Raw genomic sequence first — 72,089 nt, 5'->3', positions numbered from 1 at the left:
AATATATTATCAAGTGTCTCAGAATGCTTTTCATAAATATGAATGTAATCATTAGCTATTTTCTTTGAAAAGAATTTGATGAGTATATCGGAAATTTTCGTGTCCATAAAATCCAGAAAAATTACACATTTTCTGTTTAACCTTCACAAAAAAAGTTTTATGTAGAAAGTTTGGTCTGTGAGGTTTAGGAGAAAGGTTTCAAGTTGACAACATATTGTCATTTAAGGCTAAATATAGAACACCCTATAATAAAATACACCGAAACTGGGAAAATTACCTAAAAATGAAGAAAATACATCCATGGTGCCTTTGAATAACCTTTATTTAATCCATTATTTGTTCTTGTATAAAGTACAAATAAAAATTTGTCATTAAACAATACAGCATACTGTAATTATATATAAATTATATTTTGTTTTGAATATTTGCAGTCTGTAGATGATAAAACTTTACAATTAAATAGCTCAAATTGTTAGAATCCAACTGGACCTTTCTTTGTGTGTCCGCCTGGTACTCCAGCTTCCTCCCACACTCCAAAGACATGCATGGGGTTATCTTAATTGGTGATTCTAAATTGGGCATAGGTGTGAATGTGAGTGTGAACAGTTGTCTGTCTTTATGTGTTAGCCCTGGAACAGATTGGCAACCCATCCAGGGTTGTTGGAGAGGCTCCTGCCCCTTGCAACTCTGAATTGAATATGGAATTAAGAAAATGGATTAATGAACAAATACATTTAAAAGCCACAAAAGGATGGCAGGAGGTGAAAGCAGCTATCTTGGTGTCAGCAGCTGGTTTGTGGCCTGTCGTTTTAAAGCCTTGAGTTTGGTGTTCCAGCTGTTGCCATCTTGGCACCAGATGTGATGAGGGAGCCATGGATGTGCCTGAGAGCCAGGAGACACTGAAACCTTATCAGTTACAAGTAAGTGAGACCCTAACAAAGTTTTAACTAAGTACTGAATAATTTTGCCTTTGCTTTTGGATGATGTGTGTACTGTGTTATGCTGCTTCCAGTGTTTAAGTAATTTGAAAACCTATTAAACCTTTTAAAATTCTAAGGATTCAGTAAGAAGATCTTTGCAACTCTTCTTTATGCATGCAGTCAATTAGCTTAGCTTCACTCAGACTGAAACAAGGAAACAGTTGAGAGAAGCATGTTGAATATCCTGAGGCAAGATGCTGAATCCCAAGTTGCCCCCAACCAATTCACTGGAATGAGAGAGTGTTAAGTTAAAGGTTCTTTGCTTCACATAGAAAAAACCTTGTCTTAATGTGTGTGTGTCTGTCTGTCTCTCAATGAGCCTCTTAGTAAGAGACTGCTTCGAGTGCTCAAATAGAATAGAAAAGCACCATATAAGTATAAGTCCATTTACTAGTATTTGTTTAACAAAGCTAGGCCTAAATCCAGAAACAGTGTGTGAAAAAGTAAGAACTAATCTTATGTCATTTTGGAGGAATTTTATCCCACTCTTCTACTTCTGCAAACTCTCAAATGCTGCTTCAGTTCATTGAGGTTTGCAGGCATTGCAGTTCTTTTAAGGTTTGATTTTTTTTTCTTTTTTCAGCCATTCTGTTGTAGATTTGCTGCTCTTTTTGGTATCATTGTCCTGTTGCATCAACCACTTTAGGTCAAGCTTTGACTATCAGACAGATGGCCTTACCATTTGACTCTAGAATACTACCCTCTACCACTGTGCTTAATAGTTGGTATGAAGTCTTTATACTGATATGCTTTTATTTCATCTCCACTTTGGTCTTATCTGTCCAAAAGACATTGTACCAGATGGCTTGTGGTTTGTTTGAATGCAACTTTGCAAAGCTCTAGCATTTTATTTCTCTTTTGCAATTTCCCCGAGCCCTGTAGATTGGTAAGTGCTGTGAATGTTTTCTACTTGTGAAGATTTTTTCTTATTATACAATGATTGACTACAAATTGTTTGGAAATTGGCAAGAGTTGCTTCTTTACGATCACTGCTGATGTCTTTCCCCCTGTGGCATTGTAATAACACATACCTGAATACTCCAAATCTACAAACTGCCAAAACCTCTTCTTTTGTGCTCACAGTTTTTCTTGTGCATTGATCGGCAGCACCTGGCTGCCTACCTACCTTCTTAATTGCTTTTGAAACAGTAAGGGTGTACTTTTTCACACACTGCTTTTGTGTTTTGGCTTGTTTTTTTGCTACATAAATAACGATAAGGTAAGGTGTGTCATGTTGCTGTTAATCCAAGGCTGTAATTAAACAATTTTAAGACCTGATTTAGAACAAATTATTAACAAAAAGTCCTGATACATAAAATCTTAAAGTTGAAGAATGGTTTACTTTCTTTTTACCTCTTTTTACTGTACATTATTAATATGTTCCATGTTATTCCTATACTATACTCTTTAATAGCATGTTTTCTCTGAACTATGCATAGTACGCATATTTTAAATCATATTTAAAAGTTCATGCTGTTGCTTCCTGCCTTGACTGCAGTGTGTTCTTGCCGTCCCAGGAGAGTCAGAGTCAGAGTATCTTTATATTGACCAGCCTTTCAGACAGCTCTCCAAGGAGACCCGGACCTATTACTACTCTCCTGAAGCAGAGCTGGCCCTGTGGTGCCACCTCAAGACCTGCTAAGATGTACAGTGCACGACTGCTCATGCATTTTCGAGCCGGTCTGAATTATTGAGAGAATGGATGAGTCAATTCAGACAGAGTTAACACTGGCTGGTTCACCAGTGTGTGTCTGAATTTTTTTTCTTTTTCTGTTTAATCTAGGCTATCAGAAAAATAAATGTGTGGAATCAAGCAGAATGGGAATTTTATTTTATCTCTTGCTTGTGAGATTAAATTTGCTTTGGCTTTCTGAGCGAGATTGGCTTTTGAACAAACAGTTCCTTCAATTTGGGTTTAGCTAAAGGAATTATAGGTTTATTTTAGGCCTTTATTTTCTTGTCTCTTTCCTTTGTTGCTATGGTAACCTTCCACATCCCCTAAATTGCCCCTCGTCTGACTGATGGGTGGTCCTTTTTCTTTTCTTCAACAAGGCCAGTGCACAGACAGAGGTCGTTGTTTTGTTGTCTATCTTTGCTTTTCTTTTTCTTTTCCTTTTAATGTGTTTGTGTAACCGAGAAGGCCAGATGACGGCAAATTGATCCGGGTGGTCACAGATGGAGATGTGTGAGTCGAGCCTGAGTGGTTCAGGCCTCTGAGTGTCACGCTTCTCACGGCCCTCCTGAAGTGTAGTTTTCAAAACAATACACTTATACCCAAGAGTCTTCCCTGTTCTTGTTCGCTCAATGACTACTTATTATTAAAGTCTTATCCAGGGTTCGTGTCACAGAGCATAAACGCTCCTATCAGAAAACGCTCGGCGTCGAAGCCAATATCAAAAAGAGGAAGTGCTATCTTCTTCTCTGCCACATCCTCTCATGCGCTTATCTTCCTTTTCAACCCTGTGACATGTTATTTTCTTTCAAGCCAACAGTTTTCAAATTGAGTACAGCCAGACCTTTGCATTGATAGAAATAACAAGAGTCTATTCAGATTGAGTACAGCCCTCCACTTCTGATATATCGCTGTTTTGACACTTTGTGGAGTTGACATCAGCTAAGGAACTCAATTCTGCCGAGTCGCTCCCAGAGTGCTGAAGGTAAGCTTATTCAAAAAGACTTTTTGTTTATGACCTTGTTTGAAAGTTACTGTCAACCTCAGGAAAAGGAAGCCACACACAATCTAAACACCCAGAGAAAGAGAAGTTGCTCACCGAGGCGTTTCTGTTCCACAGATCCAGGAAACAACCGTTTGACAAGCTCCAGGTCACGTCTGTTTTGTCAGAGTGTGTTGCTTTATGTGTTTGCTGTGCTTTGTCTCAGGCCATATGATTCAAAATGTTCACAGAAACAAGACCAGCCCCTGTAACTCTGCAGGGACCTGAAGTTCTTGATCTAATGAGTTTGCCGTTGAGAAAAAAAAGAAAAGGGAAAAAAAGAAGTGAGGAAGTTAAGTGGCTTCCTGTTTTGGTATAACGTGTTTTTGGAACAGATCGATTCCAAACCCAATCAGTTTCCGTTTCTCTGTGTTTTTAGAAACGTGTAACACCTTCAGTCAGAGTAATATACCTGCATTAGAAGTTCTGTGTGGCTGAGCTGAGCACAAGGCTGTTTTTGTCTTTGTACTTTAAAAGCAACAATTCTGAGATACAAGATTTCCTCTCAAAGGTAAGCTGTCTGCCATCACAGCCGGCATTTTTCACTGCTGGTCAGTCCTCAAAACCAGCTGAAAACTGAGCAGTATGGCTCCGGACTTACTGAGGCACCACTGAGAGTATTTTCTGCCAAACATATTCATAGAGAAAGTGTTTCTTCATTCTTCTGTGCTTTACAACCCACTTTCCCCCCTGAGAAAGTTGGAACAAATTGTGTACAAATTGTGTATTGTGATGAAAGCAGAATTCAGTGATTTGCACATCCTTTAAACCTTGCCTTTGGGGTGCAAAGACAAATAGTAAAACTGCGAAGTGTTTAAAAAAAGAGATGCACATTTTGAATTTGAAGCCAGCAACATGCTTTGGAAGAGGTTATATTAGGGCTATGTTTCCTGCTGGGTGTCTTTTAATAACAGTCCAAGCATGTGGTAAGTCTTAAGACCAACTGATTGAAAGTAAAATGTTTTTCTGTTCTTGCTTGAAATAGAATTATTGACTTCCTCTTTGTATTTTACATCAAAGTAGGAAATTGAACGGTCCCAATATTTTCAATAGTTGACTATTCTGACTAGAGGAAGGTGATTTTACCATCTGGACTATTTTAATAAGGAGTCATGCTGTTGTGCAGAGTGTGGTTTGACTTTGTTTAGCCAAAATAAGCAGGGTCTTCTTGAAAAGGACATCTGGACAACAATGCAAACAATGAAACTCTGTACCTTTTAGCATTAATAAACCCTTCTCAAAGTTTGCAAGTTTGCTGTTTGCTGTTTATATGAACGGTTCATGTTCCCTTTAATCCAGATGTTGTATTCATGTCTAAAAAAATGTACAGTTTTAATTAGTAGACCACAAGACATCACCTCTGTTCAAATGAGTCCAAACTCATTTATTTTGCATGGAAATCTTTTCAAAATTTGGTTTGTAGATGGAACAATGGAGCTTACACTGTTTTTGTAAATGTTCTTCTGGGCCCATGCAGAAAAATGTCTGGTTTGCCTCTTGTTTGCGCGCCCCCCCCCCCCCCCAAACAAAATCAGCTGGTGTCAAGAAGTTCTACCTCACCAATACTTAACAAATATCTAAAAACAATAGTTTCTAATGTAAATCATCCTCTGAGCTGGAAGAAGAGAAGAGGGGTACACCGCTATTCGATCTTTAAAACTTTGAGAACCCTGCTTGATCTTGTATTGATATCATACACTGTGTATTAGAAATTCCTGTAGTTTGTTGTAATTTTATGTAAATGTGTTGACAGGTCAGAGGTGAAGATATCACTTTGCAGAGGAATGATGGAGGAGAACATCTTTAATTATCAGAAAGAAGAAGAGCCTGTGGAACTTGAGTCTTTTCAGGGTATGTTTGCATTTACTCAAAAGGTCAATCTTAGTCATCAGTGATTCATGTGGCACATGTAAAAGATCATCCCAGTGACCTCATATTGAAAATCATGTCTGCCTCGTGCATTTCTATTAGACTTTCGCCAATATTATATAATGAGGATAATGAATATAGACGTGTCCAGTCTATCTGTAATCATTTAAACCTGCAGGACATGACCTTCGGATCATTTGGGGGCACTGATGTTGTGAACTTGAAAGGTGACAGTTGCTCATTTACACATTTAGCAGACATGGAGGAAATGAGTTTAGGTCCTGTATTCTCTTTCATGTGAAATCTGGTGTGCTCTGGTCTCTGCCACCTCCTGGGGTGAATATCTGGTTTTTAATTTGCTGAATCCTCCACTATGTTCCCCGGCTAGTATCAAAGTTTTTGTGTACCGAATGATGGGTTTATAAAACACCGACTTCATCGAGAAAGCAGTTCTGTTGGGAGCTGAAATTGGCCACAATTCAAAAGCATTGCATAAAGATGCAAGACGCTCCATACAGCAGAGTTGGAGTGGGCTTGTCTTTCTAAGTAAAGCAATAGATTTCGAATAATTCTTTGATCCATACTCCACATAAAATTATGATTCTCGCAGCTTAATTATATTGCCAAGTTAGAAGTTCTGCCGAGATAGATTAGACTAACCGAAACAGCTTTGCGGGCTCTGCTGATTTCTATGTTGCTCGGGAGGGCTGGATGTATGAAGGGAATGTATTTGAAAATGGCCAACCTCAAAGTATATGTGAATAAGCAGCAAACATAGTGGTACTGCCAAAACATGTAAAACCTATCACTGAAATATTCAAAGCAGAAATTCTAAAGAGAGCTATCAGATGCACTTTGGGTGACGTAAGAGACTAGCGCAGTTTTGTTTTCATGTCCATTACAGGGGAGAAGAGGAAACTCATACAACCAACATCTTTAAAAGACCCCAAACTTGAAAAGCTGAAGGAGGTAAGAAATGAATCCCTGCCTTGCACATGTCGGATTCGCTTTCTTCTATTTCACATTTACTGTAACATCAAACGCCCGTCCTGGACAGCCGCAGATCTGAGATTACCTTTGTGTCTTTAGTGGGCTGCATACAGGAATAAGGTGTGAGGATGGGTGAAATTTTAATGAGCATAATTATAAGAGAAGATGGGAGACAGATGTCACGGCGAGGAGCCAGCAGACTCTGCTGGATCAGAATTTTAAACATATTGTTGTAAAGAGGGCAGCGCTAATGTTTCACACAAATGGAAAAATTGAAATAATTCTGACGTCTTGTATGTAAACTTGAGAGGAAAACAAGTGAAATATAAGCTTTCTTTTAGATGAGCACTTGTATCTTGCATTATTATTATTATTATTATTATTATTATCTGTTTCGGGATCCAAAAGCACAATCTTTAAAAACAGGGTCTCTTGCTGTTTTTTTTCTTCATCTGCAACACTGATAAAGGAAAAATGTATGCAAGAAGATGAAAGCGGATAATTTCTCTGACCGTGTGATGAATTATATCTCGGTAGGCACTGGTTGATTGGATCAATAAGACTTTGAAACCCGAGCACATCGTTGTTCAGAGTCTGGAGGAGGATGTGTATGATGGACTGGTACTTCATCACCTGCTGTGTGAGATAATGAATATTTGATATTTCATTTATCATACTTACTTGCGTTTGATAGTGATTTGACTGAGAGGATGAAAAACAAACAGATATTATGTTAAAAAGCAGGTTGTTGTCAGTCAGACCCTATAATGATACTCGGTTGTTTCTTGATTTCTTCAGCCAGGTTGGCCGACGTGCATTTGAATGTGGAAGAGATAGCGCTGACCAGCACAGCTCAGATCCGCAAGCTGGAAATAATCATGGAGGAGCTGGGCAAGAGACTGGGCACGCAGGACAGCAGTCAGATCAAATGGAACGTCAAACGTGAGTCATGCTGCCGACTGGGCTTCGCAAACAAACAAGTCAACAAATGTTCTCTTCTGGCAACCCTCTCATTTCAACAGGATTTGGTGCTATCACAAGGGTACCATGTAAGCTTACACCAACTGGTGGAGATAAAATTTCCTGACATTATAGGGTTTCATTTTAATCACATGTCAGTGCTGGTTGCTTGGTTATGCAGAGAAATAACTTATAGACTGCTGAACACTTTACCTAAAATGTTCTTTCTTGGGCTGACACAACATAACCTGGCAGGGCAGCTGTCAGATTCTTGACTACAATTATTTCACTTTCTTTCATTGCCTTCCTTTGCGTTTTGTTCAGGGTGAATCCAAATAGAAGACAGGGAAACGTATCAAAAAAGACTAATCTGTGCGAATGCTAATTAAAAGTTAACATGATTTGGTGATAATCATGTTTGCTGCTGTTCTGTAGTACAACCCCAATTCAAACAAAGTTAGTGTACAGTGTAAAATGTAAATAAAAATCAAATCCAATGATTTGATGAACTGAGAAAATGTTAAGAAAAAATAAGGTCATTTTGACTTTGATGGCAGCAGCTGAGCTAACAGTTTTCATAAAAGAGTAAATTGTCTCATGTTAAACATTCTGAATTTTGATTGATTGAATTGATTTAGTCTGAATAAAATCTCAGTTTATGGGATTTGCTTGTTGCTTTTATTAAAAAAACAAAAACCTAAAAATAGGGCTGTACATGCATCACCATTTAAATTCTTTTAATGTTAGGCAACAGGAGTAATAATAAGGATAATATATTACCAAGAAGGTCAATATAATATGGTAATATTGTCTAACAGGGTCATCATGGAGTTGTTCTTAATGGGAGTGCTCCGATCATTAGCTGTGGAGAAAGTTTTACTTACAGAGTGAAGACATAAATAGATAAAAATAAATGCTATTGTTTAGATTTGCTGAAAACTGGATTGATATTGAAAATAGCTGCTGGTATGTACTAATGGTAAGTAGGTTATGGGGCCAAGTGTCAGTTTCTTATTTATCAAAGACACTCGTGCCCTGCTTGAGAGTTTGATCACATCGGCCGATTTTTCTTTTGTGTGTGTCTGGTCCTCTGCTGTTTACCTGTCAGTCATCCACAACAAGGACCTTCTGGCCACCCTTCATCTGCTTGTTGCCATGGTGAGATGTTTCCAGCCTGAATTGGATTTGCCCTCTGATGTGAAGATTGAAGTTGTAGTCGTAGAAGTAAGTTGTTCTTGTCAAACTTTGGCACTTTTTCTTTTGCTCCAGGATGGTTTCAGACACACTTTGTGTAATTGTTGCTCATTGTGGTGTGCTGTACACCCAGGTCAGCAAAAGTGGAATCAAATCAGATGTGCAAGTGGAAATCTTAACAGAGGGAAGGTGAGGTGCTTACTGCCTCGTGTGATCCTGTAAATGTGAAGAAAAACTCACCTCATATATATATATATATATAAATCCTTTTTGCCTTTTCAGCAGCGACACAGACTCCCTCAGCAATACTGAAAGTGAGTGAGATGGTCAGAGGTTGAGCTGATGTGACATCTTGAATGTCATCCAAAAAGCATTACAGCCTACTAACACATTTTTTTGGCTGTCTGGTCACCCAGGGGAAGATCCCATCGAGCAACTGCTGAAGCTTGAGGCTCACAAGGTCAACACAGTGAAAAAGGTATAACAAGGACACCAGAAAAAGTAAAGAAGTGCCGAGATTTTTTTAAAGGTGTTGACTTTCTCATCTCTAGAGAGAGAGGAACTCCAGTGGTGTTAACACAAATGATAAATGTCACGCTGTGTGTTTGTTGCCTGATCTGAACCTTCAATACATGGCAGATGAACAGAGCTGGCTGGTGAAGGACGGGACTCTTAATCCAATGTGCTTGTAAGGCTTTTTGGCCTTCTTGCAAAAGATGATTTTCAAATACTGTTGAGCATGATCTTTTTTTTTTTTTTCTTTCTTTCTTTCTTTCTTTCTTTCTTTCTTTTTTTTTTTTTTTTTTTTTTTTTTTTTTTTTTTTTAAAAATCAAATAATTTTCACAGACTGCATGTAAAAAAATGGAAGTAGCCACCATGACAACACTCATGGGTTAGTGAAATCCTGTTTTGAAGACTCAATTTTAGGATTTTGGAGCCAGAAGTTCCAATATTTGACTAAGATAACTAAATGCCTGAACACAAGAGTTGTGAGAACACTTGAAATACAGGACAACAAAGTCTGAAATGAGCTATAGGCTGACACAAAGCAGCTCACAGAGAGAAAGAGACAAAAAAATCTCATATTTTAAAAGGGCAGTCGTTTTTTGCTGGCTGACTAATACGTTCCTTGATTTCGAGTGAGTTACACGAGGTGCAGAATGAACAAGTTTAGATGTCCTACTTTAAGAGTCTGATATATTAACCATTCCAACTAATGCTTTGGGTTTTGATGAAGATACCCTAAATTGTCAAGTTGCATTTCAAACTGCACAGTTTTATAATTTCTCTGTTGTAGGCCCTGGTACACTTTGTCAACCAGCATATATCATCTCTGGGTCTGCAGGTGATAGATATGGACAAACAGGTATACACCAACAGCTGGAAACCTTCTACTGCTTACAGGCTTTCTTTTGATAAAAATAGACTCAGTGATTACTTCCCTTATCACTTTCAATGTTCCAATGCTCTGTGGGTTTGCTGTCCAGTTTGCTGATGGTGTGATTCTGCTGCTGCTGATCGGACAGTTGGAGGGTTTTTTCATCCCGCTCTTTGACTTCAACCTGACCCCTGTCAGTGACTCTGAGATGGTAAAGTATAGATTCACATATATGGATTCATGCCACATTCAAAGCTTTATTTTCTCAAAATATAACTCAAAATTCTGTTCAAACGTATTTTATTTTTGGTGCAGTGTACGCATTCACACAAATTCCTTTATTCAGTTCACAAGTGTTAGGAATGAAGTACACTTTTTCATCTGATCATCTATCAATCTAATTCCCGGCCGATCACTTGAATACAGTACTAAAACATGACCCAGAACAGTGCCCATTAAAAGATATGATATGATCAAATGAATATTATACAGTCCCCATAATAAAAGTTGTTGTTGTTGTTGTTAAAAACATAAATGTCAGGTTATTTGGTGATTCTGAATTAGCTGTAGTTGGTGTGAATGATTGTCTGTTTCTCTGTGCTGGTCCTGTGATGGACCACTAACATTTCCAGGGTTGTATAATACTCCAGGGCATACTGTGTGTTTGCCAGATGTTAGCTGGGACAGGCTCCAGCCCTCCCATGCCCCTAGTTGGGAAAGCATTTAAGAAAATAGATGTATGATTTTAAAAGTAATTAGTACCTATAGCTATTACTATGCGATAAAAGCACCAGAGTACAAAAGGCTTGTAGTATATTATCATAGTGGAATAAAATATACAAGTATTATAAAATGGAAATCTTCAAATTTAAAGTTAAAGCACTTCATAATTGTAAGTTCAGCACTAAAGTACAGTTTATTCAATAAATATCTCTACTGTTGTTACAGAGTCAACTTTTTTACCAAAAGTGGGGTAGAATATAGCTTTTGTTGTATGTGATATAGTCTTACAATAAGTGTGGTTCATTGCAGAATTATCTCATTTGAAATTTTTTTGTTGTTTTTTCAAAAAATTCTAGCTTCATAATGTCACCTTGGCCTTGGACCTCTTGAAGGATACAGGCTTTCAGCTCTCCAATGTTGACCCACAAGGTGAGACAAATCCACTTTGTTCACACATAACACACTCAGAACTTGTTCATGACTGTTTTACTGAGATTGAAATGCCAGGCACAGATGATGAAGAAGAAAAAAGGCCTGCAGATAAAATAATCGTTACCATGAAAAAATGAAATCCTACAGCGCTCCAAGACACCAATGTCAAACTAATTCAGTGATGATGCCCTTTATCAGGAGAATTTATCTGGATGACGGAAAAAATGCTAAAATGTGTTTGTATGTCATGCAAGGAAGGGGATTGCTGAATTAATGTGCTCTACACCGTGGAGTGAGAGTTTGAGAGTGTTTTGGAGAGGGAGATGGAATAGCGTGCTGAATATGAATGAGCGCCGCTCGTGCCATGATGAGTATCACTATAGATGATTAGACACAGAGATTGATCCTTACTGTTACTGTTACTAGGCTATATCAATGTGTGGGTGTTTATCTGAATGAATTTGTGTTATCTGTCTTACTGAAGACTGCTGCTAATATTTCACATGGAAAAGAGACAGTTGAAGTGGTTTGGGTATCCGAAGGGCCAACTAATCAAGGTGGTTCAGGCATATCCTATCAGGAGAAGGCCTCAGAGCGAAGCTAGGGCAAACCGAAGACATTACATCTCTTAGGTAGCATGGGAACACCTTGGTGTCCCCCCATCTGGATGAGTTGGAGGAGGAGGTTGGGGGAGACGGGAGCTCTGGGCTTCTCTGCTTAAACTGCAACCCAGACCCAGATAAGCAGCAGAAAATGGATGGATTAATGGCAGCTTTAGTGAATTTTACAGTGTGTAATCAACTGTATTCAATATTTACAAACATAATTTTTGTCAATATTAGATGAAGAACCAGATCAAGGTTTTGTATGTTTAGGTTAGTTTTTTATTATAACAAAATATCATGTTTGTGTGTTTGGGGGCTGTTTTTAATGGTGTAGGCTTGCTGTTGTAAGCCCCATCCACATAAAAAGAATTTGCCAAACGCCAATTGCACTTACAGCCAATCACTTTTTGCTTGTGACTTTGTTGTAGGTAGCCCTCATGGATGTTATGTTATTTAGCATGCAAGATGCCGACTTTCTTTGACATATACTCATGATCTCTAATGGCCACATGTACACATGAAAAGGTTCAAATTCTACAGCATTCGTTTTTGTTTATTTTCAAGTTTAAAGCATACATCTGTGGTGGGTTCATGCGGTATGACTACATCGTATGCCACCAGCAACGCTCATGTGTGTGTTTGGGTAATTTCCTTCGGTCACATAGACTACATCATTCCATAAGGCGGAGAGTGAAATCAAGCAGGTGACCGGGTGAGTTACTGACTCCTCTAAGTGTGGGAATCAATCAGTGGCAAGCAGATTCACTCCACTTCCCTGCAGATGCGCTATTGACAGGAGGAACTTCCCTCTAAACTTGAATCTTCCTCTCTTTAGATCGCTAAAGCTGTCCCACCATATTGCCTCCCAGCCACAGAGCCTGTAATTGTAAAATAAATCCTCGACACGATAACTGTTAATGTAAGGACTAGCACAATTAATCTGTGCCAGGAGCGAGTGGGTAATTTAATTCATTTTTAGTGTCTTTTTAATTAACGGCATAATTGCAGCCACTGAATGAGGAATCCCAGCTCTCAGGGCCTAAAATGAGAGCATGCTGCGTGAATTAATTAGGTTAGCCAATGGTGAAGTCGATCTTTCTGTCACATTCATTCAGTCAGAGCATCTCACAACAGAGAGCAATTTTGTAGGGATCTTATCTCACCAAGGACATATTGATTAAGTTTCCATCTAATGTTTTTTTTGTCCTCCTCATCTATGACCTCTTAGGATGGATTGTGAGAGTAGCTATTAGCTAATGCTGGTAAAAAGTGTCCGCATATTCTTACCGCCTCAGTGGCTTAAGGATGCTGCATGTGGATTATGTCTCCTCTGAATATTGTGACAGATATTGTCTCTCTGGACACCACTGCAACCTTGAAAGTCCTCTACGCTCTTTTCAACAAGCACAAAGGGAAATGAGAGAGGACATCGTGTGAAGAGGAGCGGCGCAGCGGGAAATACAGAAACGACCAAGTAGTGCGTTTAGCCAATTACTAAAAGGTGATTCTGCAGTTTTGAGAAGTTTGGCCGACGCTGTTTCCAGGCTGAATTAAAGGATTAAAGTTATGTTCTGTAAAGTGAAGTGAAATGATGGTTGGAGGATCTTTAGTTTGTGTATTATGATGTAGACTATGTGGCTTAAATATGTGGATCGCGACAGCCGAAAGAGGGTTTGAATAAAAATCATTCAGAATTATGCTTGAATGACTCAAAGTCGAAAGCTCCACAATCATTATAATTTTACTTGTTGCAAGTTAAATAACTTGTTGAAGCAGGATTACAGCCTTACAAATGTATTTTTAATGTCACTGTGTCTTTAAGAAAAATATGTATGTGAACATTTTTATCTCCATAAAGCTTAAAGAGCGCTACCAAAAACTGGAGGATTAGAGCTTCAGATGCGAGTACTAATACAGCAAATTGCTTAAGCAAATGAAAATGAGAAATATTACGATGTTGATGTTTATGCCTAAGCTGATGCAAGTCATTTGATGCAAACAAAATGTCAGTGACTGTCTTTTTAAAATAAGATCCAAAATTGTAACGGTACCAATAAAAGTCAAACAAGCCATCGACAGTCAAACAGGCTTTTAATAAACCTCAGGTTCTCTTTTCCTGTGCCAACGTGTAAAAAATACGTATAAAAGTGTGCCAACTCAATATGTCTTGACTGCACTATTGATTTCTTTACAACTTGTTTCATCATCTGTGTGTGTTTTTTGGTTGTTTTTAACTCTCATGTTTTAGAAAATATAAGCTATAAACATATTGTTGGTTACAATGTATTTATAGCCTTCACTGTTATATATTGCGTGCTGTAGCTGAAGCTGTAAGACCCAGTTTATGATAATGTATAATAATTACCATTTCAACAAAGGAAGCTAAACCTCACACTTCTGTGATTGCGTATGAGCACAGCACATTTAAATATAGCACCGTTAAATCTGTCACCTGTTTACATCATACTGACAGTACAAGGATCAATAAATATTCATTGACAGCATAAATCTACTGCATAGAAGTTTTGTTTTGGCTCACTGGTCACATTTGGTGTACTCTTGCCTAGCCCTTGTTTACCTCTTCTCTTCTTTTTTCAGTACATTTCCGCTTCAGACTAACAGTGTTGGAAAATGAGACTTTTCATTCTTAGTACACCACACCCCTGGCTTTGGCTGTCATTTCTCAATAAACAATGTGGATTTCTCTCTGCTTCTTTATGTGCTGCTCCTGACAGTCTGTGACCTCTTCCCCCCCCCCCCCCCCCCCCATCCTTTTATCCACTGAATTGTTCACAATTCAATGTCGTGCAAATGTGAAGAGGGTGCAGCATGCAGTGACAGATAAAAGACGTGGTTATTACAAAAACGCATTTTTGTAAATTATGCGTCGAATTAGAGCGAGCTGGAACTGCGAAAATGCACTCAATGATCTCCTATTTACAAAGAAGTATCATTTTTAATTTCAGTTGAATCAAATATATTCAAACCATTGGTGTTTTTCTCATAGAGAAGTTTGTATCTAACTGGTTCTATGTTTAAATAACACCTGCCGTTTCGTTACGAGTTGTGGTTTTAGTTTGTCTAACGTGTCTGTAGTATACATAGTAGTATACGTGTCTTTGTTTGTGTTTTGAGGTTAAAGTATGAAATAGCTGTGACACTGAGCAGTAACAACAATCACGTTCACACAGCTCATTCTCTCTGATGTACTTGCAGATCTCGTTGTTGACATTTGGGATGCCAGTTTGTTTTCAACATAGTGATGGAAAATACTCCTAATTCACGTTTTATTTCCACTGACATTTCGAAAAGCTCGCATAAAATTTGCTTGGCAGTCACACGCAAATATACGAGCTGCTGTATAGCTACAGGCACCGGAGGCAGTGATAGAAAGAGACACTGAGGAGTGAGTCGGTGTTGTTCATCATTTATAGTGGACAGTTTATGTATTGTATATCTATGAATCCAAATTGCTTATCTTTTATAAATCAGTACAAACAGCCTCCTAATTCTGAGTCACTGTAAATTGAATTTGTTTGTTAAAAAACAGACTGCGTATTCATTTACGAGAGGAATAAACTTAGGGTTCATTCAATTTGTATTGTTTTTTCTAAGTTTGTTCATTTTAATGATTCCCAAGGCAAATTTATACAAACTGGGAAAGCTTTGCAAATATCTAAGTCCTGACTTGTCCACTATTGTCGACTCACATATCGTAGATATCTGCATCCTGCTGTGAAGTGGCATTCAATATGACTTACAGCAAAGATAAAAGAAACTCTTCGTCCTTGATGCTTCATTACTGTCTGCTTGGCAATTTTAACCTGCAACACTTTCACATCATCCTCTGGGTGTAATTTGTAACAAATTAGTATCTGGACTTTTATTAAAATATATGTTCAAGTTCACTAAATGTTGGAATCTAAATAAATGGAGGAATCTGAAGCTCAGGGATTTTTTAATCAAGCGTAGTTATAGTAAGTTGGAGCATTGCATCAGTAAAAACTACAAAACCAACACGTCTGTTATTGTTTTGATAAATGGCTCCAACCTTGAATCGAATTTCCTGACTGAAAGGTGGTGAATGGACTGTTTTTGCTTATGTAAATGTTCCCAATATGAGGCTTTAAATGATGTACAATGAACCATGGAAATATACACAAACTAAGAGCTTATTGCTTAGTGATTTAATCAGTATAAAGTATAGAGTGTATCCTAAGTAGCAATATAACAGATATGGCTCAGATATCATTGTCAGCATGCTCTCCTTATGTGAAGATAGACCCCCTGGTTTATTCTGATATTATAAGTATATATAATATGAACTATAAACACTATTTTTAAGTATTCCATTTAGTGTCTTATATGAGGTTTTAGTTGCATAAATGCAACACAGTATTAGGTAAGAAGGTAACAATAAAGTACTTACAGTTCCTAGAATATTACATGCACTGTACTATTATCAGTAGGAATTTTAGTTGGATGCATCCAACTTGTCATCCTGCCATCCACATATGTTGGCTTGCTGATAGGATTGGGGTTGGTGGGCTTCCCCTGTTAGCAAAATAACGAATCAGCTCCTGGATATATGGGGAAGAACATTAACATCACAATTAGGATGCTGTCCTAAACTGTGGCAGTTTCCTGCTGTGTCAAGCTTAAAACCTTACAGCTCTCATGGCTGCAAATGGGGTGGCGGTGGTGGGTGGGGGGATTAATCATTTGATTTCATTGTATTGCACTATAAAGAACAGCGCCCACTGGCATAACATTGTTATTTCAGTACATTGCTGCACTGCATAAATGATTGACAAGTTTCTCATTATTTGAAGGTGCGTACCCATTCTGAGTAGCACAAATTAAATAGATGCATCCTGGTATTGATGAGTATCATTTTATTTTTAGTTTTCAGTAACCCCTCTCCCCCAAAAATGTTTGTTACATTCATGTACTGCTTCAGAGTAGTTAGCATTTTCTAACTGTGAATCATAGTGTTACATACAGTATTTACTTTAGCATTTTCCTCCTCCCTGAATCATTTCTTCTCTCTTTCTTAGATAAGCAGCGTGACATAATATATATTATGTTATAATATATATCATGAGACACTCTCTTTCTCATGGACTGAGTAGTTTTCCAGTCCCCGGCTTCTTTGTGAGGATTTATTTATTTATTTTCCTTTTTGGTCTGTTTTTTTCACTCCTTTGTTTGTTGGTTTAATTTTCTTGCCTCATTAGTTCAGGGAAGTTCTGATTCCTACGGGATATTGCCTGACTGGCCCAGACTTTCTTTCTTTCTTTCTTTCTTTTTGTTTCTTTTTTGTCAGATTTCCAGCTTTTTATATTTATTTAATTTTCTGTGTCAATGAAACAACTCTTGCTGGTAAACTGAAACTGTGATGCTGTGTCCTCTTTCTGCGATGCCGTCACCGATTCAAGTGGATCTTTTGTTTTTCTTGGTTGTGAACAGAACACGAAAATAGTGAAAATAAGTTTTGTCTGAACTATAGTATTGTTTCCAGGTACTGACACGGTAAGTAGTAGAGTAAGTAGAGTAGTTATTACAAAACTACTCAGTTCTCTTTTACTCTAAACGGTTCTAACTTTTCTTGTTCCCCATTCTTTTTTTACCCGTAGGAACTGGCGAGCCTTTAATTCTTACATGAGTCATACAACAGCTGCATATTAAACAGGTCTGCAGTGCATTGCATTACCTTTCAGTCCACAGTGGCAGATGCTTTTAGAAGAAACATTGCCATCTAATGAGATTTGCATGCATGTAAGTAACTAATTAATACAGCAGTTCTTTTACAAAGAACACCCAATCAGCTTGAAGAGAGAGGGCTTGCTTCAGACAGAGGCTAAACTGAACAGCCGAACAAAAGTATAAGATTATTTTAAAGTTTGAATCATGCAAAAATACTCATGTAGAGTCCGAGAATACAAGTATGGATTTGGAAATACTAGGTCTGTTTTAAAAAGTCCCTTTTTGAGCTTGTTTGCCCTTTTTGGTTTCTTTACCAGGCTATTGTGATGATTGTTGTGACACAAACAACCTGAGTGAAAGTCGGAGAGGATTAATATGTTTTAGCCACTGTATGCATATCGGCGAAAGGCCACAGCTTAGTCTGACACCAGTTTCTAATCCATCCGAACAAACAAGGATAAATTCTAGGATAAACGTCAAGGGGATTAAACCTGTTCTGATCCAACAACAGGGCCTTTTTCTTCCATTAGGACAGCGCATCAATGGCATTGCCTCCATAAAAAGAAAGGTTCTGGGAAATAGAAATACGTAATTTATACCCCCTGAGTTAGGTAAGGGGTAAGAATATTGTAGAAATCATTTAATGCTGTTTTTTAAACTGCTGAGACATATTACTGCCTGGAGTCACCACAGCGGAAGATTTCTAATAAACTGATCGTGAAGAAAACAAATGCCATCTCCATGCCTAGAAACCCTGGAGACGAATAGTTGTCGCGGTCCATCCAAAATGCTGACAGGAAACATGAGTAATATCTGCCTCCCTTGTCACATTGAACAGATGCATCTCTCCCTGCATGAATAGGGGAACAGAGCCAACAAAGCAGAATCAGTTTTTTCAGAAAAAAAAATATGACGGTTGTTATTGTCCTGTTGTTACATATATTTATGTATGTTTATGTTGGCTAAGGAAGAGGCGACAGCTTTCTGGAGAGGTGTGTATGGCTCAAAAATAAAGACATTTGAGACTCCCAAGCTTGCAACCTTGTTAATGTGGCCATATGGTATTTCTTTAATAGGCTAAAACACATGATGATAGACATAAACAGTCAAACAATGCCTGAGCATTTTCTTCTTAACACAAGGAGTTTGTTATGAACTCAAAATATATATTCTGATATTCTGAGAGTCAGAGTGTCATATGTTATATAAAAGGAAAGGAGACAACTTGTCAGAGCTGACAATAAGAAAAAAGGTATGTCAGCATCGCATATTTTAATACTGTTTAGAGTAGAGTGTGTATGCATATACAGTATTTATATATCTTTGTTGTACTTTTGTATACATACACAAAGGTGACAAAAATAAACTAGCAAACTCAGAACACCAAAAAAACCCCCAAAAAATGCAGAGATACAAGCAAAGAAACACGGAGTGAATACACAAGGGGGTGTGTGATAATAAAGAACAACTAAACTTTAGGGCAGGCCATCACTGTGATATCAATTATATAATAATAAAGGGAAAAGTACAAGATAAACCTCTGCTCATCCATCCATCCCTCCATCCTTTTCCTATTTCAGTGGCTGGAGCCCATCCCACCGATGGGTTAGAGGCCTGTACACCATGAACAGGTCCCACAGCGCTAACACACATAGAGAGAAAAACACACTCACATGCACACGTATGGACCATTTATAATCACAGATTACCCTGCATGCCTTTAGGCCTCAAATTATGACAATGGGTTAAAAGAGACCTTTTCATAATGTTGGCCAAAAAGGCTTTTTAGAAATGTGTCCCCACCAGGGCATAAATAGCATTGTTGGCTACTGACACCTGTGTGCTAAGAGCATCAATCTTAACAAAGAGAGAAAGATACCTTTTTTTATGTTAATTTAACCTCTTTATAGTGCTGAAAATATTTAATTTAATACTGATATTTTACAGTACAAACAAACTTTTACCCAGGCAGGGTAGTCAATGCAATAATAGTTATAATAAAAAAATCTGTTGTCCTATTTCTCGCAGCAGGTTAGACAAAAACAGGCTTTTCATTTGTGGCAGACGACTGTCAGAAATAAAAGCCAGGTCGCATTTAAAGGTTTTGTTAAACTGAAAGATGATAGCAAGACTGTTATCAAAGATTTACTTTACAACTGAACTCAAGCAGCCAAACTGTCCGACGTGAATCAAGGTTGAGTGTCAGCGAGAGGCGAGCAGAGGAACAAAAGGACCCTTTAGCTGTCAGCCTTTGTTTCCAGAGTAATTTCAAGTGATGTAGAGCTGGAGCAGCTTAAATTGGAGAGAGGTCTAAGGCCAGCTCTTATGTTGTTTTGGTTGAACTGCTGAGAGCCCAACTTCACACTAAGTCACAGGACTCTTCTGAGTGCCAGTTAAAACGTCTTCTACGTCCCGCGATTTCAGTTTCTCCACACATACACAGTCTTCAACGCTGTTATAAGATAACAAGCACTACATGTGTGCCACTACAGTCAAGAATCTTTTAAGGAGGAATACATTTTAAAAACAATCATTGTAGAGCTGGAGGCAGCTGAAGAGGTGTGCGTGAAAATTACAGGAGGAAATTACTGTTCGGTAGTTTCAATAAAAACAAGATCCCCTGTGGTTTTCTAAGTGCATGTCTTTTTAAAATGAGTAATGCAATCATCCACTTACTAAAAAAAAAGGTGTTAGTTTATGATCAGGTTTTATGCATTTTATAACATGTTTTTTAAAAGTTATTGCAAAAGCAAAGTGTTGTCCCTGTTTCTCATCTTCAAATATTTCATAAAATTCAGGTCATTTCATACCCGATCCTCACAGCGGGCTGCTCTATTAAAATCGGTGGCAACTTGAATTTCCCCCCAAAAAAGCAGATCACATTATTTTCTCCCAAGAGTGATCTTCTTGTTTTGCTGAAAGTAAATTGGACTGAATATCTACACTTCCTATTTGGTGCCTGTGACTGTATAATGAAAACTGATTTAAATAAAGTTTTGTTTACCCTCATTTTTTATGCTCCAAAACCACTGATTCTCTTGGGGGTAAACTTGTCCTCTGAATCTGACCTGTCCTCATTATTTATAGTGAGCCGGGGCTTTAGCAGCTAATACCAAACACGGATATCTTTTCAAGTGGGAGGTCACTGAGGGACAGAGAGACACGCAAGACATCACAGAAAATCTACAGGGAAAAGAACTAGTACTGAAAATCAAATCCCTACAACTTTTCATTTCTTCTTTTTTCATATCAAATAATTTGCATAATTAAAGCAAACTTTACCAAGAGTAATGCAGAATTTCTAGACTATATAGCAAGTATGCTTATTTTGAACCTGTAAGATAAAATGTGACTTCTTTACAGGTTTGTCCTCATCTCAACCATCAGTCGCTAGTCAGCAGGCTCTGTATGCTATAGTGCAGAAGTCTGGGTGAGATTAAGACTCAGCTACCTTCAAGCAAGAGTATCGAGCATCTGTTGCAACTCAATAGTAGGAGAGCTGTACTGGAAACAGTCATCGATCCGCACAATGTACTGATGCAACACGCAAGCTGCTGCAGTATCATCTGCCGTGATATTTTTTAGAAGTATAAGTCACAGTTTAAGTTGTTTCTGAAGACAATTTTACTTCCTACAGACACTTAATAATGAAAATCAGCATTTATTATCAAATAAACGTTCAAATTAATTATTTTAAAAAGATATGTGAAATAACCTCAACACAATGAGGCACTCCACTATATTTCAAATCCATTATTATGGATTTTTTCTTTTCCTCCAGGTATCTGTCACATTATGTCTTTCCTGCAGTTTTCATTCTATTGTGTTATAATTGGCTGTTTTGGTGCAGAGAGCCATACAAAACTACCTCTTAGAGCCTTCGTTTAGTGTTATTTATTTCATGTTCTGTTTTTTTTTTTTTTACACAACTCTTTTAGTGTCATCTAGAAAGGACGACCAAAAAAGAACAGACTATTGTGAGGTGGAAAGATTTCTAGATGTTTAGAAAATCCAAAATGCATTGGAAATTAATGTTTAGGTATTCATGATATAGCTTAGAGTTAATCAAATAAAATTCCCTGCAAATCCATTCACTTAGTGGGTACCAGATTGGGCCGCTGCCATCTGACTTCACAACTGACTAAAATGAAACTCCTGTTAAGTGTCCTCTGTTAGGTTGAGATATTGTGACTGTGGAGGCCATTTACAGTGAAATCACTGTCATGCTCAAGAAAGCAGTTTGAGATCATCACCTTTGTGACTTTTAAAGCTGGGTACACTCTGGTCATAAAGGGATGGACATGGTCAGCAACAAAACCTGGGTACATTATGGTGTTTAAATGATGGTCAGTTGGTAATAAGAAGAAAATGTGTGCCAAGAAAATATCCCCACATCATTAGACCATCACCAGCCTGAACTCCTGACACAAAGAAACAATGGAAACATGATTTTATGCTGTCCATACCGACTTCAAATGTCACAGGACAAATCGGGACGCATCAGACAAGACACCATTTTTCCAATTCTGGTGAGCCTGTGCAAACTGCAACCCATTTCCTGTTCTTGTCTGATGGGAGTGGACTCGGCACGGTCTTCTTCTGCTGTAGCCCATCTGCTTCAAGGTTTGAGACGCTGTGTTTTCCGAGCACTTCTGCATACTTTGCATTGTTTTGAGTAGTTATTTTTGTTACTGTGGTACTGATTTTTCCCTGTTATCTCAAAGCAGTCTGGACATTCTCCTCTGAACTCCAGCATCGGCAAGGTATTTTTGTCCGTGGTACTGCCCCTCATTAGATAATTTACATTTCCTGACCATTCTCCTCAGCAGATCAGCATTTTCTAAATGCCCAGACCATCTCATTTATCACCAACAACAATAACCTATTAAATCCCCTCTCTGCCCTATTCTGTTCACCATGGCTACACTGAGTTTCAAAGCTGCAGTTGGCTGATTACACATTTATGTTAATAACCTCAAAGGTGCTCAAAGCTGCTCGCCAATACTTATTCCTTCGAATGTCATTGTCCTTTTTTATTATGTTATTTCTTTTAAATAGCTGTTTTTGTTGCTTTATTCACAAAGGCAAGATGTCACTTGTGTGCGTAGATAAACTATGTGTTGGCACTGTTTAGTTTCTGTGCTTGGGATTATCAATAAACTAGGAGACTTTTTATTTTTCTGTCAGATCTATTTGATGTATTTTTGGTGCCTAGTGACTTTCTCTTTTTTGTGTTTTTTTTTTCTTTATTACTGCTCCACCATCTGTGGTACCATATGATATTAATTGTAAATCAAGTTCTTGAAGTGAAGGCTGACTGTGACAGTATGTGTTTTTTAATGGTTGATGTTTGGCTGTTGCACTTTAATTCATGCTGTTAATTTTTATAGTGCTCAAATTCCAGCGCTTGGATTTGAGTATTGGATCCTCTGCACACTTGCTTTTGTTTTCAGGGCTCACTGGCAGTGAATTATTGCAGTAGGTTTTGTTGTTGCTTTTGTGATGTATGAATGGCTGGATACAGGTTATTTGCACAATTGTATGAGTGTAAAATTGGATTCACGGAGATCTGGGTAAGGTTTTTGTCACAGATTGTCACATTTTTATTTCATATTTCCTTTATAGCAACATATCAGTACATCTTTACAGCGGAGCATCAATTTCACAGTATCATCGCTCTTACTATCAATGTGTACTGCTATTGACATCATCAAGTGTCTTACATTGCTGCTGCAGATCTTGTTGGTACTGGTGTTTAGGTTTAGCCATGTCAGTTTTGGGTGGATTCACTTAATTACTGTCACTTCTGATTTCATAGCTATGTTAACATTGCTGTATGCCTTCCAAGAGTGGTGAGGTAATCCAAATAGATGTGTATTTGTAAACATAATGAACATGTTCTGTGCAGGGTCACTGGGTGAGATCTCATTTAGTGACATCATTTAAAACATAGCAAAATAACATAAAAAACCACCGGTTGTCAAAATAATAATAAAAAAAAAAACCTTTAAAATCAAATAAAAATCTGAACTTGACTGCTACTAATGCAGAAGACTGAGTTCGTGCTAGTCAAAAGGGATTAGCCTCATTACTCCATAGTTACAATTTAGTCTCAATTTAGTCTAGGATATCTCGATTAAATGGCTCTCTCTCTATACGTCATGGCTATCGGTCAGCATCTATCTCTGAGGAAACATTATACACTAGATTCACCAAAAATCTGGAAAAAATGAGCTTTTAGAGATGGATGGATGTACACCAGTGCATGTCTGTGACATTTCATTTTCCAGCTAGGGGTTGGCTTGTCCTTTGCAGACCTTCAAATCACAGCGGTAGCATTTCAAAGATGTAACATTTAGCCTGCACTGGGTCTCTTATTTTGAAATGTGACCAGATTCTGTATGCCTGTGCGCGCTGCCTTACTTCTAAACATAACATAGTTTTTCTGCTCAGTAAACCAGGTGAACATTCCCAAGCATCACTTCTACAAAAAGCACGATCATTTCAACATCACATTCTGTGAAAAAAAGAAGTTAATATCACCTCATAACAATATGAATAGTTTTATTTGTATCTTATTTGACTAAACAATGATATTCAATAAAGGGAGAAAATGTAATTGGTTTTCATTTATTGCTTTAATTTAAAACAATTACAGAATCGTACTATACACAAATAAATCCAACTCATACTTCATTCTGTTGCTGTAAGGTCCTCTGTTACAGTAGTTTGGTGCCGTTTCTAGTATAACATGAGTGCTCATGAAAGCTAGGATACCATTAATAGTCACATTAATATCTGCTACAGATGGATCCTAATATGGGGCAGCATTACAGAAGATCCGGTGTGAGCAGATAGGGCATTGGAGAGTGCAGATCTAATGGAGTTTTAATAGATAAATGTTGGCAGGATGTATCTCGGGCTCCTCAATAACAGCAGGATGTGGAAATCCAGACAATGGCTTTTAAATGGTGATGGATGCTAGCAATTGGTTTAATATGTGCAGATGGGAAGATTGTTGGTTACTGGCATACAGGAAGGCAGAGGACATAGATGGATCGAGTGAAGAAAAGGTGACAGTATGAAATGGTCTCAAGAGCTGAATGTTGCAGGATGACTGGCAGAGGTGCATGAGAGTTGGTACAGAAGTACAAGTCAGACCTTATTAGGAGAGCTCAAAGGGACCTTGACAATGTGATAACAAACTTCCTGGTTGCTGGGGTCATTGTTAAAGGCAAGGAGCAGCAGGTGTCTGATTTGAAGTGGGGTGCTGAGCCCTGACATTGTCTGTCTCTGCCTGTCTTTGCCTTAGTTTTTCACCATCAGCTCATTCCTTTAATGATGTTTCCCCGTCGACCAGGTGTGGGTGTGACTCCAGCAGCTTGAAAAGGTCACTGCCTTAAGGCTGAATGCATCATGTCATAGTTTATTGACTGGCTGTTAAAAAAAAAGTTCATCCTAAGATTATGAAACCCAAAAGTTGAAAAAGATGGTAAAAGGTTATCAGTGAAAAAACAAAAACCCTCCAATCACCTTTTTTAAGAGACAGAAGTTTTTTTTGTTTGTTCCCCAGACTTTGTCTAGTCACAACATTTTCCAATCCATTAGCTTATGTAAATCTAAATTATTAGCTAATGCATATATAAAACCTCTCCTCTTTTTTTCTATTCTTTCATTTTCATTTCAGTGTGTGGATGATGGAGCTAATCATAACTAACTATCTAGCCAGCTTGAATAAAGTATGCTAACAACAGTTGTCAGTGCAGCTGGCAGAAGGCAGGGTTGCCAGAAAATTGAAATGTGGTGAGGGAAAATAGAAAATGGATAAATTATTAAATGTGAGTCCAGAAGATAGGGAAATTAAAACAAATTATCTAGTGACTAAGAGAAGGTTAAATGAATTTAAAAAGAAACACAAACTCCACAGCATTTCTATTGACATATTCAGACAAAATTTCTGATAGCCTTTTCTTCAGGCTTACATAGGGGCTCCCGTTCACGCAGTGCTTCTCAAAACTTTGTATGGATTAACCCACTGAGCCAAAAAACCCAAAAGAACAACAAAAAAACCCAAAAGACAAAGACTTCCAAATGGTATCGTCAGAATTTGGTGTGAGGAACATGAAAACATGGATCAATCATACCTTGTGTCAATGCTTCAGACTGGTGGTGGTTGTATGGAGTAGGGGACAGCTTAGTATCAACTGAGCATCATTTAGACACCACAGCCTACCTGATTATTGCTGCTGATCATGTCCATCGCTTTATGAACTAAGTGCACCCGTCTTTTTATGGAAAGGATAATGCACCATGTCCCAAAGTTCTAGTCATCTCACTCTTCTTGAACATGACAATGAGTTCAATCATCCTCCACAGTCATGAGCTCTCAGGCTAACAGAAGGAGATTCACATCATGGATCTCACATCATGACAGACTATGTCAACATGGACCAGTATCCAATATGAGGATTATTTTCCAGGTAGATCAAAAGACAAAAGGTAGGCCTTTTTTTTTTTTAGCGAGGTGTACCTAATGAAATGGCCTCTGTTGGTGTGTGTGTGTGTGTGTTCATGTTTATACATCTTTGTGAGGACCAAAAACTGGAATGCTACTATACTTATGGGGAAAAAATGCCTGTCCCCATGTGTTTGAAGGCAGTTTTGAGACTCAAAGTGTTGTTTTTCCTCTCAGGGTTACAATTAGGTTATGGTTAGCTTTAGCCTAAGGGTTAGGATTACGCATTCATTTTTGATGGTATACCATCAAAAATGAATGCGTAATCCTAACTAGAGCAAGCATTATGTCAATTAGATGTCCTCAATAAGATATGAAAACAAGTGTGTGTGTTTCCCATATCTTCATTCATTAAACATATTCATTCAGCTTAATTTCACTTCACATTTTTCTCCTGGTTCTCTGAGCCCCACCATCAGTGGCTCTCTCTTCCACAGCTGGTGCACACCCACAGTTTGAGAACCACTGCTTCCAAGGTTATTAAAATAAACCAGCTCCCCCCCACCCCCAAAATAGCACTTGACACAAAGGCATTTAAACACACTGGAAAAGATAAAACTTTATTTCTCCCTGTCGTGACAATACAAAGTCAACAAGTGCAATAACAATCGAACTAAAAACGGTACTGCTCGTTCTATCTAGTAGGAAATACATAGACAGAACGTGGTGCACATTATCGTCATCATCACCACCACCACACCCAAAAAGTGAGGTATCAGCCACTACAAAGCTTCTTTGTACAGGTGGGTATTCAACTGTAAGGCAACTGTTACCATGACAACCTGGACAGAGTGAAACAGCTATGTGCTTCCTTCTTCCCATCCTTTTTTTTTACTGTAAATATATATATATATATATATATATATATATATATATATATATATATATATATATATATATATATATATATATATAATTTTTTTTGACATGGGAAGAGGGTTGAGCTGATACGATTTACAGTACCACATCACATCAGGCCAGAGTCAAGACTGTTTTCAACAAAACAGAAAACATCACAAAACATTAAAAATGAAAAGAAAAGAGAGGAGAGATTCCTTGTATATGTCTCTTGAGGGAATCCATTTGTGACCCTGCTACTGCTTGTCAGAGGCAAAATGAAGCTTTTTAAAATTCCCTGGGTACGACTACTGTATTACATTATTGGTGATAAGAACAAATGTCCTGTTCCTTATTACAGGTCAAAACACAGCACAGAGCCCTGAAAGCGACATGTTCTCGAACGTATCTGATTTTTTCCCCACTTATCCAGCGTTGGGGACTAATTAAAAATCTCTCCTGCCCTGTTTGCTACTGCTGTTCACACTCTGGGAATAGGAGGGCAGCTCGAGGGAGACAGCAAGAGAGTGTAATTTTGAACCACTGCTGATCTCCAGGCCAATTATTTTACTTGGACTCATCCTGCTTCTCTGCTCCTAAAAGCGATGGCACAAGCTTGCTGGGACGCACACACACACACACACACACACACACACACACACACACACACACACACACACACACACACACACACACACACACACTTAAACTTTAGCTATTGAAATGGGGATTAACTTGCTCTAACAACTCTACAAATTTGAATATTATTGCTGATAACTGAGGATGACGCTAGCAGGCCCCACTTACAGCACTTGACCACAGTTCTGTTAGGTTCCACTTAAACTTCATGAGACAGAGAGATGGAAAAACGAAGGCAACAGACAAGTCTAATAGCTGGCTTTTTTGTGTTTCTGTTGGTGTGTTTGTGTTGAGTCAGCCAACTCTTAATGATTAACAGTATGTGCTGTTAGCTTTCAGCGCACATGCAAAGTGCTCCATGTATAAGCTCAGCAGCTGCCAGACTACCAGATGCAAGACTGGAACAGACAACCCCCTACCCACACCCCCCCTACACCCACCAACCCCCCCACTGTACCTACCTTCTGTCCACCTGGTCGTCACACACTGTCACTCATATAAAAACTGGCACCGCTGCAGCTGCTTTGCATGCTTTTCTCCAAACACAAAGGACAGCATTTATGGATAGCCAAGAAAGTCGATCTCAGCAGCTTTGGGTAACAACTTTACCTAAACTATAAGAGGTAAAACAGTCAACTTTTTCCTAGTCTAATAGCCAGTTGATTTACCATTAATTTTGTAAAAATGACCAAAATTCCCCAGTTTTCATCTTCCTTCCTTCAGTTTCCATCTTCCTGTGATACTTAAATACTGATTGCTAAATTTACTTATTTTTTTCCACTTTTTTCTCTGAAACACAAACCAAGCGATTCATTCATCTGTTGATAAAGCAACAGGCAGATTCATCAATAATTAAATCAAATCTTTAGTTGCAACCACCTCTAAAGCAGTGTAATAATTGTTTCACTTTTTTGTCAATCCAAAATCCCACAAATAGGGGAAATAATTATTTTCTCCTTTCCTGAATTAATTTTTTTCTGAATTTAAAATCCAGAAAAAAACCCCAAATCACATAAAAGTTATAAATATATTTGCATGCCTTTGAGTGAAATAAATATTTGATCCCACAAATTGGCTGTGTGCCCAGCACACGAGTCCACACAATCAGTTTCTTCCATTTCAACCTCACCGTGACCATAGGTAAGACCAAAGAGATGTCCAAGAATGTCAAGGACGCAATTGTAGATGTGCATGGAACAACATGTCCCTCCATCTCGAGCTCAATGCAAGATCTTGTCTCATGAAGTGAGGATAATCATGTCAAAGGTGGTGAATCAGCCCAAAACTTCCTGGGAGGAGCTTGTTATTGATCTGAAGGCAGTTGAGACCACAATCACCAAAAACACCATTGGTAGCGCGCAGTGCCCGCAAAGTCTCCCTGCTCAAGAAGGCACATGTACAGGTCCGTCTTTGCCAGTGAACATCTAAATGATTCAGAGAAGGCTTGGGAGAAAGTGCTGTGGTCAGATGAAACCAAAATCAAGCTCTTTGGCATCAACTTGACCCCCTGTGTATGTAAGCTGAGTATGACCCAAACATTACCATCCCCACAGTCAAGCACAAAGGTGGAAACATTGTACTTTGGAGCCATCTTTCCACTAAGGGTGTGGGATGACTTCACCACACTGAGGTCAATGGATGCAACAACAACAGTCCACTGGCCACTTAAGAGCCAGAAGATAGGCTGTGGATGGGTCTTCCAGTAACCCAAAACATACTGTACTGCCAAGGCAACAAGAAAAAGCCCCTTAAGGTCGTGGCCTAGCTAATCTCCCGATCTCAATCCTAGAAAATCTGTGGAGGGAGACGAACTTAGAGTTGTGAACTGGCAGCCAAGAAACCTTAAAGGATTTATAGTTTCTGTAAAGAAGAGTGGGCCAGAATCCCTCCTGAGATGTGTGCAAAAGCAAGCACTAAGTCATGTTTCGCACAAATGAAATACTTATTTCACTCAATGAGGTGCAAATCAATTTATAACTTTTATTTAATGTGTCTTTGTTTTATGGATTTTTGGTTGAGATTCTGTTAAAATGAAACTACTATAAAAATTAGAAACTGTTCATTTCAGCAGGGGATCAAATAATTATTTCCCCACAACATTCGCCAAATCACTGGTTTTAGATCTGAGGGATAAATAAAACAAAGATTTAAATAAATAAATACCATACTGGTGGCGGTTTGAAATAATAATTGACAGTTTTTGCTATGAAATACACTGAGCGTTAACGTAAAAAGTGTGCAAGAGTTTCTTTTAGTAAGAGATAATCATGTCTTTTTTCTTAAAGAGCTGACAAAAAAAAGAGTTCATTATCCAGAAAGAGTATATCTCCATTTAACTGACATCACCGTCTTATTAAATGCAAACTGAGCCAAAAATTCTGTGATACACCTCAGTGATTACCCATTGCTCATTTAGCTGACTCTGATTTTTACATACCATGTGATCCTCTGGTTAAGCTTCTGTACATTATTGCTGACAGTGAAAGGGGTTTACTGATATTTCTTTTGGAAACATTTTCTGTTATGGCTAGTTACTTACAGTTGCCTGTTACCCATGTGGAATTTGGAGCACTTCGTATAAAGAGACTAATGGATATTATTTTGCGTCATATTGCTAATGAAGCTGATCTCAGGCAGCCCTAATAACGAGGAAGGTCAAATAGGTCAGTGGGTGATGTTATAGAAAACTGTCACAAACTTGTAATTTGATAAGTAAGGGTTTCACTCAGGTCTTTAGGCTCTTTGCCAAGGGATACGGATATGTGTAAATTAGCATAAAGACTGTGGCTGTTATGAAGGCATCCCTGATCCTCATTAATGCTTGTGTGAAGATGGAAAACCCTCATGTTTTGAAGTTTCAGCAGTTTATTTTTATGGCCTTACGTCCTTTTCCGACACTGTTTCAAGAAATCGCTTGTTTTGCAGAAAGGAGACCAAAAACATTTTGTATAAGATGTTTGTTTTTCATCGTGGCTGCAGAGGCATTTTTTCTGGTTTCAGTAGGTAACAAAAACATTCTACTCTAAGTGAGATGCTCAGCATCAACCTAAGCCATTACATAATCAGATTGTTAGCCACTCATATATTTTCTCTGACTACTTCACATAAATAAATCACCAAATAGATAACCCACAACTGTGTCTAACTGCTACTGAACACAAAGTGACACAGCAGTTTAATAAACATGTTATATCTAGAAATAAGCTTTTTTTTCTTATTTTTTTTCTTTAAATAGGCAAGCTTACTCACTTGTGAGTACAGTTTATCCAGTTCATCTTGGATTTGTTTGGGGTACTCCAGGCCTTGGCAGATACTTTAGGGAATCAGTTAAACCCTATAAGCAGATAAATGCATCCATCTCTCCCTTCTGTAGAAGCAGCGATACATTCGTCTGTGTGGCTTTCCAGGCTTTCTTCAGCTGTTTCGCCTGATTCTGTTAGTCTGTGGGTATTTTGTGCTCATTAGAAAGGGGACAGTAGTCACTTCTAGCTACTACAGTATGGCTAGCCCACCAGTGATGCTGTGTTTGTGGTCCAGAGAGGGGTGACTGGGGAACATCTCCTCTGTACCATGTAAGGAAACCAGGTGTTGCTACTCTTCTGTTCATCCACTCACAGCATCATTCTGCCAGAAGGGAAAAAAAGACAAAGCATCAGGGTTCATTCTTAAGCTTGTAATATGTTTTCTGAATTTTCTGAAGCTTTCAACCGTATATTAACTTTTGTGTGGTAAGCCTCAAACTAAGTCCTTTGGCCATTATCAACATGGTGTTTTCAAACAGGATGTGATAAGGAGATCTGAAACCGAAGGAAACTGCATACTAGCAGTTTTAGATAGCGACTTGTCTGACACGAGAGATACCTGCAAAAAGATCATGTCGCATTAGCCTCCTTTTTATTCTAAATCGCAGTATTTACAGTATTTTTAGTCACTTAAAACTTCTGGTCAATGCCGTAAACTGAGTTCAGTTAGCATTTTCCCATAGAGTTCTCCATAACCGGGCAAATTTTGGAAACCAGCCCTCTGCTGGCCTTTACAATAAAATGCAGGTTAAAGGCGCTTCCACACTGGCTTTGCATTTCACACTAGACAGCTGTGCCCATCTTTTATACACTGTCTATGAAATCAAAAGAGCGGTAGGATCATTTTCTCAGCCTTTTTTCTTCCCAGCACCCTGCTGGCCATTAGAAAGGATTCAGTACACTCCCGTGCTGGCTTCAGTTTTCAGACCTGAAAGAGCAGTGCCTGGCTTTAGGAGAAAACAGAGAAAAGCACTGATTTTAAATATCAGCTATTATCCACCTGTTATCACATGACTAAATTTACATACTCAGGTCACGTGGTAACAACCAGACTTTATCCTTGGTAACTCTCACACGACACCCACTGATGAAGGCCAAGAGATGATTTAAAACAATGGAAAAACTAGCGAGTGAAGAAGATGGTATTTAGGATAGCAAACATGCTTACATATTTTAAAGATCTCATAGAACTGGAGCCCACAGAATAAAAAAATGGTTGATACTTTGTGGATATATTGTTGCTTTATTCTCTCCAAAAAGCCAATTTATAGCCCAGAGTGCACATGTCTGTATCATCAAATTCCAGAGTAGCCACAAAAGTTGTTTGGGAAAAACTGGCAGGATCCCGGACAACAGAGACTCAAAACTTAATACTTTTAGCTTCATGGATAAAATTGCCTCAGTGTGTGCTCTGTGTTTCATGGTCCACACTGATCTTTATATAACAACATATTGGCTTGAAAATGAGCTCAAGGCCAGAAAACACAAAAACTAATAAAATGGGCCAGCTCTGCTTTTCAAAAAGCAGCCAGCTTCACAGGAATATTTTACAAGTCTGTAATTCTTGTTAAGACTCCCACCACAGCTCTATGAATCACATCCACCAACTGAAAATAATTTCTGCTGCCCAAACAATACGACTGCACTTTAATGGGAAAAGAAAAATTTCCACTTTCCACACCTTAGCAGTGATTTACCCTCCATCCTTGTAGGGACACAGAAATATTCTTTTATCAACAGTGTGACACAGAGTGCTTTTGGTTCTTGAAGGATACTTGACTGCACTTTAGAGAAAATGCAAAGTAAATGTGTGAAAACACGTCTAATAAAAGATCACAAGCACAAAAATAAACACAGAAAGTTGCACCAACCCCATCTTGCTTTTGGCAGTGCCAGACGTCACTGCACGACTTTCAAAGAGCTAAACCTGCTCTTCTTCTCTTTTAGCAGAACTGTCTGTGCGTCTGGCTGTCTTTGTAGCATCTATGATGTTAATTAACTCACACCACATGGAGTGTGTTGCTTTAATTGGACAAGGTCTTGGCATGCTGCTCTGTGGACAGACAGGCCAGGAATAATTTCATAATGTACAATTACATTATTACCTCAGAAAAAGGGAACCAGTGAGTTCAAAGATGGATGTGAATATTCAGGAGACAGAGGTAGGCTTTGATCACACTGACAGAAAAAAAAAAAGGGAAAAAATGTGAAATTCTGTTTTAGCCTTCTGGGTCTATCTGAGTGTCCTGTGCAGGCAGCACAGCAGGCGTTTAAGTGCAGGTGTCGGGCATGCCTACCTGTGACCGATCTGATGTAACAGACAGACTGCTCGAGTGGCGGAGGTGGCGTTTACTAGACTGGGCTATAACGCTGAGTCACTGGTGACTGACTGTAAGAAGCAGTGTTACAAAGGCTGGTGAGTCAACTATATATTGAATAGGCTGACAGATGCCACCTCACCTAGACCACTCTACCCATGGCTAAGCTCAGCTGGCCCAGTATGCTACCAGCCTTGAGTGAGTGGGAGGTTGCTGGCATGAGGTGCTGCTCTAAGTCGGTGCCAAGTGATTCATCGGCCACCAGGGGAATCTGTGTGACGTGTTCTGCTCAAGTGAAGTGGTGTCATTTGATGTTGCTCAACACCTCATTTCTCCCGCTTTAATCTATGACTTCTCGCTGATGCTCAGCATATATTAACCAGAGTTGAGTTATGTATTTTTAATTTTACCACCAAACACGAGCAAAAAAAAAGTAATAAAAAATCTGCTTTTTTTGCCTTCCCCAGATTGCACACTTATTTTTGCTGGGTAAGTCTTAATCAGCGCTGACTGAAGGCAAACTAAATCTATCTAACATATGCAGTAAAAAATGCCAGACTGAATGACAGGAGCAGATCACATTTGTTCCAATTATGAAGTGGGGAGCGTCAAAGTGAGTACACTACACAAGGAATGTAAAATAAGTGATGATATAGAAAATTCTCACTGCCACTTCTTTTAAATCTGCCTTCTAGTGTCATGATGCTGCTCAGTACCACTAACTGCAAGGAGGTGGACAAGCAGGCAAAAGGGGGATGTGCAGATACTGGGAAGCCAGCCAAAGCTTTAATGTCCTAATAGCTGCGGGTGGACAACCAAGCAGGGCTCTAATGCTGCTGAACTTCCTGGAAGGTTTCAGTGCTTTTAAAGGGCTACATGAGAGCCCTGCTAAGATGAGTGACGCCAAAATGTTTTTCTGTGGCAATGTGATATCTTAATGGGTTCCCAGTAGGTTTTGTCATCCTGGTCATATGAGCTCAAGAGCTACTTGATCTATGTCATCCAGGACACATTAACCGTCTCAGGCTCAAATTAAACTTTTTGTTGCTAATGCACAACCAAGTCCTGCAGTGGTACTTCTGAGTAAAAAATTAAAATATGCATGTGGGGTAATCAGGTTGTTAGTTTTTAACTGTTACAAATCTGCAACGCCTGCCTTGAGAGGGTTAATGTGAATGGATTTTAAACTGGATACTGAGTGCTAAATGGGAAAATCATTACCGCTATCTGGTAGCACATCTGTATGGTAAACATAAGACTACACCTTTATAGTTTAACCAAGCATAAAGAAAGGAAATGGGGAAAAAATGTTTCCCTGCCCAGATTATAAGTAGATGAGATAAGTAGATGATTTTTGTGCTCCAAGAGTTGTCAATGCTTCCTTCAGTTTTAAACAGCTCCATGTGATCATCTGCTGAGCCAGCTATGATAATTTAACCTCTATCGCCTGATGGTTTTAACTCATTCCACGACCACTCTGAGGCCTCCAACACCACCACCTTCTCCAGGTTCACGTCCTCGCAGGATGACTGTCATGGTCCCTGTGCCTCACCAGCTGATTCTGTATTAGGCAACATGTTTTCTCTCTCTCTCTCTCTCTCCTGCCGGGGCGATGCTCATTATGGGCTCCCGCCCCTGGCCCACGCACCTGCTGCCGATTGGGATAATCACAAGGCCGATTTAAGACAGCAGCACTGTGTCACTCGTCGCTGGATCGTTGAGTTATCAGCGTCAGTCGCTCAGTAGATTGCAAATAAGGATCTGTGAGTCCGTTCCGTCTGTTCGCCTCTAACTATTATCTCTGTGTACAGATCTATCCCGGACCTTTCCCTGCCTGCCTGTCATCCCGTGGACGAGTGAGTGGATGGTGTTTCCCCAGTGTGGGGAGTGAAGAGAGAGAGCCTTTGGAGGACGTCAGATTCCCGTCTTTTCCCTCACATACCCCGGAACCCTGGACCCCCCTCCCCTCCCTCCAGCACTTTGTAAATAGCATCACCTGGTGTCGTTGTGTGAATAAAATCTGTAAATCCTGTAAGGAGTCCCGGTCTGCGCCTGAGTCCGTTAACTGAAACCTGACAATGACCCCTCCTCTCAGTGTGAGAGCAGCAGAGTTAAGGATGACTGCTACTACTAAAGCTACTGTTGCAACGTGCATCAAGACAGCCACCATAGTTTAATAGGTCAGTTATGTATTTATTAGGTTGTTATTATTATTATTTTATTACATTTATATGTATATACATATACATTTAACTTTTATAGTATTTTTATTATTTTATTTTAATTAGGTCTAATCATTGTGTATAAAGATTAATCAGGTGACCATTTACGAATCTTATTTATATGTTCCTCTTTGACCTAAACACAAATATTTGAATGATTTTTGAGAAATCATGATTTCATTTTCAGCTCATCCACCCGAAGGACTAATGAGCTGGGAAGACGTCCGTCATCCATCCATCTGTCAATAATCTACAAGAATTGCTGACATTATGAGTGAGGATTTAATCAAACCTATGCACAATGATCACCCTCGAGGTCAGGGTCATATTTGTCGTTCTCAGTGGATTTGAATTCTCATTAGTTTGTGCAGTACAGCCAGCCAATGATAGGAAAACTTATCACTGCTTTCTGTATTTCACACATTATAATAACCTGTAAATTACAATGGATCGTGTGCCAGATGAGCTGCATCAGTGATGTTCTAGTTTTTTTCTATTTTTTTCTCATTAGCTGAGCGAGTCCACAATCTTTTAAGTGCAGAAAGACTTCCTTGAACTCCCCAGGCCAGTAGATATAAGACACATAAAGGTCCAAGCCAAACAGCTCCTACATAAATGTGTTTTTTATCAAGCTAATGGACAAACTATAACTGCCCATCCTATTCAACACTAGGATAAGCACTTGAACAAATAGCGTGTAGAAAAACAAAGAGTTTGCAATAGTGTTTTTCACAAATCCGTTGTTTCCACTGAGTGACATTACCCTGTGAGTAAACTCTGCTTGGAAACAAACAGTGTGCCCCCCCTGTAATGATAATCCATGACTCCTGGTGTGGCAGGCTGATCATTCGTCTCTCACCTGGATCATACATCGTTAGGTGAAGAAAGAGACAGTTATGTTTTTGTACTTTATTCAAACCGAAGTGAATACGTGAATATGAGATTTTAATAAAGGGCATCCACCGAGGAAAAGTAATAACAGTTTCTCAGGCCGCCCACGCTGAACCCTGAGCAGATCTGCAGCAGCACATACCAGCCTGCTTATGTGCAACGTGGTAAGCAGGATTCCCACACGCTGAGTGCAAAGCTGCGCTCTCTCCCCCTCTCGCTCTCTCTCTTTAAGACCTGACTTGCCATCAGGACCTGCTTTGCTGCATGGGTTACCATTTGTGCTGGATTCCAAAGTTGCTGCGCGACTGGGTTGTTTTTAGATGCTGCTGGGCCTGTAATGGGACATGACCCGATCTCTGGTTGTTTACATTTGGCCAACAGATGTCCAACTAAGTGGACCCAGTTTTCTGAGCCATTACTCTGCATCCTCTCTGGGGATAAAGATCTGTACCCCCGCAAATAAAACCCAGCTAATGACGCACCGTGTGGGCAACGTCAACTGCGGTATACACACAGAGAGAATCGCCCATAACGGTTACTTAACACATTTAGGAAAAAGTGTAAGCGTTATCTGGATTCTCAGAAGTGTTTCATTGTGTGAAACTTTCCCCCTCCCCCCCAAAAAACTATTCTGATCTTGCCCCAGAAACTGCTCGTGACTGAATTTATCTCGCAGCATCTGTCACTTTATTATTGATGTCAATGATTATGCAAGAACATATTTAGCTCATGGTAAATTTTGTCCTGTTTGTAAAAAATGCGGTTACATTTTTTTCTTGGTATTTTTAGATAGAGATCTTAAAAAAGATGATACCAAAACACTATCAGTCCTAAAGCAGTTCCCATTACTCATCACAATGAATTACTATGAACTTATCTTGCTCTCATTTTCCGAGCCCACTTAGTTAATGAGCAGTTTGCTGCTATTTCAAACACCTTTTTTTTTTTAAATCGACTTCCTCTGCCTTAATGCTGGCTTCTCGCCAGTGCAGGTCAACCTCACTAGTCAAGGATTGATGAGTCCTATCATACTGAACTGACTTCACGTCTAATGAGGAGGCTCCGCGGATATGTTCAGTCTTAGTTAACCACGTTTATACCAGCAGAGCAGCCCCAGGATCCCTCTGCAGCATCTCAGCTCGTCTATCTATGGCTTCTACAGTCCACAGTGCTTCTTAAAGCCATTTGTCAAAACTCTACCCACATTAAATTATCATGACCCGAGAGAGATGTCTACCTCTAGGAAGAGACTGAGCCACAATCAGAGACAGATAGGGTGCACGGTGTCTGGAGACGCGCAACCGGATGAAAAATCGACTGCACAAAAATGTACGGTTGTTCAGGCTGCGCTCTGCGATTGTGCAGCTATATTCTGAAAGTTTAAACAATGTCTGGCAGAAGAAGAAAGGTTCCCCGCAGCTATGGCGTGTTACAGGTCACTCCTGGCATCATAAATCATCGCTTATGTTCTAACAGCAGTCACATGCAGCCTAACACACCTTCAGACGCCTGTGACTGCTCTCAGCGGTAATAAAAAAGATACGCTGAACACATAGCAGATGGTGTTTTGCCGCAGAAACTCCACAAATGATTTCTAATGCGACTCACAGTCGACTCATTCAAGTTAAATATGAGCTAGGAGCCCCAGGCGGGCACTGCAGCTTTCACATTATCCTGTTCTTTTCTATTCATTAATAATGATAGCTCCCTAATGAGTTGGTCAGACTTAAAACCAAGAAATATCTCTCACCCAAATTCCTCCTATAAAATAAAAGAAAAAAAGGTTTATGTTGACACAGAGTGCAGCTATTTTGAGATGAACGACGCATACAGATCAGACGCTTTGCAGAAAATGATTCACTGCTGGGCAGAAGGGAGTGGAGCTCTAAAAGTTCTGTTGAAGTCTGTAACCCAGTGAATTGACAGTTGGTAATACCACTGGTCGGATCTAATCGCAAGTGTGCTATCTATATCTTTGTGTTTACAGTGCGCCCCTAACGAGCGACTCTAGGAAATTAGGATCCGGAATGTTTGAGCTTCCTTGCTGCTGGCTTTCGGGAAAGTATGCTAAAAATGTTTTAATTTGTCCTGCTAGACACAGTTTCCTTGCCATGTTGCTGTCTGCAAACAAAACAATGAGCACAAAAGAAAACACGCAGACAAGAAAATGAGAGGCAGAATTAAAGGAACGATTTTTTAAAGGGTCGGCCGACTTTGGTTCTTAGCATCTGTAGCTATTAATGCTTTATTTTGTCAAACAAGCAAGAGGGTCTCTACTGCATATTTGCTTATCAGAGCAGAACAAGTTATTTTGTATAATAGGCAACAAATGGTTACGTAACACTTCCTACTCTATGGCGTCAAATGAGGGTATCACTGTTTCTGAACTTCTGTGGTATAAATATTGAATTTTTCACTACTTGTAATTCTGTTTTTCTCTTTTGACCGGAGACAGATAATTTTAGTAGTTGCAGAAATGCATCTGTCTATGTCCATGGCATCGAAGTTGACAGCTGTCATGTGACGGGCAGTGACTCACCATGCGGTGGATGTGTTGTAGGGCAGGAGCGTAGGGCTGTGGCTCTCCCCTCTGAGGCTGTGTCTGGGCTGGAAGTGGGTGGGGACCATGGGCTGCGCTTGAGCCTGGGCTTCGCTCTCCTCCGGCATGGACCTGTGCCACTGACTCCGAGCCTTCTTCAGCCAGCGTCCTCCAAGACCCCATTTCTCCAGGTAGATCCGGCACAGCTCGTAGTTTATGGCTGAGTAGTAGAGAAAGTCCAGAGCCAGCAGCACCATCACAAAGAAGCCGTAGATCCACACACCGACCAGGGCTGTATAATTACTGCAAGAGACGCAGACTGGGAGAATTAATGCTGGATAATCTGAAAAAGATGATGATAAACACTTTTCATATCCTCAGAACCATCATCTAGTTACCCTTACACTGGGCTTAAATCCCAAAAGCAACGATAGTGCCTGCCAGGTGTGAATGTTTGCTGTTTATGTGGCAAGACCAAGACATTTATCAAGTCCTCCCTTGATAAAAACTTAAAAAAATAAATATAGGGGGGGAAAAAAAACACCATCTGTTCCATTTACTGCTTCTTAAATACTGCTTCCTAAATTGGACAAAGAATTTCATTAGCACAAGAGAGTTTTATACGTCTCGTTTTGGCTCTTACATAGTTTTCTCTAAAAATCAGCGCTCTTATTTTTCCACCTCTCATAAATTTTCTTCATGTATTACATGATCCAGCTGGATTTATGTGGGGTGCATTTGAACTTTTTGTTTTAGTCCACCCACATCCATAAAGTATAACAAGGTGAATGAGCAGAAAGGGCTTCAGAAAATAGCTTCCTGAGAGGTTGGGAAAGCAAAATTTACACACATACACAAAAAAATAAAAATAATCTTGTGGTGTCACATTGCTGCTTAAATGCTCAGGGCATGTAGGGTGGAAATATTACACATGTTCACGCACTGAATAAATATTCTGACTCTGAGAGGCAGAGATGACACAGGGTGTTACTTCAAAATAGAGATTTATTTGGAGTGAAACCATTCTTTTAGTTATGCCTTAAAATGCAATTAGTGTGACTCCACTGATTAAAGCCCTTAGAAAAAGTGATATTCGAGTGGTTGTAATTCAGTAAATCAACTGAATCCGCTTCTGTCTGGAAACGATGCAGCCTTAGGGGTGTTTATCTGAATAAACTGCTTTAAAACAAACACCGAAGCTGCTTGAATGAATACCATGTCAGTAAATGCTTAACTGCATTTACCTTCCCTCACCTCGGCATCAGAGGCATTTACCTGCTATAATTTAGTTTGTATGTGTTCTAACAGACTAAAAATGCAGGGATATATTTGAGTCAGTCTGATCGCAGAGCAAAGAACGCAGATTGTGCACTGTTTTTAGCGAAACTGATCAGAACCGCACCGCTAACACCAACGCCATTCAATATTAATCACAGCTTTCCCAGAGACAGCAGATTGAAAGGATTATCTGTCAAATATATAACAATATTTGATGTTTTCCTGTGAATTTCTTGGACATTTACTCTAAGATGACTTCTCCATATGTTTCAGATCCACGATATTTCAGCTGCTCTGTTACTTTATAGGAGACGGCGCACAACATTGTGACAAAACCCTTGGAGTCAAAATGCCTTTAGTTTTACCTCAAACTCAACTCTAATCCCATTTTAACCATGAAGTGTAAGAAGGGAGCGCAAAATTATGGCCAGTTTAACTCGCTTGGCCAGCAGTAAATATCAAGCCTGCAGTCTTATTGGCCACTGAGCCAAGATAAAAGAGAGGCCCAACAGGCCATCTGACACTAAAAATGAAATATCATGACCTGCTGCAGGGCACTGTGTACCGTTTGAGACAGAGGCATGCTGGGAGGGCATTAGTACAAAGAGCTGTGGTTTTGTCACCCAAGCCTCCCACTGGGTGCTCCCACAGAAGAAGAGGGACATTTTTCTGTGTCCTTCACTCAGTTTAAATCTGCTTATACTCCACGCCATAAGCACTTCTTTCAGTTTAGTTGTCCTCTGTGAGAAATCTGTCATATCTTGGCATGTGTGCAGTTTTTTTTAATAATGCCACACTGATACAGCTCTGCAATTTTACACAGACTTTTACTTTGAAACAGTCTAGGACTTTATAGACTCTATATGCTTAATAGCCAGCACTTAACCCCCGGCTTTGCAAAGGGTTTCATGTGGAGGCGTCATACTCAAAACACATAGGCTGCTTTTAGCATCTGCTCTCCTCTGTGGTGGTATTGAATACCGCTTCAGGTGTAGGTCAGTGTCAACAAGGTCTCTGAGCACGATACCATCAAGAAGGTCTGGAGACCAAAACAAGCTGGTTTCATATGATCTGAGATAAATTTATCTGTCGCTGTAGCAACTCACATACAGCTCTCCCAAGATTCAGCGAAGCCAGTTTTCACTAATTAACTGTGACATGCAGGTTATCTTTTGGTATTGTTTGTTTCGTTTTAGCAGGATACTACTTAATGGTGTGGGTATTTTTTTTTAATAGTTTGATTTGTATTGGTTTTTATTAACTCTCCTCTCTCGATTCGGGTTGGTGGATGATGGTGTTTTCATGAAGTACACATGAGGATACTCCACCTGACTTTCATTTTTCAGTCAGGTGATTGGGCTGTACCACTGAGGATAGAAGGAGGAATGGGATGATTTCTGTCTTGGGCTTTTGTTGAAATGCTTTTGTTATTATTTAAATGTCTGTTATAGTATTAGGATGCTCATGTTATTTAATGTAGGAGTTTTTTTCTGTGAATAAATTGTAAATATCTCTAGGTTTGACCCCCATGATTACAGCGGAAAGAAAGTATAAGTTAGGGTTATTCAGGGTTGTTGGGGGATTTGATTTTTGTGGACTGGAGTCACTGTTAGGTTCTCTAATGTCCCTCTGTTTGTAAAGTTTTTGGTAAAAAAATCAGTCAGAGCTCTGCTCTTGCACTTGATATAATCTCCATACACTTCAAACAATGTAGTTACTGCCCTGAAAAAGGATTGTTTTCCCCATAAAACCCTACAAGTGTGTTTCATGTTTTAAATACAGTCAGCCGAGGGTATGTGAGACATGTTTAAAATATTTTAAAACCCTCACAGCCTGAATTAAAATTCTGCACATTAAGCTAGCTAAGACTTGCAATTTTTTTCTTTGCAAATGCAACTTTTGCCTGAAGTTCACGTTTACTACTACCACAGGTCCTATTGGGCAATTATAATGCCTGATAGCGAACAGCGTGACAAAACTTATAATTATAACAAAAACACACACACACCTAAAACAAGAGGTTTAGAAACAGACTCTGATGGAAATATGTATAAAACTCCATGTATTTAGTCCTTGTCCATATGTGTCTTGTGCAGCCCATTTCTCATCAGTATGCCATGATTCTCAATATTTGACTTTGTTAAGATGGGCAATGTTCGAACTGGTAACCCTTGAGTAGCATTGGGCATCTAGGCCTGAAGATGCTAACTGTGATGTTTTATTTAATCTCTTTTCTAAACCAAGAAAAAAAGGAAAAATATGACAGTGCAGATTTTTGTCTCAGAAGATTCACAGTGAAAATCCATTTGACTCAAATGGCATCTTAAACGATTACTCACTTGTGTGCATAACCATCAGGGGTGGTGGTGAGGTTGACCTGCATGACCAACTGGAACTCAGTCTCGTTGCAGCAGTACTTGAAGGCGGTGTTGTTGTGGTGGCAGCAGAACATATAGGTCTTGTTGTCTGAGAGGCGTGGGCAGTGAAAGCCAAAGTGGTACCGCCCTTTGTGGTCAGAGTAAGGTTCACACACTCGGTAATGAGCAGAGAGGGCTGCAGTGGTGGGAAACAGGGGGAGAGAAGAAAAAAAAAGAAACCGTAGATGTAATATTCAGGAGCTAAACAAAGGACTCATGACCTTTGAGGCAGAATTTGTGTTTGTCTCCCAGTTCTGAAAATGACAACAACTCTCCAGGAAGCACCTTTCAACCTACAGCATCCAAACTGCAAAAACATAATCGTGAATGCTTGTTTTCTTTGGAGGCCTCTGAAGATACACGAGTGGATTGAATTCGGTTAATACCTCTGGCGAAGGACAAGCAACACAAAACACGGTGTACTTGCAAAAATAATCAGAGAGTAGATATTAAATTATGCATGCAGGCGCATGATGGCAAAAGCAGTCATTTTTATTCTTGAAGGAACACAGAGACTATCAAACTGATTAGCTAATCATTCAAACCAGACGGCATCGTCTTATTTTCTTCATGTCATCACGCCATCCAGAGATTTCATAGGAGCTTACTGAAGTATGAGCTGGAAGTTATGGAACCTAATGGCACTTGTTGCAGTAGTGGATTCTGACACATCAGTGGGTAAACTAGAAAATGTGTAGGTGGTGGTGGCAGACTCGCAGCTTGATTTCTTGTCTTTACCTACAAGTTTCTTGAGGCCACAGAGTTTAGTCTCTGACGGCCCGCTTACTTTTATCATCACGTCTAAACCCAAAGTTTTCCCCAAGAGGGATAGCGGCGTTTTTCTTGTTACTAGTCCAACAAGCAAGTTCTCTGCTTGTTTCACAGAAGAGGCTGATGTCAGGTGGCACATGCTATTACAATTTAGCCTGAATACAGCATTACTCTACCGGTTTAATAAGAGAGATCTGAGTGTGCCAGGTGTGCTCCGGTATACTGGACATCTTTGATAACACCCAAGCGTGATACAAACATAAGGGTGGCTTCTGTGCGTTTGTATGGAAACAACAAACATACTTCTCAGATTACTTGACAAAATGAGTATATAGCACGCTGCTTCCCCTAGGCTGACCGCCTCGCTTCATCCTCCCTCCAAAAGAAGGATCCCCTCTGTTTTTTGTGATTGTGTGTCTGAGTGTTTTTCTATTTTGTCATTCTATTTATAGGTGAACAAAGAGTTTCACTGTGAACCTGGTGCCACCTAACTATATGGTTTTAAACACTGTTGTTTAATCTTGGACCGGTTTCACTTTTATTTAACTCACAGTACAGTATTATAGGTTGTGTTTTTTTAATGCAGTTTTTGTTCTGCACATACACAATACATGACTTAAAAAAAGAATTTCAGTAAAATGGGGTAAATTTCAGAAATCTGAACAGAAATTAATCAAAGCCAAAGTCATCCTGAAAAGTATAACCAGTCATTTGGGCAGATGAAGCCATACGGGTGGAAACAGTCAGTTCTTTATGCAGCTTCATGCAGTCCTCTGGCTTATTTGCATTCAGCCAGAACTACGCTTACGAGTCCCTGCAGCTTTAGGGGAAAGTGAATGTGTTACTGTCTCGTGGGGGGAAATAATAATGTTTCCAAGATGGATTCTGGCAACCAGTAAGGATCAAGTAAAAGAAAAAAATCACAAGAATTGCAAACCAAACTCTAATAATAATAAATAACCTATCTATTTATAAAGCTGATAATCATGCCTGTTTGACATATTCATTGTTTCACAGCCATTTAAAACAGCCTATGACCTGTCCAAAACTATACATAAAGTTCTCAAACTGCCTATAAGCACTGGAAGCCAGAATAGTGACAAATATACAGAATGCACTGAAGCATGCATCATCGTGCAGTTCACTTTTATATTTCTTTGCAGTCTCCGATAGAGGGATTATGTGACAATGTTTTATGTATCTAACAGGAAATCTATTGTTCATTTCCAGCTCCACAATTTTATTCTGGGACTCTGCTGAAGTAACTGCATATGATTCAAAGTCTAAAATAATTCTTATGGATCTACTGAGACTCAGCAGCACCTTAGTTCATCCTCTGAAACAAGCAATTCTAAAACCATTATTAGTTACAGCCACACTAAAGTGTAAGACGCTTCCTCTGACTGCTAAGAAACCAAATGTTTAAAGGATTACTTGTACAGACACTCACTTTATTATCTTTGATTTTGGTGTTTGTTTCATGTGAACATCCTCCACAAAATAGGTACAACAGCTTGTATGTAAGCATAGCAGTGTTTTTGTTACTTATCTGCAGGTGAACCAATGAGATTTTAATCTTGTTAATAGCTCTATATGTGGCATTTGCAGGTCCTGTAATTCTGTTTTCACTTCATGAAAGATGCCGCTCCGTGGGACGTGTACCTGATTGATCCTTCTCTTATGCTTTCTTTTTCATCAATAAGCTGCCAGTGCTGTCAGATTTTTAGGCTTCATTGATGTAAAACTGCGTTTTACTGTGATTTAATTCATATCAGCATTTCTGTACTTACTTGCAGAATCACTCTGGCACCGTGTATTCTTGTTTGGCTTTGATTGATAATTCTCAGCTGAATCACAAATTGAAATGATGTCACTCCATGTGAAGTGCACTGAGCTTAGTTTGATGTTTTTATTGTAGCTTATTTATCCTTCTCATATGTGCTTCCTTTTATGAGCCCAAAAAATATGACTGTGTTGTCAGTTAAAGTGTTTCGGTTGTGATTTAGTTCAAGGTCCACTTGTGCAGGCAGTGTGACAGAAGTCTTTCACTCATCTCAGGCCAAGACAGATCAGCATTTGAAAGAGACCTCTTTCAGGTTATAATGAGCTTGCTGGCCATCTTCGCTTCAGCGATGCTAATTTCAGCAGGAGAGGCTGTAAAATGAAACACTACTGAAGGGCACGGTAGAATTAAAAGTCAAGGATGGCTTCTTCAGCAGTGAAAGGAAGCTCTTCATTTGACCCTTGCGTTGACAATACAAGTCGGTTAATCCATGAAAAAGTTCTGCAGTATGCTCATGTTTTTATGCCCTTTAAAAGAAGAAGGTCAGCGGCTGAGGGTTAGTAACCTGGTAATAAAGAAACAGAGGCCCTTCACACTGTAAGTGGAGTATAAAATTCTCTAATGATGCACAACTGGAAACAGACAAGTTCATCGGCAGTCTCTGGCTTCTCAAATGAACAACAGCTGCTTCTGGAAGCGATACCGTTGTAAACACACCCACCTGCTTAATTTCATTAACACCTCTTGAAGTTTAGGATACAGTTAACAGCTTGGCTCCTGAACTACAGTTTGTTTACTGCCTGTGGTCTGAAAACGGCTGTGGCTCTCTCTCTCTCTCAGCAGTGCAAACACACAACATCAAAACATCAGTCAGTGCTCACCCATCACTTTTTTTTATCCATAACTGCGCTCGCATCTGCAGTTTGTCTTTGTTCTGAAACATAAAGGTTTCATTCGGTGATCCTCGACAAAGAAGACAAAATGATTTTTGCTCACGAGTAACCCATTCACTCAGATCTTTGGTAAGCTGTAAATGTAATGTGCGCATCCTTTTTCTTTAGCTAAGTACAATACACTGTGTGCACCTTCTTGGTGCTATTATCTTTGCCTTTGGTTAGTTTGTCTGCTATTCACTCACAGTCTGTCCGTCTCTGTGTCAGCAGTGTTAAACCAAATCCACGATAGGCTTTTCTACCTCTTCTTAGTCAAGCATGAAAAACAGCTTTGATGAAAAATAAAAAAATAAAAAATAATTTTAAGCTTAATATCAATCTGCCTTTTTTTTTAAATAAAATAGTTGCACTTTGATTATCAGGATAATTTGATGATAATGAGTTATTATCAATATTTTCATGATGGTAAATATACTGAGACACAATTACATTTTCAGTTTACAATTTAAAGTTATTCTGTTGTCTAGTCTTTAGTGTTAACTACAACATCACTGCACCATCGAGAGCATCCTGACCAACTGTATAACAGTTTGGTATGGGAACTGCTCTGCCTCGGGCCGGAAGGCGTTGCAGAGGGTTGTGAAAACTGCCCAGCGCATCGCTGGAGCACCACTTCCTGCCATAAAAGACATCTACAGGAAGCGGTGTCTGAAAAGGGCTGGGAAAATCATCAAAGACCCCAGTCACCCATCACATGGACTCTTCACCCTCCTGCCCTCTGGGAGGCGCTACAGGAGCCTCCGGACTAAGACCACCAGGTACTGGAACAGCTTCTTCCCCACAGCTGTCAGACTCCCGAACTCTGCCTCCTGACATCTGACTCACATTAAACACATGGACTGGACATACAAACACCCACAACCACCTACACACACACACACACACACACACAATGGACAACTGTACCCTCATACACACAATAATAACATGGACTGAACCACCACTCACAACCACTAGCACTTTATATAGCCTCTGTAGAAATTATCCACATATCTCACTTATCTTAACTGCACTACTGTATAATTCTGTGTAAATAATCATTCTGTACAATAAGATAATTTTTAATTCTACAACTGTTTATAACCTGCATAGTTCACATTTCTGTATAACTGCATATCTCATATTTCTGTATTTTTTTATTTCATATTCTGTATAGTTTTTCATATTTATATCCTGTTCATAGCTTGTACTCACTACAGCCTGTGCATACTTATAGTTATAACATACCTTCATACCGTGTACATTATAACATACCATAATAGACCCATTTCTGTAATATACTTACATATCTATATTATTTGTAATATATCTATATCAGGCTAAAGCACTTCTGGATGGATGCAAACTGCATTTCGTTGCCTTGTACCTGTGACATGTGCAATGACAATAAAGCTGAAGCCTATTCTATTCTATTCTATTCTATTCTATTCTATTCACTTACAGTGATCACTTACATAGATATGTAGCATAATTGCATAACCTTGTGTAACACAAAACAAATCATAAATCATTGCAGAGATTGTTTAGTGTTGTATTTCCTTGTACATTACTACCTAAGTCAGTAAAATTTGGGTTTTATTTGTCATTTCTGGCACTCATTCAGCATTCAAAGCTGTGCTGTACACAATTTGCTTTGTAGTTGTAATCATCGGTCCTTGGGTTTGATGCATTTTTCTGGGAACACGAGGATGGCCATTTTCAAACTAAAGATGGATGTTGAGTGAGGAGGGCAATAACATAAATAACTCACTGTTGACTCTTTTGGTTGTTATGGGTTTTCAACCTGCTGCTTGGCCCTGCCAGCCATAGCGCTGATTTCTCGCTCTCGCTATTCATCCTCCTCCTCCTCCCTGTTTTGTCATTTTCAAACTTGAGTCGGCATATTTTTTTTTCTTCTGCATAATGTGTGTTTTATATCTAAGAGATATGTGTTGGCTGGGTTCTTTGCTTTGTAGCTTCTGGGGTTATAATATGCTCTCTTTTACAGTTTACGCTGCTTGGCCTCATTTAGAGAGCACCCTAAGGTTCAGTGCGTTTCCTGCCAAATAAAAGTAAGTTCTTGGCAGTAAATGTTTGAAAGCACCCAAATGTTAAATGTGTCTGACTCGACTTCTGGCCATCACATGGCAACATCAGTCTTTCTGTTCCCTGAATTCAGTTTATAACACTGCAGTGGCTTCTCATGCAAAGGACTGACACCTATATTTTGGGGGAAATCCAAAGTTTGTAGAAACTGAGGGCATGTGTAATGTCAGCAGCACTACCTGAAACTCTGATTTGAGTGTCTGCAGAGGAACAGATAAACAGACTCAAAGACAGGCTAGGACTAAAATTCACAGACCTGCAGTGGACAGTAGGAGGAAGATGACCGTCAGGACATTGAAGGACTGCCGGCTGGAGATAGTCATCTTCTTGTCCTCATGTGGGAAGAAGGGAGGGAGCAGGAGGGTGGGGAGAGAGGGGGGGGGAAGGGCTGCTTTAGCTGGACGTGGGCATCCTCTGCTCGCTGACAGCTTCTCTCACATGGCTGCTTCTTAGACTCAGGGCTCCTAATGGGAACAAGACAAGCAGGGGGGGGGGGGGGGGGGGGGGAGAGAGAGAGAGAAAAGATTAAGATATTTGATTTGGATTTCTGGAAGTTCCATCCATCCAACTGTGTGGACAGCTTGTCTGGCAGTGAGCGTCCATGATGCCTTTCCCGAAATCTGTCCTAAGGCTTACATAACAGGACCGCTTGGGCATTCGGTTTAATTGAAACTGGCACTCTGACAACACTGGGGCCAAAAGTTGTTCCATGCTTGCTTTTTCTTGTCTAAGTCATGGTAAATTATAGCGATAATCATGAATATGTATACTTCCCTGAGCTGAAATTGTTGTCATTTTTTTAGTTGATTCTAATAAAACTGACTTTTTTTTGAGAGATTAAAAGAACATCTTAAACTAGATGTCTTAGTTATGCAACTCTATAAGCTATGCGTTGCAGTAAGGAAAAACTGCACATATCATGCATTAAAAGTACGGTGCTCTAAGTAGAGCAAATATTTAATGAATTGCACAGAATCTGCTCTTTCAGCACAGTGTAAAGTTTTGTGATTGCAGAGCTGCTGTGGAGCACTTTGCTTGTAAGTGATGCATTGTGGGGGTTCGTGAATTCCTCTTGCACATTATCACCATTCGAAGCTTCGCTGTAGTCATCCCTCTACTGATGATAAGTAAGATTAATGGGGTGGCAGTACATTTCGCTTAGGCACACTTGTTTCTGTTTTTTTTTATTTTATTTATTGCTTTAATAGCCTCATTATGTGCACAGAAATAGTATCTCTCTGTGCATTCGTTTAAGTTGATGTTGCTGATCATTTATATACGAGCCATTTGCAAATTTCGCATAAAAACACCCATTATTTGCTCCCCGAACCTATAAGATCCCATTTTTCTGAATGTAAACTTCATTCAAACATGTACCAGGATCATAGATTGCTTTAGCTGCGTGTATGTGCCGAGAAACTTAAGAGTCTTCTTCTGCACGAGCTAGTTGGAAAATATTACAAGCTCGGCTCCTAAATTATTGAGGACCTGACAGAGGCTGACAGAGAAGGAGAAACTAAGGAAAGAGAGCAACAACAAGGGTGTAGAAGGCCCATCAGTGTTCCTGTCATAAAAAGAATTCAGTTTATTGGTGGATCAAAGCCAGTCTAATGTTGCATCACCAACCTCCGACTTTTTTCTCGAGCTGTTTTGGTGACACTCCGAAGTATGGCGCAGATACAGCTCCATTTGGAGGGCGACTGGAAAGTTTAGTTTCTTTCACATGAGCGCACAGTCAGAAGAGAAATGGTGCTAGTGGTGGGGCACTGCCTACGAGCCAAAAATTATTTATCAGAAATATGCAGACAACGTTCACCAGGTCAGATTTAAAAAGTGCTAGAGGTCAGAAACAAGCTATGTTTCTGTTTTTTGGTCAAGAGTTTACACGAGTAGCCACATCTGCCGATGAGTGGGTTCACAGTGAGGTAATGTTTGTGCAGACTAATGCTCAACATTCGTTCCAGATTTCCATTCTGGTCTTTGAAAGTTGAATAGCATCAATTAATTAAATGTTATTATGTTATTATGTTGTAATTTTTCAAGTAAACAGAATATTTTTCAGCTTTGGTGATCAAATAAAGACGTCAACATGTGCTGTGGAATATTTTGCACAAATCTTTCAGCTCCCTTATTTTTAAACCAAAAACTCACTGAGAAAATTATGTAGAGATACGTCAATTTTGAAAATGTGCTGTAAGTTGATTGCTTACAATGGCACGGCCTGTTTTGCAGCTGGTACACAATGGATCACAGAGTGAGGATGAAACGGGCTGGCTGTGGAGTAAATAGCATTTGGCAATTTTTACACCTTTAACACCTTTTTGCACACTCGGGCAATTGATGCAGAAAGCAGCAAAGCTGTCAGGTCAGTTTGTCAGTTTTACGGAGCTGTAAAAGCAGAAAATGCAGGCCTCAGATATTAGAGGCCTTTCACAGGTCCAGAGCATAAGATTTTATCCAAAGCCATTCATGAAAAACCGAAACCTCAAAGTAACCTGAGGGCAGAGAGATTCGTCAGATTAAAATACCTAGCCTTTATCCAAATTGCTGTTGACCTTAACAGACTTAAAAATGGGAGGCAACGCCAGTACTGGCAGCAGGATGATAGCCTACACCAGTTAACAAGCATCCAACGTTAATAAGAGAGGAAAAGATGTTTTTCCCCAGCAGGTCACACGAGTTCTGCTAATGGCACAAAAAGAGAATTTTTTTCCTCAAGTGATAAAAATCTCACGTGATTAGAGGTGAGAAAATGCCTGCTGTCTTGAATTGCATACATGGACACACACTCAAGAGGAGCAGCAATACGATTAGACTCAAATGTAGACTCTATCCTTAAGAAGACACGCTCCTATTCCAGGCTGGATAAACCATAACCTTAATAAGACATACAATTATCTTTATCTCGCTGAGACAGGCTCCCAAACTGAGCTACAGAGGCTAAACAAATATTTTAGAAGAAATTAAAGCTGTGCAAACACTGTGGAGAATCCCACTCTCTGTCACAGGTGCCGCCCCGTCTCCTATGTGTTAAATGGTTTCAATCCCAGATCAAGGAATAAATGCTGTGCATAACCCTTCCAATATACAATGAAGTTACTGTGGACCACATGGACAGACTGTGAGCTGCAAGTGAAGCACAGCAAGCTTTTTCTGTCAAAGTCTTTTAAAGCATTTTTTGATCTGAAAAGCTGTTCCTTCTTCAGAAAGCCAGGCAACGGGGGTCCCGGGAGACTTGTTAGAGTGGCATTTCATATATTTTTTTCCAGTCTTTTTATTTCTGGTGAAAGCTTTAGTGTACTGTTAGATGACAGCATGTAAAGTATAACGAGGGATTCCCATCCTTTCTAAACCCACTCCTCACAACCAACTCACTGCTGTGGTCTTTTATATACATTACTTGTTTTCCTGTATTGTCACATGGAGTCACCCTGCTCCCTACGCAGGCTATAAAAGGGCAAGGTTCACAGCATCACGGCGCACGGCTTGTTTGCGAAGACGTAAAGGTTCAAGGGTTTGTGTAATGAGTCTGATGGTAGTGAAGCAGAGTATGTACTGTAAATACACAGGAGTGCACGTATACAGGCACACACAGCACAGCACACAGTGCATAGCTCCCTGGGACTTAAAATAGAACAAACTGTTCAGCCTAACAGACACACGACACAGATGGAGGGTCTAGATACTTGCTGTGTCTCAAATCAAACTAAAATATACATAAAGGCCATGGAAACACCCACTCTCTGAGTAAATGTGAAAGCTGCTCTGAGGGGAAACACTGTATTTCTACGAAAAAGCATGTAGATTTCATTTATCTGCCTGCGTGTTCCTCATTACTCGCTGAGAACAGAAGCAAATATTAAGTGACCAATTGCTGCAGTAACCACTGCGAAGCTAGCAGCACACTTTTCATCACAACACAGCAGGAGACCCAAATCTGTCAGAAGTTTGATGAGGAAGAGCGCAGTGGAAGATTTTTGGGCTATTTGAAGATTACACACAGCGATAAGCGGGGCCTGTCTCAAGAACATCCTTGTCCGAGTCTTATTTTTGTTCAAACATTAACTTTAAAGTATGCGACATGTTATTATGCTTTCTAAAAGTCATTATTTATTTATTTTGGCCTGCAGTGTCCCTTATCTGAGAAGCTTTCAAGTTTGTAAAGGCAAAATCTCGACATTACAATTCTCTCTCTCTCTCTCTCTCTCTCGCTTTCTTCCTCTCTACAGCTTAACTTTATTTTTAGACTAAACATTTAGGCCTGTCTTTCTGAGTATTCACATAACCTTTTTCTTCCATGGGTGATAGTAGTTGGATATTTATTCGCCCTCTGTGTCTCATTATAAGAGTAAATGCACTCTCTCTTACTTTCCTTGCTCTTAATCCATGTTAATGTGCATTATCAATCACCCTAAAACACATGAGCATCCGCAGTGAAGTACAGTTTAGAGATGAGACTCCCACTTCACACAAGGGGAAGAGTGAGCAATAGCTAAGTGACTGTGGGTCTGCAGATGGGCTTGCGTCCAAATACATTCTGTTGCTGCCCTCTACCTAATTGATGCTCCCTTTGACTATCATCATAATAAATTGGATTTCGTTCACGTTTGATGGCATTAGAGCTTCACTCAGAAGCCCGACAGTGCTCCATTAGGACATGAGCCCATGTCAGGAGATTTAGAGCTGTGATCTAATGATTGTCATTGGCACAGAGGACTGAACTGTGTGCAGCATCAGTGAGTAAGGAGTGGCAGTCTAAGTCATTAAAAGCAATGACTGGTGAACATGTACAAGATGTGACACAGCTGATGATAAAAGAAAAACTGTCCTTAGAGGATAACAGTAGTCTGGGATATTTATTTATTTACTTAAGGGCAGTTTTAAAGTTTAAAAAAAAAAAAGAAAAGAAGTACAAAGTACTTTTAATTCACAATGCATAAAAAAGATAAACCTCAACCGCCTTTGCTCGTAAAATCAGTCCGCAGGAAAGAAATTGCATCCTCTTTCAGTTTTAAGGTTTTACGTATAAGGACATAAGATTAGATAAATATAACCTCAGATGAAGTACAGGACATGTCATGAAACGTAAACGTCAAACGTGTGATGTCATTTGCATGCGACACAACAATGGAGGACGTCCAGGCGTTGCTTTTTGTCACACTCGGGGACCATGGTGCTGATCTTTGTGCAGCCAGTTTCAAAAATAGCAGTTTTGATTTTTGTGAAGAAGACGCTCTCACAACTCATCGAGTGACACCATTGACTGTCCAATCGGTGGTTTGCAGTCTGCTGACGTCACAATTTTGGATTGGGTCAGCTCACTTGGAACCCCGGCCATGCAGACACTAAGGAAGTACCTGATATAAGGTACTGCCACCTAATAGAAAACCCTAAAAACTGAGTAAAGTTAAGCCGAGTTGAGTAGGTACAAGTGGAATAGAGCAAATAGTTGCATCTAAACAAATCTCTAGACTTCTGGAACAAGACCAAAGTGGAGAAGTCTGGCCTTAATTCATGTTTACTGATGTTTACCATGTTTACTGAAAGCATAACACAGCATATCCACAACAACACTTCATACCAACGATCAAGCACGATGCTTTAGAGTCAAATAGCAGACCATCTGTCTAATAGTTAAAGCTTGGGAAAAAGTGTATGATGACACTAAGAACAGCAAAAAATGTACAACAAAATGGCTAAAAAAAGAGTCAAAGTACTACACCGATATTTTTCAATGGCCTGTCTCTACATTGTACAGAAGAGTGGAACAAAAGAAAAAGAGACTATCGAAGTCATACACAAAATGATTAACTCGAGTTAACGCTGCTAAAGGTGCTTTTTCTGTTTTTTACAACATCTGATGTTGTCATTTTTTGGATTATGTCCTGATATGTTAAAGCTTGCAGCTAAAAAGCCCAGTCGTCCATCAAAATGTATATATTGATAAATCTCCTATTATAAAACATAACTTTTCCTGCTTCAGCATAGAGTTATCTACCCAGGACAGACCTCAGGAATGAAAAGAGAGGTTTTTAGTGTATGTTTGGGGAGATGCTGCAGACAGCATTTCAGATTGCTGCTCGCATCTTTAACAGTACTGAACGATGGCTCTAAATACCTAAAGTGAAGCATGACATTTAGTGTTATGGTCTTGAAAGCAGTTATGAAAGCAGCTTCTCCCAGTGGCTCTAATTTTGTAACGTAAACCAGTCGACCAAGATAAAAGGACAAGTTTCTCCATCATCTTCTGTTTGTGATCCTAAATATATCTTTCAATAAATCACAAGAGGTTGAAATAAACATTAAAAAAAAATTACAGTTACACAGCAAGCGTCACATTAGCAACAAGGTTGTTTTTGATTCATCAATCAAGTGCGTTTCACACAACTACCCATAATCCTCTCTCAGGAGCCTTTTTCTTTTTTTTGATCTGACGCCTTTTTATTACAAAGTGATCAGAGCAATAAGAGCTTATTTGTGCTGTGTCATTTTGAGCTCCGGGTCTGCAGATATGAATTTGACTGATGAACAGAGTTTCTTCTTCGGTTTACATGAGCCGTCACCTGAATAAATTTTCCAGGTCAAATATTCTAAATAAAGCCCAAAGGCGGCAGCAACATGTTTTCGTCTAAAGCCTGGATGTTGCCTGGGAGACCTTAACGTCACAGAGGACATAAGGAAGAGTGTAGCCTGTAGTAATTACCACCCACAATGTGGTGGACAGGAAATGAATACTTAAAATCCTTAAATATGCTAAGGGAGGAAAAACAGCAGTGTTGCCATAGGGCTTGTTGTGGAGAGTTTGGTCGATACGGCAGCATAATAACCTCGGCTATTGTGAAGTGCACCTAGCTTGCTGCATGGGTGGTCTGTTTCTGTTTCTGACTTGGTAATGGTTTGTTAGCATAACACAAGCAGAAGATGAGAGAACAACTGTAATCAAGCTAGTGTCTGTGGAGGCAACAGTGCATCTACCTGCTGAGAGCTGTCATGTTGATGGAAACCATTCTGCCTTCTACGTTCACTTTATCTCACACCCTTAATTTATCATCAATTTGAATTACAAAGCAAGATTGGAAAATAACAGAGGTATTTGTCTGAACACCCCCTCCCCCATCAGTATAACTAGAATTATAATTCAACTTGCTTTTAAAGTTTCATAGCGCCTGGCAGAAACGGCAGCACCGCATTATATTGTTGAGCTAATCTACTGTAGATAGAAAGACTTCTGGCTGGTATTTCTGAGGAAGGCAATATCAGCATCCATCTGGAAATTAACCTCCCCCAGCAGTGGCTCCAAACACATCTGATCACTGCTCAGTGCTTCTCACGACACTGCTCCAGCCACATCTCAAGTTGAATAAACAACTAATATCACAACTTTGGAGGTTGGAGAAAAGGAATGTGATACTTTTTCTTAAGCTTTAGTCACACAAAATAGAAAAACAACACAGAAAAGGCTAATTAGTGTACATTTAAGCACTTGGGAAATCTGGGAAACCCTAACTCACAGGAAAAAAGGTCTCCTCTGCACCAAATGGGAATTTAACAGGGCGATTCTCTCACAAATAATTTTGGCGGGGCAATAAATATATGCACGGAGAGAGGGAGAGGGAACTAATGAGACAGCTACTGGAGTCTAATAAGTTGAATTCATTATACAATCAAGGTCTCGAAGTCAGCAGGGGGGATGAGAATTCTTGGAACCTCATCTAACATAACGCAGATCACAACAAAGACCTTGTTTCTATGTGATGCAGTATGAATGAATCCAGCTCACTTGATGCTGCATTTGGAAGGGACTGAACGCTTAAGGTTAAGCATCGACTCATAAAACCTTTATTGCATAATAAGAAAAGCAGCTGCAGTGCTTGGTGTCTTTCACAAAGTTTTTCAATCAGTTATTATGCTTTTAACGTGCCGCTTTTGTTTGTTTAATATCTTCTCTAACGTTTGACATATTTCATCTTTTTTTTTTTCAACAAGAAATAATAATAATAACTACAGCGGGGATCAGTTTCAGACTTTCTTTTTGATTTGAGTTTGCTGCCGCTATAGCTTTGAGAATTTGGGTTTCATCAAGCGACTCAGAGGACTGGGTGTTCTTGAGTTTGACTGCTAAATGTCACAGAGATACAGTAGCTGTCACCCTTAAATCACTTTCAAGGCCACAGAACGCCTTCCAGGAATTGTTCTGCAGCAGCTCCCAACACTTGCCGTTCCATCAAAGTTCAGAGCCGCCAGCAGGCAGCAAAGTCCTCATCTGTCAACGCATCCGCGCTTTGGCACTCGCATTCAGTTTTCTTTGGTAGCGAGACTGTGACTCATGCAGAATAACTGGACTTGTTTGGCTCTGGGATTTGGGAGACATATCCTGGGGAATTTTTCGGTGTCTCTGATGCAGACTGACACGGCAGTATCACCCAGACAATAGCCAGCATTGTTTGTTTGGATTTGTTTTAAACACCCCACTCTGGGCTCTTTCCCTTTTTTTTTTTTCGTTGGAAGTGCTCCCCACCATCATCATCCGCCTGACCCTGGATTTAAAATAGCTCCTACTTGCAGACAAATATCCCAGTGGGAATTTCAAAAAATGAAGCAGAAAGTTATGACAAATATAAAAATATCACTTTGCTGTGTCCCTTTGGCCTGCATTAATTACACAGACCAAAATGACAAAGAGGCAACACTAGCCCTAAAGCTGGCACTTTTGTTCCATGTGTGATGGTGATAAATGGTAAAGACACAAACTCAAGGTTTGCTAATGTTTACTAACATATTTCCGTGCACATTGTTGGAACCATTCGTAGTCCATGTGATTTTTAAACAGAAGATTACGGACTCAATGACTCAACGGCATTCAATAAACCCAGCTACTTTACAAGTTTTGGTTGCCCGTGTAAACCTACACTGCCTGAAAATATCACTAATCCTCAGTGACTTTTACAGTCGCGTCAGATCCAAAAGTAGCACACTGAACTTAACGAAGTGGGTACACAGCAAAATCTCCAGTGTTAAATTAACACTGGAGAGTGTCTATATGGGTCCACACCTCTGAGTGTTAAATACAACACTGTTGAGTGTTAAATTAACACTTTTGACAGTGTTATATGTTTAAAAGTAACTTAGTCAGTTTTGAAGATTAACAATGGCTAACACTGAGCAGTGCTGATTTTCTAACACTGGAAAATAACTCAAAATGTTAGAAATATTCCAGTGTTAGAAAATCAGCACTGCTCAGCGTTAGCCATTGTTAATCTTCAAAACTGACTAAGTTACTTTTAAACATATAACACTGTCAAAAGTGTTAATTTAACACTCAACAGTGTTGTATTTAACACTCAGAGGTGTGGACCCATATAGACGCTCTCCAATGTTAATTTAACACTGGAGATTTTGCTGTGTAGTTTTACCCTCAGATAACCCCCACAAGCAAAAGTCTTAAGAGGTCAAAGCCCATGCGACTTCACCCCAAAATAGCCATTACAGATACACTGTAAATCACCTGGAGGTCGCAGAGGGCAGTGGTCATGCACACCTTCACATAGTGTGGCCAAGAATACCTCAGATGAGAATGGATAATACTCCCCACTGCTTCCCTTCCAAATGCTAATGGTGTTTTGGCAGCCAGTTTATATAGCCTGTTAGAAAAATCTTAAACCGCAAGAAACGGTTTGTGAACCGTTCCAGCGATCGTTATTGGAAGTGTTGGTTGACTGGCCATCGTAGTGATATTACACCTCATTAATGAGGCTGTCCTGCTTTTGACCCACATAGAATGAACTCACCTCAGGTTGCATACGTTTGGCAGATTTTTGTGAATAATAACTTCCTACTATGTCCTGAAGTGCTCCCTAAATGCCATTTGAGTTCAACTCAAAGCTCTAATATTATAAGTTTGTGCTAAAAGCCCCGACACGTCTGCAAAACGCTTCTGTTGAACTGATTTCCTGAGACTGTGAATGGATTTATTATCAGAATGAAGAGTTACCTGCTGCTGTTCACTGATAATATGGCGGGTGCGATCAAGCTTATTTAAATATATTCGTCATTATTGGCGAGAAGGATTATAGTGAAGCATTATATATCGTGGTGAATTAAAAATTACAGTCATTTGAGCCATAATGACTCATGGATTATACTTAGGCTTTATATAGCGTGTAATGTCTGCCAGCACGGTGAGCACATATGCACCATGTTTGATGCTACAACACAGACAAATGTTTACACACGCATTGGTTGCGTGACATTTTCTTAAAAGCCCCTGGCTCAGTGGTAGCTGACTTTAGAAACAAAGCCCAATCTCCCGCAGACACACACCTCTTAATCCATATTCATGCATTTTCTGCTTAGTAACAAAAGGCGGCATCGCTTATATTCTCTTTTTTAACAATATGGACCGCCACAAGTTAAAAGGCAAACCAAAAGGAAGGCATTGAGTAAGGATGACCTACAGTAAAGATTTGCACATGAATACTCTCGCCGAGGACCCAGTCTGTCATTTTTTAGTGTGGCCGTCCCAGTGCCTTTATAAAAATGATGATCTATTTGACGGAATGGCATTTTTATAATGGGGGTATTGTTTGAGGATTTTGTTGCATGTACCTTTTAAAAATTAAAAGGTGTGTGTAGCTGTGGTCTACCAGTCAGGATAGGATTTCCCAGGCTACTCAAGTCTGCATGTCAAAGCATTCTTTAGCAAGACAGTGAACCCTGAGTTGCCCCCATTGCATGCAAGTGACTGTGAGTATGTACATGAATGTTAAACAAAGTGCTTAGGTATAGAAAAAATGTTAGTATGAATGTCTGTGTGACTTGGTGAATGAGACATGTTGTATATTTTTTTAAAAACACTTTGAGTGCTCAGTTGGAGTAGAAAAGACCTTTAGAAGTCCACGTGTTACAGGAAATCCTGCAAAAAAACCACATTTACTTTAAGTAATGCTTTACCAATCCTCCCCACACACACAAACACATAAAAAAAATTACATCTAAACTTGGAGGTTAAATTTAGCTCTTTATATATGTGCACTTTGACATTATTTCATCCTTCAACTAATGTCAATGAGAAAGGTTACTGTTTTGTGAGATCAAAGTGCGCATAATCCAGAAATTGTGTGCTCAGCTGTTGTCAGTCTCCTTATCTGCCACTTCTCGTTGACACTGATGAATTTATATACCATTACTTCAACACGCTCATTTTATCTGGTGATAAAAGCTTTTTCTCTTTCCTGCATGGTTGAGCCAAAGTGACAGAGGCTCTTCTGCACCTCTGGCTCTGTTATCATCTGTAAGCGTCTGAATTGAGCGTTTAACCCTTTGTTCACTCCAATCGCATCGCAGCTGTCTGTCACAGCTGCTCCCTCTTCCTGTAACACCTCTGAGGAAGGGAGGTCAGGCAGGCATACGGTTACATATGGAGGCTGTTAAGAGCAGGAGACTTCACTGCTCTCCATTTCCCCAATTATTTGGGGTGATTCCTATTATGAGGTGAGGAAAATGTAGATTTGTACCAGGACTCAAACCTGGTGCCGTCATTAAAACTGCAGGATTCCTACCACAGTAGAAATAAAAAGCTGTGTGTCTGCAAAGGAAAAACAACTGAGTTCATGACAACAACAACTTGCACTTGCAAGTTATTTTTAATATGCTCCTAAACCAAATTTCTTCGCTGCTCTCAAACGGGGTTTTGGTTCCCCGTGTCACACATTTACTAAGATTTTTTTTCCCATGCAGCTCCGTTTTGTTTTCTTTCTGTCTGAACTCTCTAAGAGTTTCCTCTCTCTGCTGCTTATTTACAACACTGTGAAATAACATGTGCTTTTATATGACAGCATAGGCACAGTGCGTAAAGACACAGAGCCTCTCTTATCTTATATTTACTGTGCTCGCCGAAAGTTGCTGGAGTGCAGTAATTTAAAATCATCGCACCTCAAGTGGAAGTAAATACACATGGTTTTGTTCGCAAAATCTCTAAATGATCTGATGGTGATTAGGTTTTGAGTAGATTACGTTTGATTTCACTGACTAAGCTTCCCCTCAGGTTTATGATACACTGGATCACACATTGTAATCAAATAACAACACAGATTTACGTGGAAAGATGTTGATCACCACAGGTTTCCACTTGTTATTAGTCACGTAATAACACTGATCCACGGTTGATGCGGTGGAGAGGCTGAACTGGAGGTTAAACTCAAGTCGATGAAGCATCCATGTGCTTTAGTTAAAGCACAAGAGCAAGGTCAGAGGTCAGATGCTGCTGCACCAATTACTGAGAAGTATGAGGTCATGCATAAATGTCAATAAGTCAATATTAAGATTACCTCTGAGAATGAGAGCTGCGGTCCGAGGTTGTTTTTCTTTTGTCCACTCATACCAAAGATCTTCCCATTATTGTGAATTTAATATCTCTTAAAAATCTTGAGGGAATTTCTTTAAAATTGGAGCAAATGTTAAAAGATGAACGCATGGGAATGTGCTCAAAGGTCACTGTGGCCGCAGGGATGCAAGTGCTAATTAAAAAAAATACACAGATGTTTACTCGGTGGTGTGATGTCCATTGTTTAATCGATGATCAGACATCAGACTGGTGACACAATTTTTTTTTTTTAGTTATCATATTATATGATGAGTTTAAAAGCCAAAGGATATATAAATATCTATACTGCAAACCCTCAACTAAGGTGTCTCAGACTGACAATATTACAATATAAAAATTCTGGCTATTCTTTATGTACAGGAATAAACATGCACAGATACTAATTTGAATAATGACTCTGCTCAAGTTAATATTTTCCCAACCTCTGATTTCCCCAAGTATTCCTTTATTCTCCTGTGAAGTATCACTCATCTATGATTTAACTGTTTCAGCTGGATTAATGCTCAAAGGAGTCTGCATTAATGTGATTTCTTTCTTCCCTTTTGTGTTGACCGGAGATACACTCACATACACAGAGCAAACACTGCATTAATATTCAAAACAGCCACTGGGTGAACCTGCTTCTGAATTTCAACAGCTTGTCTCTTATTCGATTATTCTTTCAGCCTCTAATTTCAGAAGCTGCTGAAAAAAAAGAGGAAATGCCTTCCTGATGCCAAACGCCCCCACCCCCCTTGAGGGAGGAAAAGACAAAAAACAATACAGAGCAACAGACCTCAAAGCAAAGCACAAATGTGAAGGAAAAAAACTAAACTCACCCCTTCATATTAGTGCTTATAGATAATGATAAATGTTTAATGGGCCATTTTGCCAGTTGCACCTATGCATACGAGTAAAAAAGTGCATGTTTATGTCCACATAAAGGGATCGGGATGCAGATAGTTACAAGCAAGCTACTAATATTAGCAGTAATATAATAAGACTTCTGGCTTTCCACCCTTGGCATTGTTACAGAAGTGAAGTACAACAGGGGCCACACAGAGGGAAAGTGAATGCATACAGTTGATGAGCACAGGCCATGTTTTGCCCTAAAGGCCTCTGCTTATTATCTCAGTGGTGATTATTATCTCCCCTGCATATCAGTGGATTCTGATATGGAGGGGAAGTCGGACATGCAAGGGCTCAGTTATGTTGTTACTCACTCAGCTGTAGAAACGTATACATGCATACGGTACACACTGTCTTACTAACAAGCGCACAAAAACAAATGAATGTGGAGATAAAACATACATAAAAACACTGTGCACACATACACAGAGGCAAAACGGGGCAGGGGAACTCGGCGTAAATCATGCAGAGAGATTTATCGATGACAGACCGGATTAACCAAATAAATGCAGTTTTCTGCACCACAGTTTGGAAAACAAGACATTTCTGAGCTCACAGAGTGACTACGTGTTGCTGTTTATTTTGGGTTGGACAGTGTAATTATTTGGCTGCTACTGCTGCATGCTGTTTGCAATATTAATCAGTTATACTCACAGCTGGAAAATGTTCGTGATTTTTTTTTCTTTTTTGCAGGGTGTGTAGTGGATAAGGGCATCGAGTCCACTTGGAACATCAGATCGAAGTCTTTGTTGTTTTCAGCGTGCAAGTAAAAAGTAGATCAGTGTTTTGGGTTAGGTGTTTTTTTAAAAGCCGTATTTAATTTTAAATACCACTGAAGTGAAATGATTCAAATAGTAGCCAATCAAAACCAGAAGAAAATGTCCAAAGGGATTTTCATGCTCGAGCGTACCTGAATGATGTGGTCAGAAGTTCCTTTGGGTTGAAAGTGCGGTAAGATTGGCCTACAGTCAGAATGTAATTTGACTTCTAATGAAAGGATTGTGTGCACATCACTCTAACATTAAAATTGGCTCTACTAAATTCTCAGTGAAATAAAGACAGACCGTCTCGCAAGCAGTATTCACATTTACTACTAACAATTTGGTAATCGTTTAACCGTCGAGGCAAAAATATCAAGACAGCTTCTAAAATATAAAAATGTGATGCTTGGGTGCGTTTGGACAAAGTATTCAACAAGTTAAATCAGGGATTATAATCATCATTGCTTAACAGTAAAACTGTAACTTTTTACATAAACATACAGTGTGAAAATAAACCTTTTTTTCCCCATTCTTATTTTATTTTTTGTGGCCTGTGTGTGCGCTTCATGTGGCCACTTCCACCTGCAGAGTGTTCTGCCCACAAATGTCAAACAGGCAACAATGTGGTTTGTAAATTGGCAGTGATGTGGTTTGTAGCTGCCCTTTAGCAAGAAAAGTATAACGGAAATTCACCCCAGTGTTAACGCAAACATTGAAGTTACTTCAAAGAGTAAGAGGGATAGGGTTGATCTAACTCACAGCTGAAACTACCAGTGAAAGTTTTTCTTTTCATTTTTTTTCTTTTGTGACCACAGCTTAACTAAGGTAAGTTTCAATCAGTCCCATTTACTCTTTTTTAATTTTGCTGTTGTTTTATCAAACATAGCAAGTACAAAATAATGAACATTGTCCTAACTGTGCAGGACAGCTTCTTTTTTTGACCCGTAGTTCATGACAAGCTGTTACAGTTGCCTGTAAACCTAGAGTGGTGCTTCTTTGTGCGTCTGTGTTGTTCACTTCAGAGTTTTTTTTGCTGTTTTTTTGTCTTTGCACATTCAGAATATGTCTATTTTGGAATTCAGGATGTGGGAAGCAATTAGAAGATATTCGAATAAGATTTATTATTGGGTTTAAATTGTGACATTCTGTATACTTTTCTCAATTATTTTAGGGTCATTACTTTACAATATAAAGCTCCGTGAAGCGTCTCTTGTTGTGATTTGGCGCTACAGAAATAAAACTGAATTGAACTGAATTAATGGCAAAGAACTGGTAAGTAGCTTCTTGGCTTATATTAAGTAAATATTACCCCGTATTTTATGCTCAGTGCTCAATGTTCAAAGCTGTCTTCTGTTTAGTGGGAAATAAACATCAATTTCGTAATGACCAGAGAGAGACTCTGAAACGGCGTTTGACTCTGTGTTTACTTCTAAATAACCTTCTCTGTCTGCACTCTGTTATGTCTAGATACATGGCTGGATTACGTGTGCTGTGAGGACGGTCGTATAGCTGAGGCTTTGTGCCTCATCTGGACCGCGATAAGAACCAGCGTCCGTAACACGGTGATAACCACAGTTGTATTAATTTCAGCTCAGCGCCTCTGACTTTTTATGTCTGAGACTCAGGCACCAAAAACTCTTCCTCTGCCAAAAGATTGTCTGCATCTGGTGCCGCCAGCTACTCTGCAGTTTCAACGCCGGTCTGATCATCTGTTCTGAATTTGAAATGCTCCTCACTAAAAATTTTCACCTTGAGGGCTCCTGCCAAGCCAGTGGTCACGACGCCTCTGCTGGCTCCACCTCTGCTGATGTGAGCGCATGTATGTGTGTGTCTACGTTTGTGCACGGATGTGTGTATTCAAGTATATGCCTTGGTGAGATAAGAGTGTGTATACTGTACGCAGCATGCACGCATCAGTACCCTTTCAATGTCAATGACTTTTCTGAGTTGGGACAGTCAGCTGGTCACCGATGGACTCAGCATGGCTGTCCCTGTGAGGCGCAGTGGAGTGGCGGGGTGCGCTTGAGACAAGGTGACAGAGGAAATTGTGCTCAAGTAATGACTGACGGTCATGGTTATGTCCTGTCCTGCCTGTGGAGGAGACTGTGTGTGAGTGACGCAAACATGTGAAGTCCAGGACTAAACACAAAGCTCTAGTGTGCTGCTGGGCAATCCTTTTTAAGAGCAAAATGTTTCACTTTAGGGGTTTCTATATAAACACACCGCTTTCCTGTCACTGAAATGAATATAAGGTAGACTTTGGCTGATGCAACAGCCCTCCTTTTGTGTCAAAGCACATACACGCACAGTCCAGACCAACTGCACTTTCATGCCTCCACCTGTGTTTACACTGTGAACACAATACTTTGTTCCCTGGCGTCTTACCAGAATACATTTTTAATCAAACTGCCCATCAAACCCAACGGCGAATATTTAACAAACTTCATGGCTCATCGGCTCCCTTAAGCCTCCATCAGAGCCCCTTTGTTGCCACCAGACAGAGACCAACCTTTGCATCTGAAGGCACACTTCTTCTATAAGTGCCGGAAAACAGCAGCAAGAAGGTTTTGTGACAAATAGTGAGCAGTCATATACTTTTCAGTCATATATTGTAAGTAAGCAAAAGCTAAACAAAGCCAGAGTCCTTGGGGAGCCTATTTATTTATGCAAATTATGAAACTGCTCATTCTTAGGGTACAGAAATTACCCAAAGGTACCCAATGATTCACAGAGTAATCACAATATTTGGAAGGGAGGTGTTGTGTTTATGAAAATAATTTTTCTGCTTCTTTTGTTTGACTGAATAATTTCTTCCACTCATGGAAATGAAAGGTGAGGGCTCACTTGAGAGACTCAATACATCCAGTCCACACTAGAACAAACGCGCAGCCACACACATAGCACGCGCACTCTGTCTACGCACATACCCTTAAGAGTAAACACACTTGAACAATGTTCACTGTTGAGCAAAATCATAAAAGCTCGCAACTGCTGCCTGTGGGCCAGGTTTCAGACACCCAGGCGAGAGCAGGATTTTTCACAGAGGAGCAGGATTTTGTGTGAACGAACAAAAGGAATCTCCTTCCTCCGCTGCTCCTTCCTCCTCTAAATCCTATCGTGTGCCACCATGTGTCTCCCACACGCCTGTTTCTAAGTTACCGGCAGCGTCAGCTGCCAATCCCGCTTAATTGCCTCCTGTGTAAAGTGACAGCTGAGGAGTGGCGATGAGAGCGAGCTGTCCTCGTCTTTTCCTGAAGCTCAGTCTCCGCCACCTTGCTAACGAGAGACTCCACCTGAGAATTGTACTGTATGCCTTGGGGAAATTACACAGTAGTTTTGACCTGTAGTGACACTTGAGTATCCAACCTGGGGACTTGCTTTATTAGAAAGAAATATGACTCAAATGTTTCTAGGCACTTTTAAAAAAATAAAATGTTCTCAATTTAGAAAAATGCTCTGCAGGGACAGTTAACTGAAGCTCTAAGGGAGGGAGGGAAATATTTTGAATATGTCTTGTTAGAAATGAAACTAAGTAATAGACATAGAACAATAATAGCAGGCACTGTTTATTTCAATAACAAGAAGCTTCCCTTACCAACCTTGCTTGAGCCTGGAGAAAAAGAAAAGATCTTTTTGCTCACTCCCGCTTGCAGAATTTGCCACCCTGTTGCTCCTTGTTCTCTCTTCCTTTGTTGCGTCTTCCTCACAAACAGATCCTCCTCATCCTCAGGACCAGGGCTGGAATTAACAGCTCATGAGGGAAGCCAGGCGGAAGAGAACGAAAACACACCAGAGAAGAGAAGAAACACACACTTCTCACCCCTAAGTCCTCCTTGGCGGTGTATCCCCATCCGTTAGAGCTCAGCGACTGAGAGTGTGGTGAGAGAGAGAGAGGGAGAGAGAGATGAAATGATACTAAGTGGGCGAGTGAGAGAAAAAGTGAGAGAGGGAGGGAGCGAGAGAGAGAGCCCGTGCGTCTGCACTGGAGGGTGATCTTCTGTACTGTATGATTCCTGTTTATCTCTCTGTCTGTCTCCTCTGCGTGCATTCCTTCCCGACAGAAAGGCACGAGGTCAGCTGTTTTTACAGTAACAACACTTGGTTTCCTCTTGAGGGAGAAGACTTCCTGTTAGTTCTCTGCTCAACTTCTCTCATGGGTGAAATTACTAGCAGTTTTGTGCTTTTTTTTTTAAGAAAATCCCCTCTCTTCTACTTCCTCTCTCCTTCGCGCATAATCTCCCTCTCTATTCATGACTCCAGATTTATTAGCGCCCGAGCAAGCGTTAATCTAATCTCCTCTCTCTAAACATCGCTTGTCCAGAGGTTACTCTGTTGACAAAGAATGCTCTGCAGTTTAATTTTGGACACACACAGTACCAATACACAAACTAACTGCATGTTTGGTAGACAGCGCTCCAATTTGGCTGTATAAAGAATGAAAATGTGCAATTAACTGATATACTGCGTGAAGACAGAATTGCATGATTAATATACGATTCCATCATCTGATACTGCTCTGCATTCAGTCAGTTGTACTGACAAGGCTAAAAAAAGAAAAGAGCTCATTTGTAATAATGCAAATATTGTCATTAGTCAACATGATAACTGAAATCTCTGGGTTTGAACAGATAAACCGATGAATAAATAAAATACTTTACTTTTTTCAACTCGGTCATCACAGATCCAATTAATCACGGGATCATGCAGTAAATTGATAATGTGGGGCTTCGTTGGGGTTTTTTGTTTGTCTTTTTCATTATAGTCTTAATGTTTAAACAAATAATCAGTCATCTGCAAAAGAAAGAAGACAAAGACCAAAACATTTATTTAACTCACCAGTTAGCAAAAGACCATGCACTTCCTGTTTCCATCTTTTAAAATATTTTTTAAAATATTAACAGATTCATTAAAGATAATTAATTCATCAACATTCTCATCATTAGCATTAAAATGTTAATAAGGTGGTTCAGTATGCATCAAATTACAATTGCAATTTGCCATCTTGATAATGGGCACAATATCTTCCTAAGACCCAGCCATTCATTCTTGTCCTCTGTGGGAGGACATGCTTTGAGAGCTCTGCCTCAAGCACAATTTATGCGATGTATTTGAGCCTTACTGTACTGACAAGAGGACATCCTGGGCTTTCTAGTGATACCACATCTGAGGGGGTTTGACTAACACACTCCATGGACTTTCTTTTCAAGGAGCAGCTTCCACATTTTATTGCAACAAGGGAGCTTGCGATGAAAAATTTGCAGATAATTGGGTTTTATGAAATTAATGAGAGTGATGAAATTGGGTTGAAAATTTTTTGAACATGACTCATGAAAACAGGACGACGTTGCCCACAACCACCGGCAGGAAGGTGGAAGCTCAAAGGATGAGATACGACCTTTCGAGGAGCCCGAGCAGGACTGTGTGAAGGCACCTACCATCTATAATAAAAAGAACTGTTTGATGTAGAGCTCTGAAGTTTTCAGGCATTATGATCTCTAGAAGGAGAAACGAAAACCTCTTCAGCTGAATTCACACACATACACACAGTCAAACACACACATAGGATGAAACAGGACACACAACCACCAAACAAAAATTAGGCAACCGAGTTTTACAAAACCATGCTAGAGCTCACAAACCAGATGGTGTTGCTCATCTCTGAAAGGAAAGTAGCACTAATATCATACTGAAACTGGGTTGAAATTGGTTTTTTTTAGCATGAAATATGAAAGCAGGATAACCACCAAATGTGGTGGTCTGATTACATCAGACAGAAAATAGGGTGCTAGTTATAGCCTATTTAATAAGTTGAGGCAGATTCAAATAATCTTCATGTCACTGATATGCAGGAAGAGAAGGAAGACCACTGGAAAGTGGGAACTCTGTTAAAGAGGTTGCCGTGAAAAATATGATTCCATGTGGGATTGGTCAAGAAACATCTTCAGAGCTCTAGCTTACACAATACTTCTTATCCATACTGGACTTTAGGTGTCGTCACTTTGGTCCTGTGAGGCTCCTCAAAACCTGGTATGCCCTCCGTCTGAACCTTCACCTTCTTGTTCTAATGCCCACTCCTCCTCCACCTCATCTCCCGAAAACTTGACTCAATTTCCACAGTTCTGAATGAAATCCTGTGTGCCTCACTCAGCCGTCATATCATTCTGTGATCAAGCGAGATCTGATGTCCACTTCAAGGGACAGAAGATGAAATTTAAATAAATTCCAGTTTAGACATATTATTTGATGCATGTTTCTAATAGTTCACTTATGTATAAGAAAATCTAAATATCAGAACTTTACTTTCAACCCTGTTGAAAATGGGTTGAAATGTGAAAACAGGACAAACCACAGTCATCAAGCCTAGAGGCTCTCTGCTTACATAAAATATAACACGGGCAACCAGGTTTCTGAAAAAACATGTCAAACCACAGGAAGGTGCTCATCTCCAGAACATTTGTTGTTTTAAGGGTGGAAACACTGTTCAGAACATATCTGCTTATTGCAAGACTCAGTCTAGGATCCAGATACACTGGGTCCTAGTTATAGCCAGTTCACTAAGCTGAGACAGATTCTTCAAGATGAGGCGGCCCATCAAAGTAATAAATGATCTTGATGTCTCTGACATAAAGGAAAAAGAATAATGCCTTCCAAACAGTGTTCAGATGTGTTTCCATCAGTTCCTCGTTTTATTGTTCATGCAATAAAAATGCTGTAACGTTTTTCTTTTAACCACAATACTTCAATTATCAAAACAAATTTTCCAGGCCTCAGGAGGATATGAATCATTTTTGAACTATTTCTTGGCACGTTCATATTTGATAGTAGCAGACAACCAAAACTACAGTTCAAGGGACATTTTGGCAAGCCCAGCTTTATGCCACTAAACAATAAACAAGTAACAGGTGTTTGTTTTGTTGTGTGCATATATTGTCATATGTAAAGGCAAAATTATTTTGTTACTGAAAACTCGGTCGCAAAATGTGCCGTTTCTGTGATACTCTGCTTGTCTTTTAAGCTTTGCTGGTCCCTGTTGTGTGAAGGCAGCCACAGCGCTTAAGTGTGTCCCCATGTACAGTGCATACTGGGTCAATACGCCCATGAAGTGTTGGATCAATCAGGTCACAGACATCGGTGAAAGGTGATTCAGGGGACAGCGTAACAGCTTTCTGAGTTATGTTGATAAAGTGTCAAAATGTCATACTGGCAAACACGCCACAGGCAAAGTGACAGAAACGCTCAGTTACACCACTGATGAAGTGATGGAGGATTTCTCAAAAGCGGGGAGTCGAACGATATGAACATATGGCCGCGTCGTGTGGATGCTGCACGTTGGCCTGTTGACCGGGTAAGCAAGAAGTGCTCCTATTGAGCACTTTGGGTATTGTGCTGTTGAGAGTGGTGGGTGTTGCTCCCAGACACGTGGCCACATGCAGCCGGAGGAGGCAGCTGTGATAACTGCCAGCTCCTATGAAAGGGAGGATGAGCCTATGTGGACGCCTGAAGCAGGATGTGTGGTGATTGGGCTGCATGATGTTCAGCCAGGAGGAGGTGGTATGCACGGGAGAGATATAGACTTTGCAAGTGTCGCTGGTTATTTCACCGCATTCATCTGCATGCCATCTTATGTGCCATTTGTTGCAACTGATGTTAACTAGTAATATGCCATCACAAAAAAAAAAGTAAAATAAAAAAGCATAACAATTGCTGGATAAATAAATGCAAAGCAAGGAAGCTCTTTGGATAGTTTGCTGGTGGCACTTGGTTACAAAATAATGCCTGCAATGTCAGTCAACCAGCCAATGCACTGCAGTCTTTTATTCTGTAAATAGATCAATCATTTTTTTTCTTGCAGCGGTTTGACAAAGGTGCTTTCACTTCCAGGTCTCTATCCACTGGACGGTACTCAGAGAGCGTCAGTGACCGTAGCGAGGTGTCAGGTTGTATTCACGACAAGCTCCTGGCCTTAATTGCCTTCCATGCAACTGGGCTCAATAATAATCAGCATGGAGGCGTTCATCACCCCCATCATACCTGTACCCTCTTACATGTGGAATTTAATTTATCTGGTGCAGTTTCCTTTTCTGTTCAGTGTCCCTCTCGCTTCAACTGCAAGAATCAAATGATACGAGTTATTCTGTCTAGCTTCGGTTTCCTTCCTTTCAGCCAAGCTCCAGATTTCTTTGAATCTTTTTAGGACGCTCTGTAAATGTAGAGGATCAGCTTACACGGTCCACCATTAAACCTAGAGGCTATTTGATACTGATACAGTGATTTCCAATCTTCAAAAAAAAAAAAGGGTGGGGTGGGGGGTGGAGGAGTGTTATTTCAACTTAGCTTTGTATTATAAGGACTGAGAGCAAGAAAATGACTATTTAAAAATGCTTTTCCATGATTCTTCTTATGTCACCCTTTGAAATGCCATCCTCAAACGCAGAGTTTTCTCTCTTTGGAAAAACAGAGTTCAGGTTCTTATGCAAAATGCAGCCTGGCACTAAACCTGATTCCTGCAGCTGATGCTACTTTGTCTCCTGGCTATAAAGTGAGTGTATGCTGTTGTCAAGCACTTCGCAGGGGCACTGCTTAAGCACACCACATAAAGGTCAGACAACAAACAGGGAATTGTTTAAATCTCTACAAGTCATTACATGTCCTCTGGTATTTATATAGATGCTATAATAGAAAACGTCTGATGACTCAGTCAATCTTCAAATGAAATTGGGGCGCAGTTCTTTTTTGTTTTGGTTTTAACTCAAAAGGTTAATGAAGAAAAATGAAAACGTGGCCATTTAAAGGGTAACTTTTAAGGTGGGCTGTTCAGCTGGAATTGGCTGGGGAGGAAGAGGCGTGACTCTGGAAGTCAGCAGTGACACAATGATCCCCAGACCAGAGGAAAATGGGATCTTGATGCCGCAGACGCCTCTTTCCTCCCCAAATCCCCTCAAGGGGTCATTAGTATGGTGAAGGGCCTCTGCTGTACCCATTCAAGCTGTTGGCTCCAGGTTCAGTAATTCCCGAAGGCTGAGTTCTCAGAAGCAGTTTAAGTGAAAGAGATGGGTCCAAGTGTCAGCATAACATTAGCAGTGGTGCTGCTGTTCGGGGACCGCGCTGCCATCTGAGAGGATTGCCAAGCCATATTAGAATCTGCAGGGAAAAAATGCCAAAAAACACAGAAAGAACCCAGCTCTCTGTTAGCCAAACCCATAATGGGTAGCTGTCCATGTGATTTCCCTCAGTTAGTAAAGTGTGTTCTCTTAATTGCCTTGAAGGCAGCATTGCCTGTTGCAAAGCTGTAAACCCCATCTTGAAAGCAATGGGGTGTCACTTAACATCAGAAATTACAAGATTCAATCATAAACTGCTCAGCCATCTGAAAGGTATTAAGATAATCATCTTTTCCTCCTCCAGAAACAACAAACCTTATGAACACAATAATATGCTACTGAAAAGGTGAATACTTATTATCCTGAGCTGTATCTCTCAGCACATTTAACATCTGCAGAGTTGGGGAAGGAGGTTAGATGCGTATTTACATGCAGAGAAATTAACTTTCACTGTGCATCATGTAACTTTGGGCAAGACCATAATTTTGTGGATATATTTTATGGGATCGTGATGAAGTAAAACCTCAAAATAAGCATTTTCAACCTTGATCTTTTTAGCCATACTGACGGAGCAGAAAGGCTCTCTGACAGGTTTTAAATCACTCCTCCAAAGAGTTTAGTTTTTTCTGTAAATCACTCATATGTTCAATCAATGCCATGTCCAACAGCACAAGTGACAAATCAGTCCTGGTATTTCAGTCATGGCACTGAAATAGTTTTGCTCTCTCTGAATCCTTCTGCGCAAACTTTGAACTCTTGCAACTGTCGTCACGCTTCCAAGCTTCACTTCAGCTGTGGTGCTTTTTCTTTCAGCTCTACCATTACTTCACCATCATCCTCTAATGATTCATATTT

General features: G+C 39.7%; 3 protein-coding genes and 1 long non-coding RNA gene across 8 annotated transcripts in view; 3 read left to right on the top strand and 1 right to left on the bottom strand.

Annotated features, from left to right (window-relative positions):
* parvb (parvin, beta) overlaps window positions 1-1,094 on the top strand; it is an 18,302-nt gene extending 17,208 nt beyond the window's left edge. Inside the window, exon 13 of one of the 3 annotated variants that reach the window (XM_085282723.1) lies at window positions 1-1,094. This exon is cut by the window's left edge and continues 450 nt beyond it. The gene's annotated coding sequence lies outside the window, so the exon portion shown is untranslated. The other 2 variants (XM_085282722.1, XM_085282721.1) reach the window with 2 other exon arrangements.
* A 2,552-nt stretch (window positions 1,095-3,646) lies between these two features.
* Window positions 3,647-14,354, top strand: parvg (parvin, gamma). The gene is given in 14 exon segments (XM_085282720.1): window positions 3,647-3,803; window positions 5,448-5,545; window positions 6,468-6,532; window positions 7,091-7,193; window positions 7,352-7,495; window positions 8,622-8,737; window positions 8,841-8,896; window positions 8,990-9,021; window positions 9,124-9,185; window positions 10,006-10,074; window positions 10,196-10,297; window positions 11,166-11,238; window positions 13,193-13,252; window positions 13,255-14,354. Coding segments are annotated over 14 exon segments (1,146 nt in total). The 5' UTR covers window positions 3,647-3,666; the 3' UTR covers window positions 13,284-14,354.
* Window positions 14,355-30,777: 16,423 nt separating this feature from the next.
* shisal1b (shisa like 1b) lies at window positions 30,778-66,142 on the bottom strand. 3 transcript variants are annotated; one of them, XM_085282719.1, is made up of 5 exons: window positions 65,733-66,140; window positions 48,359-48,566; window positions 42,433-42,646; window positions 38,816-39,118; window positions 30,778-31,167 (listed from the first exon to the last, which is right to left on the bottom strand). In XM_085282719.1, coding segments are annotated over exons 2-5 (585 nt in total). In that variant the 5' UTR covers window positions 48,426-48,566; window positions 65,733-66,140; the 3' UTR covers window positions 30,778-31,166. The 3 variants fall into 3 exon arrangements, with proteins under 3 accessions (XP_085138845.1, XP_085138844.1, XP_085138843.1); XM_085282718.1 differs by lacking the exon at window positions 30,778-31,167 and having other exon boundaries at window positions 38,812-39,118; window positions 65,733-65,871; window positions 65,954-66,142; XM_085282717.1 differs by lacking the exon at window positions 30,778-31,167 and having other exon boundaries at window positions 38,812-39,118; window positions 65,729-66,142.
* LOC146569994 (uncharacterized) lies at window positions 34,824-35,194 on the top strand. The gene is made up of 2 exons (XR_014893187.1): window positions 34,824-34,893; window positions 34,975-35,194. It is a non-coding gene; the product is annotated as an uncharacterized LOC146569994 (long non-coding RNA).
* Window positions 66,143-72,089: the final 5,947 nt, after the last annotated feature.

The sequence above is a fragment of the Mchenga conophoros genome, linkage group LG7, assembly GCF_057382185.1.
Source record: "Mchenga conophoros isolate Kocher_MC1m ecotype Shallow Benthic linkage group LG7, M_conophoros_male_GT1.1, whole genome shotgun sequence".
Taxonomy (NCBI): domain Eukaryota; kingdom Metazoa; phylum Chordata; class Actinopteri; order Cichliformes; family Cichlidae; genus Mchenga; species Mchenga conophoros.
This window is presented reverse-complemented; position numbering and strand designations above follow the sequence as displayed.

What these genes read in the sequence shown, in the direction of transcription:
- shisal1b (XM_085282717.1), bottom strand. Translation starts at nt 48,425, where the DNA reads ATGACTATCTCCAGCCGGCAGTCCTTCAATGTCCTGACGGTCATCTTC. An exon ending in CCTCCTACTGTCCACTGCAG is followed by an intron (nt 42,647 to 48,358) that starts GTCTGTGAATTT and finishes CCACCACTGCAG; the next exon opens with CCCTCTCTGCTCATTACCGA. An exon ending in CCTGATGGTTATGCACACAA is followed by an intron (nt 39,119 to 42,432) that starts GTGAGTAATCGT and finishes CGTCTCTTGCAG; the next exon opens with TAATTATACAGCCCTGGTCG.